Source organism: Ahaetulla prasina, chromosome 18, assembly GCF_028640845.1.
Source record: "Ahaetulla prasina isolate Xishuangbanna chromosome 18, ASM2864084v1, whole genome shotgun sequence".
Taxonomy (NCBI): Eukaryota; Metazoa; Chordata; class Lepidosauria; order Squamata; family Colubridae; genus Ahaetulla; species Ahaetulla prasina.
This window is the reverse complement of record NC_080556.1, coordinates 1,561,004-1,621,951: the sequence shown is the minus strand read 5'-3', so window position 1 is coordinate 1,621,951 and position 60,948 is coordinate 1,561,004. Positions and strand designations below refer to the sequence as shown.

The following is a 60,948-nucleotide window of genomic DNA, read 5'->3' as shown; positions in this document are numbered from 1 at the left end:
GCTTTCAAGAGAGAGAGAGAGAGAGAGAGAGAGAGAAGACATCGATAAAGAAATGTCGAGCTGTTTCACCCCCATTCTCTCTCGGCAACCCAACACCACCCCGCGTTAAAATACCCGTTTGCCTTAAAAAACACTGATGCTTCCTGGAAAATAAAAACTCGAGGAGGAAGGACGGAAAATATCTTTTGGGGGGGAAGAAAAACAAAAAGAAGAAGAAGGAAAAATCAGCCGATCGGAATGGTGGCGGCCTCGACGACGAACGGAAAAGATGGGACGAGCGAGAGAGGAATGGAGATGGACGGAGGAAGTGAGACAGGAGATTGTCCGAGCGGTTCCCACGGACAAATTCCCAAACGCGTGGATGTCGGAAAGAATTTGCCGTTCTCGGATCGTTGGGGTTGTTTTTTTGTTCTTGTTCTTCTTCTTTTTTTTTTGCGCAATTTGTATTCGCGTTATTATTAATAATTTTTTTTTTGGTTTTTTTTTTTGGTATCGTATTTGTACAGTTCCACATATGGATATATTTTTTTTTGTTTTTTTTTTTTGTCATTTTGAATTAACAGCCCTCTATGGAAAAAAAATAATAATAATATTACATGATCGACTGGATTGCTTCTCGTGACTCGTTTCGCAGAGGAATGAAGGAAAACTTATGAAAATGCCGTCCGGGTGTCGCTCTTTCCCCCCCTCTCCTCCCCCCCCTCACCAGACCCCCCCCACCCGCCCAGCCCCCCCCCAGCCCCGATGATGCAACCAAAGAGTTGAGTTCCAAAGATGCCTTGCTGAACAAATTAAAAATTGTCCGTGAAAGTGCAAATGTAATGACTAAACATTACCGTTTAAAATCCCGCCGCCGATAAGATTCTCGGCAGTGGTAGTCAAGTCTTTTTTTTTCTTGTTTGTTTTTTTGTTTTTTTTTTAAATAATCAAAATCATTTTTCTTTTTTTTTTGTTTGAAATTGTCGTTGCATGTTTCTGCTGAAAACAGAAAAAATAAAATAAAATAAATGGAAACAGTCCGAAAAGACGACGGCCCACCCCTCCCGGGCTCTTATGGGATGTTGTCGTCGCCAGGGTCCCGTTCTTCAAGTCCCTTTTTCGAGTCTTTCGCTCTGGGGAAGACAAAAACAAAAAAAAAACAAAAACAGGAGAGAGAGACATAAGAGTCCCTTTCTTAAGAATGTCAGCAGTATCGAACGCCTGTCTTTCGGGGTTGAACATGTGTGGGGTGATGTAATTGGCAGCTTCCCCCAAGAATGTTAATAATATAGGCAATCCTCGCCTTTTCAGACAAATTGTTGTCCAATCTCTTCTTAAAAACCTCCAGTGTTTTTAGTTCTGGGAGGTTTCTTTATTTATTTCTCGCTTTATGAGCATTCGTTTTGTGACTGTTTGAAGTTACAACGGTATTGAAAAAAAGCACAATTTACAATCATTGGTCCTCACACTTACAATAGTCAAAGTATCCCCATCAAAATCAGGTGGCTTGGCCGCTGTCGCGTATTTACGATGGCCGCCGCAGCACCCCGGTAGTTGTGCGATTGCCATCTTGCGATGTTCCCAACTGGCAACATCAGTGGGGGAAGCTGGGTTCACTTAACCATCCTGTGATTGACTGAACAAGTGCTGTGACTTGCTTAACCGTGGCAAAGAAAGGTCCTTAAACTGGGCACATTATCGCTTAAGAACCGCTTTGCTTAACCATGGAAATTTCTGGTCCCAATTTTGGTCATAAGTCGAGGACTATACAATGATTCCAGGAAGCTTACAACAATCCATAAGGCATAGGTAAAGAATATAACCCTTTTCCCAGGTTATACCAAATATCCTTGCAATTCCAAGTATTAGCAAAAAAGGGAATTCATGTTGGTATTTACATTCATTGGAGAGAAAGGGATTTCAAGAGAGCAATCAGACAAGACATTGGAAAATATACCAGGTTGTTTGCACACATGCTTGGCTGTGTGCTCACAGCACCATCACATTTATTTATTTATCACCCATCTTTATTAATTTATAAATAACACAAAGTATCAAATACTCCTTCCTCTCTCCCCTCCCCAAATAACAACCCTGTGGGGTGAGAGGAGTGGAGAGAAGGTGACTGGACAAGGCCACCCAGCTGGCTTTCATGCCTACGGAGGAACCAGAACTCAGTCATCTGATGATTTGTCTAAAATCACCCAGCAGTTTTAATTCCTAAATTGGGACTAGAACTCAGGTCTCCCGGTGATTGGCCCAAAGTCATCCGGCCGTCTTTCATGCTCTAAGGAAGGACCAGAACTCAGTCTCCCAGTTTCTAGCTTGGTGCCTTAACCATTAGACTAAACTGCCTTTTTCAACATGTACTGTCCATTGCTTACTCTCTTGTAATCCATTTCTCTCCAATCTTTCTGCTCTGCAAAGGGAGATGTGTGAGAAAAACGATAGCGATGTGATGGCTATCGTGTGACTTGAGGCTGCAAATGCAGGCGTCGCTTGTATTTTTTTCAGCACCGCTGTAACTTCGAGCAGTCACTGAACCGTTGGTAAGCGAGGACTCCCCATATACATAACCAGAGCCTATTGTGTAACAAAAGAAGAACAGCGAAGGGTTCCATTTTCTTGCCGAAGGGCAGCAGGCGAGCACCACATTTGGGCCCCCTGAAGACAGTCCAGTAGGAGAGCAGATTTTCAGAGATTTCCCAACGGGGATTTCAAATTTCTAGTTCAGCTGTTATGTGGTTAGTTTGGCCACTAAATGTGAACAAAGCCACTGTACTGTATACCATGAACCCAGGTTTAGAGTTTAGTGTGAACCCTACCACTCTCTGGCACTCCCCTTTGGTCCTGAAATAGCGCTCACCCTAAGGTTTTTCTTTCTGTATGATGCTAACCATCTTAATGCACGAATTAGCCCGGGGGCGGGGGGGGGGTGTCTCCAAACTTGGCCCCTTTAAGCCTTGTGGACTTCAGTTCCCAGAATCCCTCAGCCAGCCACCAAGTCCACAAGTCATAAAGCGGCCAAGAGACACCCACCCACACACCTGTGCTAGTTTGTGCAATAAGATGGCGAGAATCAGACTGAGAGGGAACTGAGCTGGGGAAAATTGATATTGGCCGGGGAATTCTGGGAGTTGAAGTCCACATGTTATAAAGTGACCATGTTTGGAGAGCCCCGAATGAGCAAAGCCATTAGGGAAAGACATCCAGAAGTGAAGAACCCCCGTTTCCTCCCCCCAACTCCCGCAAGAAAAGAGAAAACTGAGGTCAGACACATTACTCTCTTGTAATCCATTTCTCTCCAATCTCTCTGCTCTGCAAAGGGAGATGTGTGAGAAAAACCGATAGCCCCTGCGCTGCATTTTGGAGGTGGAACCAGAGCATGGCGTGCTTCCCCATGCAAGACCTGCATTTCCACCATCCAAGCCCCCTGTGCAGGGCTGCCCTCGGTGGATGGATTCAATCAGACATGCCAACTCATGCCAAACTTAGATTAACTGGACTCGCCGGCCGGGCCAAGGAAAAGCAAGTCATGCTTGCCCGGTGCCACTGGTGTTCGCCTGGTTGTGAGAATGCATGCAAATCCTCCCAGCGTCCCATGTTTGCAAGAGGATGGAAGTGCCAAAATCTTTCCTGGGATGCTCATGGGAAAAAAAATTAAGGGATGTTTAATGAGCTGGACCGCTTTTTCCTCAGCTGCAGCAAACTCAGTTTCAAGAGAGACCAAACCCCGCATGTGATGAAGAACACCTCAACTAACCCTGGCTCCAACACCCCACGAAACGCACAAAGAGGTTCACACTTGGAGAGGAAATCTCCACTTTTTTTTCCCCCCCTGGAATGAATGGACCAGTGGATGGCTGGTCCAAAAAGATCCTGAGACAAGGATACGCTGAAATCCTCCTGGGTTTTGGAGGAAAACATTTCCTCGGATGCTGAATTGAAGATAAAGGTTCCCTAACTTGCACACATACAGACCCTCACAAGTACTTCAATCAGGGGTGGGATTCAGTCGGTTCGGAGCGGTTCAGGCGAACCAGATGCTACTTTTACATCTGGTTCGCCAAACCGGTAGTTGGCTGGCTGGCACAGCCGAGCCCACCCCTCCCCTCCTTTCCCAGGAGCCGACATGCGGCCCGATTTGGATGCCAGGTAAGCGCAGTGCCTGCCCAGAGGCTCGGGAAGGGTGAAAAACGAGCCTCCTGGAATTCTGGAGATGGGCCCGTTTCCGGCCATCGGAAGGCCTCCAGAACCCAGGAGAGGCCGTTTGAGCCCTCCTAGAGGTTTGAGGAACGCCTCCGGAGCCTGGGGAGGGCGAGAATGCCGCCCCACTGTGGTGCAGGAGGCCGAGTAGGCCACGCCCACTATGGCCACGCCCATCCAGCAACTGGGCAGAGAACCAGTTGCTAAAATTTTGGAATCCCACCCCTAATTTCAATCCCCACCTTCCTCCTACAATTCCTTTCCCAACTATTGCTTTACTTTTAAGATGTCTTCTTCTTCTTTTTTAAATCGTCTTTGGAGCAAATGGTTTGCTAAAACATGTCCAATGCTGGACTTTCCCTGCAAAGTCCAGGTGTTTTTTTTTTTTTTTAAAGGAGGAGCAGGGAGAGAGTTCCAGTGTTCCCAGTGTGTGGGAGGGAGGGAAGGGAGGGAGGGAGGGAGGGAGGGAGGGAGGGAGGAAGGAAGGAAGGAAGGAAGGAAGGAAGGAAGGAAGGAAGGAAGGGCTATGGGGTCCCTGGTGCTCTCTGAAAACACCAAGAATTCAACAATTTTAGATTAAAGTTGTTTTTCTCAACACCTAATACTCTTTGAGGCAGCTGGCATAAGCAATGGATCACTGACTCTATATTTAATTTTGTAAGTCAAGCTAGAAACAGGGTTTCAGATGCAACCCACCTGGGATTATTTTTAGATTATTTTCCCTAGCAACGATGTGGGACAGAAAAGCATGGAGGGAGCAGAGCACACAATCCCCAAAATTACTTTTAACCGTCCCTTCAGCCACCTTAAAGTGATGGCCTTGCAAGATAGGCTTGGCATTCCCTTCTTGGTTTTTGCAAAACCATGAAAAAGATCAAAACTTTCACAAAATCTCGTTTGGGGAGAGTCCGGTTTTTCCTAGACGGTGACCTGGGTTGCTAGTCCCTGGAAGGCCAGATGCTCTGCTCCAGTGGTGGGCAAAGTCGTGAACATGGCAATGGGGAAGACTGCGGGAAAACGTGGTAGCGACCTGGTTCTCCTCAACTCCTTTGGTCCATTGGTAGGCAAACTTGTGAGCATGGTGATGGGGAAGACTGTGGGAAAACATGTTGGTGAGCTGGTTCTCCCCAACTCCTCTGGCCCACTGGTGTGCAAACGTGTGAGCATGGCAATGGGGAAGACTGTGGGAAAACATGTTGGTGAGCTGGTTCTCCCCAACTCCTCTGGCCCATTGGTGCGCAAACGTGTGAACATGGCGATGGGGAAGACTGTGGGAAAACATGATGGTGAGCTGATTTTCCAAGGCTTCTCCCAGGCATTGCAGGAAATGTCAGATGTGACTCAGGAGAGGTGGGGGGGGGGGTCTGCATGCACATCAAAGGCCTTTCCTGCCCCATGTGAACCTTCCCGATGGACACCCATCATGGCTTCCCCAGGAGAACTGCCTAGTTGCGCTCCCAGCATTCATAACAGTGGCTGCCAGGAAGTCCGCACGGCTTCGTCCCCAGCTTTGCAAGCCAGCGCAAGTCCTTTCCCCATTCTCGAGCTGGCCACCTGAACTCAGGAACGGACCTCAAGGTCTGGCCCATTTGGGGCATCAGCTGGCCGGCCCCACCCCACTCCCTACCTCTGGATACCAGAAAGAGAGTATCCGAACTCTCCCTCTGGCTCACTCAACGCCCAGTCGCCCAGTTCCCAGAAGCGCTCGAGAATAATCCCGACCCACCTGGCCACCCAACCGAAACCCCCCCCCTCTTGCTTTGTGTCATTTCCCCGCCATGAATATTCTGTATGGTTGACATGCTATACGTTCCAGCTGGGCCCCCCCGGCGAGTTCAGGCCAGCTCAGAGGAAACGGTAAAATAAGATCCCTGCATCCCCTTTCTTTCCCTCCCTCCCCGTTTCTCCGCATGCCCCATGGACGGATGGACAGATCCACTTCCCCGCTGCCCGTTTTCCTTTCATGCACCTTGTCTGGACGTCCTGCAGACCGTCAGAAGCAGCAGGGTTAGTAGCTGCGACGGAGTTAGTCTCCTTGGGCTTTGGCCACTCCGATGGGATGTGAAAAGTCAGTGCATTCTCATCTCAGCTGCAGCCCCCCCCCCATGCAAGCAAGCACGAAGCGAGAGAACCCGAGACATATAAATATATATTATCTTGAGATATATATATAGATATATATATTAAATGGAAGAGAAAAATTACAGCAGGCAGCTAAACTCACCCTTTTGTAACGTCTATGATCCATCAGGGGGCTTCAAATGAGCAAAACAATAGCAAAGAGCTATTAGCATATATATTAGCATTATCGGCGGCAACAGAGAACTTTAGGAAAAAAAAAAGGATTGCGAATATTCTGGCTGGCGGGAAGAGGACCACTTGAAGGATGGGAGTGAGGCAGTGGGCATTTCAAGGACCACTTTGCAAATACGGGGATGGAGTGGCTGAACGTAGACTCTTAGGGCTGGAAGTGGCCGCGGAGATCCTCTCATCCAACTCTTTCATCAAGGAGGAGATCTTACGCCATTCTGGACAAGTAGTCGTCCATGGGTTTTGTTTTTGTTTTTCTATCATGGTGATCGGAACTGGACACAAGTTATTCCAAGTAACCCCCGTTCTTCTCTGAGGTGAGCAAGTCACACCTACGTGCACAAACATTTCTCTTGCTTCTCCTGTTTCCCCCCAAAAATAAGACCCAACTGGAAAATAAGTCCTAGCATGGTTTTTCAGGATGCTCGTAATATAAGCTCTACCCACCCCCACCCCCCACAAATAAGCCCCAGTTAAGATTGTCAGCCAGATGGGTGCATTTGGTACCGTATTTTCCCCAAAAATAAGACCTAACCGGAAAATAAGTCCTAGTATGATTTTTCAAAATGCTCGTAATATAAGCCCTACCCCCAAAATAAGCCCCAGTTAAGATTATCGGCCAAATGGATGCATTTGGTACCATGTTTCTCCCAAAATAAGACCTAACTTGAAAATAAGCCCTAATGCATCTTTTGGAGCAAAAATTAATATAAGACCCGGTCTTATTTTCGGGGAAACACAGTAACTGTCGCCTGTCAAGTTTCCATTTCACTCTTATTTTTAATTAGAATTATACAACCTAGTGGGAATCGGAGCCTGGGTGCCATGGAAAATGTAGAATGGGCAATCAACATCCTAGACCATAGACTCCTAGGGCTGGAAGGGACGGCGGAGGTCTTCTCGTACAAAGCAGGAGATTTATAACATCCAGTGAAATGGTTGTCTACTTTCTTCCTGAAAACTTTCAGCGATGGAGCACCTACAACTGCAGTGGGCAAGCTACTCCACCGAATAATTGTTCTTACTCTCAGAAATGTTCTCCTTACTTGTCTCAAAGGTGTTTTTTTTTCCCCCACCAACTTTCTTGTTTTTTTCTTTGAAAATGTTCTGTTCTGCTCTACTCTAATTTTTACTTCTATGTTTCGCAGTGACAGTCTGCTCTGGGGCGGGTGGATGGGAAGGGAAAGGCTTGAGGGGAAATGAAAGTAACTGCTGTTATCTCCCTGAGATGCTGCTTCAAGGTCACCCAACTGGGAGAAGAAAGCAGCTGCATACCAACCTACATTTGAAGTGACCGCTCTGGAAACATCTTGCTTGAACCCGACTGGTCATTGGAGAGGCGGGGAGGGCAGTGATGGAGGCAGTTAAGGGAGGGAAAAGTGGAACTTTGGGATTTTGGTGGCAAATTCTCAGTATGCATAAACTGCAGTACACTTGACTTATATATTATAGCAGATGGTTGCCATAACTCTGGTAACTCTACATATACACGTGTGTGCATGTATGTGTATCCGTGTGAATGAGATAGGTTAGCTTTTCTACCAACTGTATGGGGAGACTGTACAAAAGGCACTAAGCATAGAGTGTTAGTTGCACAAGCAGTCCCGCAAAACAAAATATTTAACAATAGCCACGGAGACTTAACATGGATATATTTGAGTACATTTGTCGAAGTCCCTTAACCAAAAACTAAGGCAGCATTTCTCAGACCTGGCCACTTTTAAGGCGGGTGGACTTCAACTCCCAGAATTCCCTAGCCAGCCATACCTACACTATAGATGCTGGCTGAGGAATTCTGGGAGTTGAAGTCCACCCGCCTTAAAAGTTGCCAAGGATGACCAATACCGATCGAAGGTCAACAGCCTAAGACAAAGGGGAGCAATCTTCTTATGGGCTAGCACCTTGTCACTTTCAAAAATACAGATAGCTACAGGGGGCAATATTTTTATCAGAAACAAAATGAAAAAAAAAAGGTTGGTAAGGTTGGACATTCAACAAAACACCAAGGTAGACACCTCTCAACTCAACAGCAGTGTATAACGATGGCCTTCCGTTCAGAAGATAGCATGTGGAACTACAGTCACCTAGGGCTGGTCCCAATGAGTTCAGTGGAATTTGCTTTGATTGGTAGGATTGAGCACCCCCAACTGCTGCCTTAAGCGATGAATGAAAGACCATTTATCTGGCAGGTGGTTCCACCGAACTCCTCGAGAACTTCTTGACTCCTAGCCATTCAGATGGTCCTCACTGAAGGACCACTTGCTCAGCAACTATTCAAACATACAACAGGGTTGAACATGATTACAACCAATTCTCGTAGTTCTGACTCTTGCAGCGAGGTCTCTGTGTTGATGTGGCTGTGATCCAGGGACATCGCAAAGAGGACGACGAAGTGAGCCACAGTCATACAATTGCAATTTCTGACATTTCCTGCTGGCTTCCCCTAAGCAAAGTCAATGGGGAAACCGGCAGGAAATCGGAAGCCAAAGACATGTGAGGATAGCAACTGTGATTGCTAGAACTGCTACAGCTGTTATTTATGGCATGGTCATGTGATGGCACACTTTAGAACCGTGTCACTCAGTGACTACAATTCCAGTCCCAATAACCATAGTAAACTATTTGTAATCTCGATTCTTCATGGGCAGAGTTTGGAGTGTGGTCCAGTTCAACATCTTATGGGACAACAGTGAGTACCTCGGTACTTCGTTGTTAAGTGGTTCTGGGAGGCACAATGAGTACCAAAAATGATGAGTACCCAAGAAATTTTTCCCGTAAGGAAAATCACAAGGCAGCCAACACCAACAAGTTCTAAGTTGTGCATTGGGTATCAAACAAAACAAAAGCCCCGATTTGAGTTTTCCTAACCACAAACTAGCCTTGGTTAAGATGATCCTTCAAAGAGGGAAGATGAAATAGATCAAAAGAGGCTTGAGTACAAGTTATCCCTCAAGGAGGTTAAGAACCAAAAAAAAAAGAGAGAGAGAGAGACGTTCTGACCAGGGCTCCAGAAGACATATTTAGTGTACAAATGGCCTTTATATATATATATAAAAGATATATAATTTATATAAAAGATATATAATTTTATATATTATTTCACTAGTAGGACTTCATATTTCATTTAATCTATGGTGATTTAACCAATTTATTTCACTAGTAGGACTTCCTGTTCCGTTGACTCTATGGTGTTCTAACCAACTTATTTCACAGGTAGGGCTTCCTGTTCCGTTGACTCTATGGTGTTCTAACCAACTTATTTCACAGGTAGGGCTTCCTGTTCCGTTGACTCTATGGTGTTCTAACCAACTTATTTCACAGGTAGGGCTTCCTGTTCCGTTGACTCTATGGTGATTTAACTGATCTCACTAGTAGGACTTCCTGTTCCATTGACTCTATGGTGGTTTAACCAACTGATCTCACTGGTAGGACTTCCTGTTCCGTTGACTCTATGGTGATTTAACCAACTGATCTCACTGGTAGGACTTCCTGTTCCGTTGACTCTATGGTGATTTAACTAACTGATCTCACTGGTAGGACTTGCTGTTCCGTTGACTCTATGGTGATTTAACCAACTGATCTCACTGGTAGGACTTGCTGTTCCGTTGACTCTATGGTGATTTAACCAACTGATCTCACTGGTAGGACTTGCTGTTCCATTGACTCTATGGTGATTTAACCAACTGATCTCACTGGTAGGACTTGCTGTTCCATTGACTCTATGGTGATTTAACCAACTGATCTCACTGGTAGGACTTCCTGTTCCGTTGACTCTATGGTGATTTAACCAACTGATCTCACTGGTAGGACTTGCTGTTCCGTTGACTCTATGGTGATTTAACTAACTGATCTCACTGGTAGGACTTGCTGTTCCGTTGACTCTATGGTGATTTAACCAACTGATCTCACTGGTAGGACTTGCTGTTCCGTTGACTCTATGGTGATTTAACCAACTGATCTCACTGGTAGGACTTGCTGTTCCGTTGACTCTATGGTGATTTAACCAACTGATCTCACTGGTAGGACTTCCTGTTCCGTCAACTCTATGGTGATTTAACCAACTGATCTCACTGGTAGGACTTCCTGTTCCATTGACTCTATGGTGATTTAACCAACTTATTTCACTGGTAGGACTTCATATTTCATTTAATGAAATATCATAAAATCTTTTCTTTTATGTAAACTGAGAGCATATGGACCAAAGACAAATTCCTTGTGTGTCCAATCACATTTGGCCAATAAAGAATTCTATTCTATTCTATTCTATTCTATTCTATTCTATTCTATTCTATTCTATTCTATTCTATTCTAATGTGATCTAACCAACATATTTCACCGATAAGACTCCTTGTTCCGTTGAATCTCTGGTGATCTAATCAGTTTATTTCACTGACCAATGTATCTCTCTGATAGGACTTCCTCTTCCATTGACTCTCTGTTGTTCTGTTAAACACATTTGCATCCTTAAACACTTGCTACCAAACTCATCCACGGGTCAATTTCTATCTACAGGCGCAAAACTTGTGGTATGAAGCCCCCCCCTCCCCTGCAACAAGCTGGGATAAGCTGGGGGGCCAAATTATGATGCGGGAGGGAGGATTAGGAGGTCTAAGAGGAAAAGGGTTGATTTGCAGATGCTTAAGACACTAATTTTGCTCCTTAAAATGCCTGGGTCTCTTTTAGAAACAGGTTCTGGATACACACCCCCCCCCAAAATCTTTGACGGACCAAGCAAGGTTTGGAACAGCCCCTGAACCCATGTCCTTTTGTGCCTCTGCCGATGGAGAAAACGTGACACTCCATTGATTTCCAAGAGCAAGTATTTCAAAGCACCAAAAAACTTGCAAACTAAAATTTAGCAGCCTTTGCTTGACCTAGTTGGGAGACCCCAGAAGACCACTCCCCGCCCCCCCCCCCCGCCCCCCCCACCAGCAGAAGTAAATTTTTTAAACATTTTGTTGTGTCAGAAATGATCTCTTTGGGTCTTCTCGTCCGACCCCCTGCTCAAGCAGGAGGCTCTACCATTCTGGACAAATGGCTGTCCAGTTTATTCTTGAAGACCTCCAGCGATGAAGCACCCACAACATCTGGTGGCAAGCCGTTCCGCTGGTTAATTAATCTGGGATGATAGAATCGCAGGGTTGGAAGAGACCTAGGTGGGTCTTCTAGTCCAACCCCCTGTGTGAACACCATCCCGGTCAAATGGCCACGGGGCAAGATTTTGGCAATCGACACTGATATCGTTCTGTCCCCCTTCGCCTCCGTCCGAGCGATGGCTTAATTAGCCGGCACTATCAGCTCTGGCAGCAAAATAGCGAGTGTATGCCAAGTGTCTCTGTTATCTCCCTCGACGCCGATGAGTCACCCAGGAACAAACTCTTAGTTAATCAGTTGATTTTCCTGCTACGAAGAGGCACAGCAGCTCTTGCTGCCTTTATATCCTGTGGGGTGTGGCTCCATGATTCAGCACTTCCTAGGCCTGCCCTACCCCTGCTTCTGTTGTTCCCTCCTCTCCTGCCTGCGAAACCTAGGGTCCAGCCAGGCCTGATTGCCATCAGCTGGGTCTGAAGGCGTGGCCTGCAGGGGGGGAAAGAGTCAGGGGACGGAGGCCTTGTTATCTCCTCCACCTGGCCTGCCTCTGGCTCCTGGAGCTGAGCCAGGGAAGCCGGTGCTCCCGAGGTAAGTCCTGACGGCCCTTCCCCCTCACTTTCCAAGTCACTTTCTGGCAGGAGGCCCGGCTCAGTGGGGCGCAGACACAACAGATATCTTGAAAAGATTCTCTTTTCAGATGGACAGGCCGTGGTCCAAGCCGTCTCTCCTTCTGCAACGCAAGGCCGGTGCAGTTCCCACAACCGAGAGCCAGCGTCTCTGGGCTCTCACCCAGCCGGCACCAGCGGTGAAATGCTACTGGTTCAGGCCGGTTCTCCCAAACCGGTACTAAAAAATGCTACTGGTTCGCTGAACCGGTAGTAAAAAAAAATGCTTTAAAAAAGTTTTTTTAAAAAAGGTTCCCAAGATCGTGTGCCGTAGCTGAGTCGCCTCCCCTACTGTTCTACTTACCTTCCCACGCCTCCTTTTGGCGCCTACTGCGTATGCGTGGCCAGCGAACCGGTAGCAAACCGGTTCAGATTTCACCACTGGTCGGCACCCCCTTGCTAGGAAAGCTCCCCGGGACCCCACCCCCCACCTGAAAGGGGCTCTAGCCGTGCCTCACCTGTGGCGACAGCGCTGTAAGAACCTCATGATTTTGCGGGCAGCTTGGTCCTGTTTCTTGGTCAGCAGGCTACTTCTATTGGAAGAGAGAAAATGTTTGTTGGGTGACTTAGAACCCAGAACTTTTGGGGTGGGGGTGGGGGTGGGGTGCCTGTGTGTGAAGAATTGCATTTTCTCCCGGCACTGATGATGTTACCTAGTTGGGTAGTGAGACGTCCAAAAGAAAATAACTCAACTCAGGGAGCATCAAGGACCCCAGATCCTTCTCTCCTTTGCCTCTCCTTCTTTTCTTTCTCCTCTCCTTCCCTCTTCCTCCTCTTCTCCTCCTTTCCATCTTCTCTCCTCCTCCCCTCCCCTTCTCTTCCTCCTCTTTTTCCTCTCTCCTTCTTTTCCTTCTCCTGTCCTTCCGTCCTCCTCTCCTCCTCCTCTCCTTTTTCTTCTCCTCTCATTCCCTGCTCCTCTCCTCTTCCTCTCCTTTTCCTTCTCCTCCTTCTTCTCTCCTCCTCTTCTCCTTTTCGTCTCTCCTTTTCTTTCTCCTCTCCTTCCCTCTTCCTCCTCTTCTCCTCCTTTCCATCTTCTCCTCCTCTCTCCTTTTCCTTCTCCTCCCTCCCTTCTCTTCCCCTTTTTCCTCTCTCCTTCTTTTCCTTCTCCTGTCCTTCCGTCCTCCTCTCCTTTTTCTTCTCCTCTCATTCCCTCCTCCTCTCCTCTCCCTCTTCTTCTCTCTTCCTCTCCTTTTCCTTCTCCTCTCCTCCTCTCCTCCTCCTCTCCTTCTTCTTTCCTCCTCTACTTTTCCTCTCTCCTTCTTTTCCTCCTCCTCCTCCACTCCTTCTCTCCTCCTTCATAAGTTTTCATCTGTTGCTTCTTTTCCTGCCTCCAGGTGCAGCCCCCCCAAATACTATAAGGCTGCCCTCCTGTCGCCTTTCTCTTTCTTAAGCCCTCAACCATCGCATCGTGCAGTTTAGCCTCCAAACTTCTCCCTGATCCTCTTCCTTGCTCTTCTCTGCACTCTTTCGAGGGTCTCGCTTCATCCAAAGCTACAGGACTCCCCACCACCCCCACCCCCACCAAGGAGTTCCCCAGCTGATGGAGGAGCTGTGCCCCCTTCCTTCCCGCCCCCACCCCCCCCAAAAAAAGGCCCACCTGAGCTTCTGCTGCACGAGGGCAGCAGTTCGACGGTTTTGCCTCCTCTTGCCGAATTCTTTGTAGCTGCGATAAAATTGCTGGATGAGAACGGCGGCTCTTCGGCTCTGCTGGAATCTCTTCTGCTCGTAGTAACTTCGGAATTTGCTCTGGATCAAGATGGCAGCTTGGATCATCTTTTTATAAAGTGCATACTGCGAGGGGAGAGTGCAGAAAGGCGTGGGGGTGGGTGGGTGAGGGGTGGGTGGGTGGGGGATTGGGGAGGAAAGAGAGAGAAAGGAAACTGAAGCCGCTGGACACCCAGAACACCCACTGGCAAGAAGCAAACAGGTAGAGTTGATCCCTGACTTATGACCACAACGGAGCCCCAAATTTCTGTCGCTAAGCAGGGGGTTGGGTTGTCAGGGGGTCCTTCGGGGCTTCCTGAGCTTCCTTGTTTAGAATAGAATAGAATAGAATACAGTAGAATTGAAAACAAATAATACAGAATAGAATAGAATAGAATAGAATAGAATAGAATAGAATAGAATAGAATAGAATAGAATAGAATAGAATAGAAAACATGGAATGGAATGGAATGGAATGGAATGGAATGGAATGGAATAGAAAAATAGAATAATAAAATTTAGAACAGAATAAAAAATAAATAATATAGAATAGAATAGAATATATGGAATGGAATGAATGGAATAGAATAGAATAGAATCTGGAAGGGATCTTGGAGGTCTTCTAGTCCAGCCCCCTCTTCAAGCAGGAGACTGTATGTCATTTCATACAATTGACTGTCTAGTCTCTTCTTAAAAACCTCAAGCGATGGAGCACCCACAACTTCTGGTGGCCAGCTGTTCCACTGGTTGATTGTCCTCACTGTTAGGAAGTTTCTCCTAAATCCCAGGTTACTTCTCTCCTTGATTAGTTTCCAACCATTATTTCTCGTCCTACCTTCAGGTGCTTTGGAGAATAGTTTGACCCACTCGTCTTCTTTGTAGCAGCCCCTCAAATACCGAAATACCGCTATTCTGTCACCCCTAGTTCTTCTTTTCTTTAGACTAGCCACACCCAACTCCTGCAACCATTTTTTGGTACGTTTTAATCTCCAGGCCTTTAAGCATCCTAGTTGCTCTTCTCTGAACTTCTTCCAAAGTCTCAACCTCTTTTTTGTAACGTGGGGACCAAAACTGGAGGTAGTAATATTCCAGCTGTGGCCTTACTAGGGCTTCATAAAGAGGAACCATCACTTTTGATTCTATGCCTCTGTTTATGCAACCGAGGATTGTGCTAGCTTTTTTGGCGGCTGCCGATGGATTGATTGAGGAGAAAGGTAGGATCAAAGTGCCCATCATCCCCTACGCAAGCCTTCTCCATCACAATGATGGAGAGACCCCGGTGAGGGATTGGATTCCCACAACTAAACAACGTGGATTCACCACGCTAATGTCTCCTTTCTCGAAAGGCAGTTCAACCGCAGAACGAGTCGAACCAGGATCTAGCCAAGATAGGATCTAGCCTATCTTTAGGCAACGTGCTATTCTTCCGGTAGGATTAAATCGACAATTTTAATTCAGAGTTTTCCAACCACGGCAACTTTTTAAGACCTGTGGACTTTCAATGCCCAGAATTCTACAGCCAGCGTGGAAATCTTGTCTGGCTCCTTGTGTGTGTGTGTGTGTGTGTGTGTGTGTGTGTGTGTGTGTGTGTGTGTGAACAGTTCCCTCCCCCACCTTATAGGACGTAGCAAAGCAGCGGTACTGAGACCCAGCCTCCACAGCCAGCTCCCTTCCAGGAGCATCCTAGCCAAAACCAACCAACGTTTCTCACTTGCTCAGACTGTGCAAAGCTCACAAGCTGGGTGTGTATTTATGGCGTCATTACCTTCAAGGCTATCCAAGTAAGCTTGGGAGGGAGAAACAGAAAATACAAGATTAACGTTAAGAAGTCGGCCCCGTCCGTCATCGGCGGCACTAAGCGAGTCTCAAAAGAGCTTCTCAGAAGGGGAGAGAAGCTGGAGGCTGTGGGGTTGAGATGGGCCGGCGGCTTCTTCAGGAGAGGCTTCAGCGGAGTCGTGCAAATGGGTGTGGGGCGGTGCCAAGAAGACCCCACCACCCATTTCCACGGCTCGGGTGACCCCCCCCCTTCCACCCGGGGACACAGGAAAAAACCTCCAAGTGGCCTTCTCTAAAAAGAAAAAAAAGGCAAATGACCGGCTTCGTCTGCAAGGAGCGTCAATCCTTCCCTTCCCCGCCATTCCATCAGAGCTGAAGAAGCTTCTCGGGTGAGAAGCGAAACCTCTTCGAAGGAAAAGTTCATTTGCCTCGTTTTTTTTGGGGGGGGGGAAACAACTTTGGGACACACGAACGAAGGCATCTTCTTCAGAAAGACCGGGAGGCAGGCTGAAGCCCTTCCAAAGCGAGGTCTGAAAACACCCCCCCACCCCACCCCGAAAACTTTACACAGTCTCAATGAGTTGGGTGGCCCAATGGATGAAGAGAGGGCAGTCCTTTCCAGAGAAACATTCCCCCACTCCCTTCCCCAGGGGGAAAACCGTGGCCCAAATGGTTTGGGTTCGAGGATCTGGAGATGCCAAGCGAACGACGGGTCTCTTAAGCCATGCCAACGGGGTTCCTTCTCACCTGCTTGTATTTCCGGTAACAACGCTGAATGACGGCCGCGGCCACTTCCTGTTGCTCCCGGAGGGGACGTCCCTGAGAGGAAAAACAGATAAAGCAGCGAAATCACTTTCCCCGTGAAGAAAGGGGCGAGGAAGAGCCGGAGAGCGTGGCTGGAGGATAGTTCTCAATGAAAGGGGGAAGCCGCCAGAGAGATGGAGGGAGGAAGAATTAAGAGGAGGGTAGGGTAGAATAGAATATAGAAAAGAGAATAGAATAGAATAGAATTTAATACCGAATAGAACAGAATAGAACAGGAGAGAAGAGAAGAGAAGAGAACAGAATAAGAATATAGAACAGAACAGAGCAGAATAGACTATAGAACAGAACAGAACAGAATACGGAACAGAACAGTATAAGAATAAGAATATAGAACAGAAACAGAATAGAACAGAATAGAATATAGAACAGAACAGAACAGAATATGGAACAGAACAGAAGAGAAGAGAACAGAACAAGAATATAGAACAGAACAGACTAGAATACAGAATAGAACAGAACAGAGCAGAACAGACTATAGAACAGAACAGAATATTGAACAGAACAGAGTAGAATACAGAACAGAACAGAGTATAGAACAGAACAGAATAGAATATAGAACAGAACAGAATATGGAACAGAACAGAACAGAACAGAATAGAACAAGAATATAGAACAGAACAGAATAGAATAGAATACAGAATAGAACAGAACAGAACAGACTATAGAACAGAACAGAATACGGAACAGAACAGAGTAGAATACAGAAAAGAACAGAATATAGAACAAAACAGAACAGAATAGAATATAGAACAGAATAGAATAGAATATGAAACAGAACAGAATGGAATAAGAATATAGAATAGAACAGAACAGAATACAGAACAGAACCGAATAGAATAGCAATAGACTGATATACCGCTTCACAGTGCTTAATAGCCCCCTCTAATCAGTTTACAGAGTCAGCCTCTTGCCCCCCCAACAATCTGGGTCCTCATTTTACCGACCTCAGGACAGAAGGCTGAGTCAACCTTGAGCCTGTCAGGATCGAACTAGCCGGCAGTCGGCAGAATTAACCTGCCATCCTGCATTCTAATCCCTGTGCTCCTCACTTTCTACGCCGCTACCGCCGTACTTTTGCCCGGAACCGGCCTTCCTCCCAAGGCACCGGAGAGTAGGAACCTCCGCCCCACCCACCCACCCCCATCCCTCGCGGCTTCTCGCCCCTCCCCCTCGACCCACAAGGTCACCCTAACCCACCTTGTATTTCCTGAAGACGGTCTGGACCAGCTTGGCGGCTTCGTAGAGCTCCCGTTGCTCGTGGTCGGAGAGAGTCAGCTGTGCAAACTCGTTTTCCACCTTCTCACCGGCGGAGGCGCTTAGGAACTCGGACCAGTCTGTCGCCGAAGGGAGGCTGGGCTTCTCAAAAGCCATCGCATTGACTGGCGAGCCGGAGGGGCTGCGGCTGGTGTGGGGCGAGGGGGTCAGGCACCCGCCGTAGAGACTTCTGCAACAGAGGGGCGGACAAGAGCGTCAGGATTTCTCCCCGGTCTGAGAAAAACGGGGCGGGTGAGGGAGGGAGGGAGGGAGGGAGTGGGGTGGGAATCCTCAGGAGACATCTAGGAGCTAGCGCTGATGACGTTCCCTAGTTGGGTCGTGAGACGTCTGCAAGAAAACCAGCAAGCTCAGAGAGCACCAAGGACTCCCACAGTCCTCCTCCTCTCGGCAACTCTCTCCTCTTTTCCTTCTCCTCCTCCTCCTCCCCTCTCTCTCCCCCCCTCCTTTTCCCCAACCCCTCCTCCTCTTCCTCCACTTCTCCTGCCCCCTCCTCCTCCTCTCTTCTTCTCCTTTCTCCTGATCCTCCTCTTCCTCCTTTCTCCTTCTCCCTCTTTCTCCTTCCCTCCTCTTCCTCCCCCTCTCCCTCCTTTCTTGGCCTCTCTCCCTCCTCCTCTCTTCCCCTCCTCCTCTCTCCTCCTCCACCCCTTCGCCTCCTTTCTCCTTCTCCTCCACCTTTCTCCTCCTCCTCCTCTCTCCTTCTCCTCCTCCATCTTTCTCCTCCTCTTCCCTCTCCCCCTCCCCACCTCCTTTCTCCTCCTCCCCACTTTCTCCTCCTCTCCTCTCCCCTTCCCTCCTTCATCTTTCCCGTCTCCTTCTCCCCCTCCCCCTCTCCTCCCCCTCCCCACAAACCTTATCTGAGCAGCGCTGGGCAAGCGGTCCACGTCGGCCAGGTAACTGGCCAGCCAGCTCATGGAGGTGCTAATGGCGGCACTCTCCGTCCTCTCCGCCTGGGACGCCTCTTCGGCCGGCACAAAGTTCTCCTGCTTGATCCTCTCTGGAGTTGCTTCGATGATGTGTTCGGCCAGAGTCATCATGGTGACCTGCGGGAGGCAAGGAGATCCTACTCAGCCCTCGCACAAGCCCCTCTTCCTTGTCCCCGCTTAGAATCAGGAGGCTGGAGGGAAACTCAGAGGTCAACCAGTCCAACCCCCTGCCCAAGGCAGGAGTCCTTATAACCTCCTGGACAAGCGGTTGTCCAATTTCCTCACTCTACATCTCCAATAGACTTGTCTATACTTTTGCGGACTACCGAAGCCCTTGCTATATCTCTACAGGCAGTTCCCGTCTTACGACGATTCATTTAGTGACCGTCTGAATTTACAACAGCACTGAAAAAAGGGACTTATGACCGTTTTTCACACTTACGAAGGTTGTAGCCTCCCTCCCCCCCCCCCCACCCCCCGGGTCACCCAATCAAAATTCAAACCCTTGGCAACTGACTCATATTTACGACGGTCGCAGTGTCCCGGCGGGGGAAGGCGGTCACGTGATCCATTTTTTTCAAGCTTCTGACCAGTCAAGTCAAAGAGGGGGGGGGGACGGGAAGTCCGATTTACTTAACAACTGTATTGCTCACTGAACGAACCTGCAGGGATTCGGTGGCCGCTGTAAAATGGGGCAAGGCTCACTTAACAACTTAGCAGAGACGGCCTAAATCGGCGGTCACCAGCTGGTGGTCCGTGGACCGCTGGTGGTCCGCGAGAAAATTTGGGTGGTCCGGAAAGAGGGCCATAATTGGGGAGTAAATTACGTACGGTCAGAGCCGGCTTCACTTGGGAACCTGCCGACACGAAGCTCCTAATAAATACCTGGATTTTTTTTTTGAAGTTTGGCTCGAGGCTCACGATTTAATGACAGCGTACCTGTGCATTTTGCTTTTCTGGCCTTAATTTTTTCCCCCCAACTGAATTTCATTTTGTTAGATAGTGCCTAGTGTTCAAGTCTGTCCAGAGCCTTCTGTATCTTAAGCATCTATCTACCGGAGCAGTTATTAATGCTCGTCACGTGATCTTGATTCTATCCCTCCGTTTACGAGTCCCCACAGGTGAGTTGCCGGTTATCCTCTCACCTGCAAATCATCCATGTGATGCAAACAGTTTTCACCTTCGGCGCTATCCCGGAAGGAAAGGAGTTCCGCTTTGGATACCTCCCTGTCGGCCATCATCACCACGTTCATCTGTTCCCGCGGATGTAACCGTTGGGCTCCGGGTTCTTTCCCCAACGACGCCAGCCCTTTAGGGCTACCGGTCACCTGCACGGCTGATACGCCCAGGTAGGTCTCCTTCGGCCTCCATTTGGAGCTGCGGTAGCCAGCTAGATCGGGGACCAGATCCCGGGTGTAATCTGTGCCTCCGTGCCTGGGGTTGATTGTCCCGAGAAGAGAGGGCTTGGTGCCGGAGATCGGCTTCCGGCTGCTGGGTTGCTCCAAGCTCAAGGCAGTGGACAGGAGCTTCTCCTGCCTCGTGGAGAAATACTCAGGGTTCAGTTTGTGTTTTTTGGGCGCCGGGTAATCCTTCTGGCTCTCGCTGCTGTAGTAACTGGAGGGTTCGGACCGAGGCCGCCGCAATTCTGCAAGCAAAGAGAGGACAAGTCAGGTAAACAAACAGGTTTGGGGGGGGGGGATCGCACGCTGCCGTCTCTCTGCGGGGCGAGCCAAGGACGGTGGTCATTATGTATGGACGGGTCAGGGGGTTTCTTCGCTTGGGCTCCTTCGATGGGGAACTGACAGTTACTACTGTTGAGTTGCCATAGGCCAGGAGGGATGGGAAACCGGCAAAATGGCACAGCAGCCAAAGATCTGATGCACATTCCATGCTTATCTCTCTCAAGGCTGTATCCCAGGGTTACCTACAGCAGCCGGAGGGGAGTGACCACTACAACCCGCGAAATTGCTCCGCTGGTGGCTTTGTTTGAGAGTTGGCAACCCAAAGCTGCCACTCGCAAAGTCCATGAAGTCGCCAGGAAACGAACAAACGCACAAAAAAAGACGCTGAGACTCTTAGAAAGAGGGCAGAGAAGAACGACAAAGAGGATTAGGGGACTGGAGGCTAAAACATACGAAGAACGGTTGCAGGATCTGGGCCTGGCTAGACTAACAGAGAAGGACTAGGGTAAGGGAGGCATGATAGCAGTCCTCCAATATTTGAGGGGCTGCCCCAAAGAAAAGGGGGTCCACCTCTTCTCCAAAGCACCCGAAAGCAGAACAAGAAACAAGGGATGGAAACTCATCAAGGAGAGAAGCAACCTGGAACTAAGGAGAAATTTCCTGATAGTGAGGACAATTAATCAGTGGAACAACTTGCCACCAGAAGTTGTGGGTGTTCCATCACTGGAGGTTTTTAAGAAGAGATTGGACAACCATTTGTCTGAAATGCTCTAGGGTCTCCTGGCTAAACAGGGGATTGGACTAGATCGGGGTCTCCAACCTTGGCAACTTTAAGACTTGTGGACTTCAACTCCCAGAGTTCGCTGGCTGAGGAACTCTGGGAGTTGAAGTCCACAAGTCTTAAAGTTGCCAAGGTTGGAGACCCCTGGACTAGATGACCTAGTTGTTCTTAGTACTCTCTGATCTTGGTAGGTTTTTCTCTTTTTTTTTGGTAGACATCACATTACCAAACTAGGCAACATCATCAATGCTAGGGTGGATGTTTGAGAAGGCAGACAGAAGAAGGCCTCTGCCAACCTACCTGTGTTCACATTGGAAATCCCTGTGATTTCCTTTTGCTGGTCCTGAGAGGCGATGAGTTTGCCAGGCCACTGGGACGTCCAGTTGTCGCCGCTGGGCTCTTCCTGCGAAGGGCAGGGGACGCGGGGGGACGGCCGGAGCTGCGCCTGCTCTTCCCGCTGCAGCTGCTCAAGGCACTCGGCCAGCTTCACGTGGCCGCGGGAGCGGGCGATGGTCAGCGGTAGCCTGCCGAGCGAGTCGGGGATAGAGATGGCCCGCCGGTCCCACTTGTAAAGGACCACGGCGGCGTCCGTGTGGCCCAGAGCGCAGGCCCACATCTGGAAGAGAAAAGATTTCAGGGTCATTGGGGAAGACAGAGGAGATTTCCTGCCGCAGTAGCCTATGTCGTGTCAACGGAAGTTCAGCGATCCGGCCCGTACAATTCCTCCTTTGAACCCTGGGTGGACAACTGGATCGCTAAAGGGATCTACTTGGGTTTTTCGCCTGCTTCGCACAGGTGGAGCCACAAACGGCCATATGACGGTGACATAAAATGCACACTGCCGTTCCAAGGGGGATTTTGTTACCACAACACTGAGGTAGTTTTGTTCAAACTCATGTCCTCTTCAAAGTTATGATGGACACCCCACCCAAAAAAAATAGATATTTATGATCCAGATTTAAAATTCGGACAGATACCTCAAATTACAGGCCTGTAATTTAAAAGACCGCGCCAAACCACATAGGTTCCACAACTTACGACGGTCATTAGTTATGACAGAAATTCCGGGTTCCGTCACGATTGTAAGTTGAGAACGACCGATATAGGGGTAATCCTCACCTTACGACCAGAATAGAGGTCAGTTGCCAAACCTCTGAATTTTGATCACGTGACCCTGGGAATCCTGCAACTGTTTTAAGCGTGAAAAACGGTCCTAAGTCATTTTTTTTTCCAGTGAATGGTCATTAAGAATGGTCACTAAGCGAATGACTGTAAGTCAAGGACCGCCTGTGGCCCCCCACCCCCCCCATCCTAGCAAGCAATCCCCCCTCCCCGTTTCCCAACCTCAAGCATCTCCCGGCCCACGCAAGGCCATCGGTCCGTACCAGTGGCGTGCAGGAGAAGTGGTCAACATTCAGCGGGTCGACTTCCAGCTCCAGATCGATGCTGTCGGCATGTTTGGTGCTGAGGAACCAAGGAGAAGACAGAGGGTGACGAGATCCTTGAAAAAACTCCAGGGAAAAAGGTGATCTGGTTTCTTTTGGCGCCTGGAGGCTGTGGTGCTGTCTTTCTCCCCCTCTCTCTCTTTCTCCCTCTCTCTTCTTTCTCTCCAGTTCTCTTTCCTTTCTCCATCCCCATCTCCCTACTCTTCCTCTCTCTTTTTCCCCCTCTATTCTCTCTCTCCCTCTTTCTCTCCCTCTCTCCCCTTCTTCCTTTCCCTCTCTTCTCCCTCCCTTTCTCCGTCCATCTCTCTTCCTCTCTCACCTCTCTTTCTCTCTCTTTCTTGCCTTCTCTCTCCCTTTCTCCCTCTTTCTCTCCCCCCTCTCCCTTTCTTCCTCTCCCTTTCCCTCTCTTCTCGCTCCCTTTCTCCGTCCGTCTCTTCCTCTCTCTCCCTCTCTCTTTCTCTCTCTTTCTTGCCTTCTCTCCCTTTCTCCCTTTCTTCCTCTCCCTTTCCCTCTCTTCAATCTCCCTTTCTCCCTCTCCTGCCCCTTCGTCTCTCCCTCTCCTCCTCCCTTTCTCCCTCTTTCTCCTCTCTCCCTTCTTCCTTTCCTCTCTTCTCTCTCCCTTTCTCCGTCCCCGTCTCTCTTCCTCTCTCTCACCTCTCTCTTTCTCTCTCTTTCTTGCCTTCTCTCTCCCTTTCTCCCTCCCTCTCCCTCCCTTTCTTCCTCTCCCTTTCCCTCTCTTCTCTCTCCCTTTCTCCGTCCCCCTCTCTCTTCCTCTCTCTCGCCTCTCTCTTTTCTCTCACTTTCTCCCTCTTTCTCTCCCTCTCTCTCCCTTTCTTCCTCTCCCTTTCCCTCTCTTCTCTCTCCCTTTCTCCGTCCCCCTCTCTCTTCCTCTCTCTCGCCTCTCTCTTTTCTCTCCCTTTCTCCCTCTTTCTTTCCCTCTCTCCTTGTCTCTCTCCCCCACCCACACAAGTCCTAACGGGAAAGCAGGACAATGCTCACAAGAAAGCAGGCATTGCTCTGAAATCAGGAGGGGCATTGGTGAAGGAAAGATCCAAAGACCCCCTCCCCTAGAAACAGTCTGTGTGGGGAATTATTATTTGCTGACAGTTTCCAATAAACTGCACGCCCGCAGAGCCACTTTTCTGGGACAACACTAGTTTGTCCAAGGGCAGAGACCAAACTGCAAAAACACTGTCAACTTGCAAGGCATCCCGGGCCTGCTCTGCGTTGCCATAGGCCAGGGGGATGGGAAACCGGCAAAATGGCACAGCAGCCAAAGACAGCTGCACATTCCATGCTTATCTCTCTCAAGGCTGTATCCCAGGGTTACCTACAGCAGCCAAGGGGAGTGACCTCTACAACCTGCGAAATTGTGTGAATGTGATTGATGAGAAACCCTGGGGTGAGGGGGGAGGGGGAAACAGAGTCATAATTGGAGCATAAATTATGTAGGGTCACAGCTGGCTTCACTTGGGAATGTGTGGACATGAAGATCCTAATAAATAACTGGGTTATTTTTGAAGCTTGTCTAGAAGACTCATGATTTAATTCGGGCATCCGTCAGAAGCCCGACAGTCACACCTGGTTGGGATGACAACACGGGAAAGGGAGGATGCCCAGAGACGCAACACAATTCCTCTCCTTGGTGTGAGCAGACTGAAAAGCCACTTCTCCACCTCCCCAAACTCTTACCGCCATTTGAGCAGCGTCTGGATGAGCGTAGCGTAGCCCTGAGCGGCCGCGAGGTGCAAAAGGGTCATTCCCCGGAACGTCTTGCAGTGGATCAGGTGTTTGGATTTGGCCCAGCAAGCTCGGCTCATCATCTTCTCGCACACCACCACAACACGGCTCTCGAAGCAGGTTCCCAAGGTGGCGGCCTCCGAGATGCACTGCGAGGGAGATACTGAGGTTAAGAAGACAAGCCGGAGGGGGCACGCGCATGTGAAAAGTGTGAGTGAGTGAGGAAGGGTCTAGGAAGAAGGATAAGTGTGTTATGGTAATGGTGGTGGCGTCTGGAGGAGATACCCCCCACCCCGTTGAGTGTGGACTTTCTGCTGCCGTTTTTTCCTGTTAGAAATTCTGTTTATATCTAGCACCACAGAGCAAACAAAGAGTACAATCACCATGTGCTTTACTGCTTAACTGTAATATGAAACAGGGAACTAAAAGAAAACACATAGATCCAAATTTGTAAACATTGCCATCTACCGGCTGAATACTACTGTAGTTGTTACATAAAAATATATTCCAACAATGAATTCCAACACTTCCCTCTCTTGGTCTTCTTCCAAAGTGGGAAGATTTTAAAACATGACAAAAAATGGGTGTGTTGTTCTTTTGTCTTGCTTTATTATTTGTTAAATTTGTTTGCCGCTGCAAGGTGACACGGGGCGGCTTACAACATCAAAATGAAGCCGTAAATACTGTATATATGGTATACAAATGTATAAAAATGTTTACGCCGTAATCTGCTCAGGTTACATCTTTGTAACAAGATGAATGGTGAATAAATTTAATAAATAAAATGAAATAAAAGCATAAGGAGAATACAAATTCTCCTCCTTCTTCCCCTCTTCCTCCTTCTGTGGATTTATATGACTCCAAGGAATATACAGTAAATGTTTCCATCCTTCAGTCAGAACTGAAGAAGCTTCCGGGATGAGAAGTGAAACGTCTTCAAGCCATAACATGCCCCCAGCCTCAAAAATGTGCCTAAATAGGACGGGTACCAGTTCATCTGAACTGGTTTGAACTGGCTGAATACCACCTGTGGTGTTTTTCTTTCCCCGTTGCTTCTGTGTTTCAAATTAAAAAAAATAAATTCTACTTAATCAGGATGGGGAGAATTTTATCTTTTGCCGACCGTTTCGTTCGGTGGCAGCGGGTGCTCGTGACGCGCTAACAGTCCGTTCACACAACCACGCTAAGCTCGTTAACTTTTTTTTTTTTAATAATCCTGGTTTGTTTCGGGTATCCAACTTTTGCACTTCTTAAACACAGCAGCAAGAGATTAAAAAAAAATCGGTGCTTCCGTTTAGGTTATTAAGGCCATCTTTAAATTTTAATTGAATTTGATGGGTTTTTAAAGTTTTGCAATTTTATGGGGGAGTGTGGTATTTTAACATTTGGGCAAATTTAAATTAGTTTTTTAAGAGATGTTTTTAACTATTGTGTGTATTTGTATTTTATCTGCCTGTTCACCGCCCTGAGTCCTTCGGGAGAAGGGCGGTATACAAATTAAAATATTCATTCATTCATTTAATCGTCATTTTTTTCCCCCAAGCTGTCAGGAAATTCCATTTTTTTTTCCAGCTGTCGCTTAATTCCAATCCCTGCTAGGATAAAGCTGGAGATAAAACCGTTCCTGGCACAGAGTCCGGTTATTGGGAGGGCTGCCCGTTTGCCCAGTTACTTCTGCCCATCGGATAAAATCTGGCAATGTGGACACAGTCTGTAGCCCATCGCCATCTCTTGGGGCCCAGGAGATACGCCTCCTCTGATGCTGGGTCTGCCCTACTGGGAAGAATGGCCAAGACCAGTTCCATCAACACTGACAGGGCAAGTCACTAGTATAGAAAAGGAGAAAACTCTTCTAGCATTGATGATGTTACCTAGCTGGGTTGTGAAACATCTGCAGGAAAACAACCAAGCCCAGAGAGAACCAAGGACCCCACAGTCGTTCTCCTCCTCCTCCTTCCCCTCCTCCTCCTCCTCTTCCTCCTCCTCCTCCCTCCTGCAAACCCAACTCCTTTCCAGCACTGATAATATAACCTAGTTAGGTAATGAAACCTCTGCAAAAACAACAACCAAGCTCAGAGACTACGAAGGACTCCACAATCCTTCTTCTCTTTCCTTCTTCTTCCTCCCTTCATTCCATCTTCCTTTACCCTCCTCCTCCTCCTCTACTCCTCAAACCCCTCTCCTTTCTCGCACTGATGATGTTACCTAGTTGAGTCATGAAACATCTGCAAAAAACCAAACCAAACCCAGACGTGCTCAGAGAACATGAAGGACCACACAATTATAGGGGCCTCTGGTGGCTCCGCAGACTAAGTCTGTCTGTTATGAACACAGCTGCTTGCAATTACTGCAGGTTCAAGTCCCACCAGGCCCAAGGTTGACTCAGCCTTCCATCTTTTATAAGGTAGGTAAAATGAGGACCCAGATTGTTGGGGGCAATTAAGTTGACTTTGTATATAATATACAAATGGATGAAGACTATTGCTTGACACAGTGTAAGCCGCCCTGAGTCTGCGGAGAAGGGTGGGATATAAATTCAAACAACAACAACAACAACAACAATTCTCTTCCCCCGTTCTCCTCTTTTTCCTCCTCCTCCTCCTTCCTTCCTTCTCCTTCTTCCTCTTTCCCTTCTCCTCCTCCTCCTCCTCCCCTTCGCAAAACCCACTCCCTTCTCACACTGACGTTGTTACCTAGTTAAGAAACATCTACCAACAAGCAACCCAGCTGGGATAGGACGCCATAGGACCCGCACAGCTGCCATCCTCCTCCTCCTCCTCCCACCCCCACTTCTAGCACTGATGATGTAACCTAGTCATCTGCAAGAAAACAACCAAACTCAGAGATTCTCAAGGACCCCACAATCCTCCTCTCCTTCTCCTTCACTCCTCAAACCCTACTTCCTTCTAGCACTGATGATGTAACGTAGGTGGGTCATAAAACGCCTGCAAGAAAATAGCCCAGCTCAGAGAGCATCAAGGACCGCACAGCTCAACCCTGCTCTACAAATAGTCTCTACTATTGCTGCTAGCGCGGTCCCTCTCTTGAAGTTAATAATCAGAAAGGGATGCCTGAAGAAATAGAAGACAGAGCACCCCAATAGAAGGAGAATCTTTGTAGCTCGGGGGTTGAAATGAGGGGTCCTTGGTGCTCTCTGAGCTGGGTTGTTTTCTTGCAGACGTTTCACGACCCAGCTAGGGAACATCATCAGTTCTAGAAGGGAGTGAGGTTAGGTGAGAGGAGGAGGAGGAGGAGGAGGAGAAGGAGAAGAAGGAAGAGAGGGAGGAGGAAGAGGAGGAGGAGGAGGAGGAAGAGAACGACTGTGGGGTCCTTGGCGCTCTCTGAGCTTGCTTGTTTTCTCACAGACGTTTCACGACCCAGCTAGGTAACATCATCAGTGCTAGAAGCACCCCTTCAGTGCTGGAAAAAAGAGAGAAAGAGAGAGAAACAGCACCCAGAAGAGCCCCCCCCCACCCCCGATAGCTCTTCCTTCACCCGCTGGGCCGAAACATTGGCCCTTACCTGTGCTTGGCTACCTCCGTTGGTGCTGCTGTTGCCCCCGCTCGGCTTGTGCTGCTGCATGGTAGTTATCTCCGCCATCCTTCTCTCCATCTGTTCCAGTCGTTCGAGAATCGACATCCTGAACTGGTTATCTGCGGGGCCCCCCCCCGGACGGGAAAGAGATGGTCAGGGAAGAGAGGCATTGTGGGGAGGGGGGCAACCCCACACCTCGGGACGCCTTGCTTAGGAAAAGATGGTCGGGGTCCTATGTCACCCATTGCCGAAGCGAACAAGCGGTCCTCGACGTACGGCCACATTAGTATAGATCCGTGATAGAGATCCTACGGCATGCAGAGCCATCTCTCCGGGCACGCGGGCCGTCGTCCGTTGCTCTTCTGAGGTCCGGTGCGCACATGGGCACCGGCTAGCTGGTTTTCGCGTGCAGGGGAGTGCTGGAAACCGGGAGAGCAGCTCCCTGTTGCATGCTTGCACGCCGCGAAGCTAAGCTGGTTTCTGGGGTGCGCATGCGCACGACTGACCGGAAGACCAGATGACTGATGCACATGCAGATGCCAGAAACCGGAAGCTCGGCTTCCCGGCGCGTGCATGCACTCTGGGGAACTGCTCTATCCGGTTTCCAGCTCTCCTGCGCATGAAAGCGTCTGAAAAACCTGGTTTTTCCCACCGTCACGTGATCAAAATTCTGCCGCTCGGCAACTGACTCGTATGTATGACGGTCGCAGCGTCCCAGGAGGTCCCGCGATCTTCTTTTGCGACCTTCCGACAAGCCAACGGGGAAGCCGGATGAACCTAACAGCCGCATATTCACTTTAACGAGAGCAGCGCTTGGCTTCACGACTGCGGCAAAAAGGCCGTACAATGGGGACAAAACTCAGTCAACAACCGCCTCGCTATGCAACGGAAATTCCGCGCTCCATTGTGGCCGTAAGTTGAGGACCATCTGTACTGATAATCAACTGGTACTTTGCATCTCCTTTTCACTTCCCAGTCTTAATGTCCCCTTTACAGACGCTAAATGTATATAATTTATTTGTTCATTTATCTCTTTGTTTGTTTATTAAATTTGTATGTCCCCCCGGCCCCCCCAGCTCCCTCTACTCTGGGCAGCTACAAACTATACATTTTGTAAATCTGATGGTCCCAAACAGTTTTGAAAACTCCAAGTCAGGTTACAAACGTTCTTTTTAAGGCCTGGGGGTTTTAACGTGTGTGTTTGTGTGTGTGTGTTTGAGTGAGTGAGAAAGACCCTCCCCTAAAATAACATCTACCAGGAGGAGGGGGAAGCTCTGATTTTTTAAACATTTCCCTCCCCTTTTTGGAAAGCGTCCAGCACAACTCTACTTGTGCTCCCCTAAAATAATATCTACGGGACAGGGGGAGGGTCGTGCGCCTAGCAGCCCACCCACCCACCCCAAGTGCAGCGGAAGAGGGGGGGGGAGAGGGCTGTTGGAAGAGCTCCCACCCTCCCCGCTTGCTCTCTTTTGCAGGCGTTTGGGATATTCCCACGGTCGGGAGGTCCGAGGGACACCCCAGAACTCCGCCTAAAGGGAGGGGGGGGGAATCCCTCGCCCTCAAGATACGGGGGTGCGGGTGAGAAAGGAGCAATAGGGACGGTTCCCCACCCCCCACCCAGAAACTTCTCTGCTGGACCCCATCCCTCTCTGTCGCCCAAGCCCAGCAGGAGAGGGAGGGTCCCCAAATCCGCCAACAGCAGAGGGAGGCTCCACAAATCCGGACCGCGGACTGGCCGAGAGGGGCCACGCACGACCCCACAGCCCACTCCCACGGCTCAGGAACCCCCCCGCATGTGTGTGTGTGTGTGTGTGAACCCCCACCCTGCCTTCCCCCTTCCCCAGGAGCGCGGGGAGCTTACCGTGGGGCCGGGCTCAGCAGAGGCGAGGTGGCCATGCCCTTCTCTTCGCCCCACGGAGGGGTTTCTCTCCCACCCCACGGGCGCCCCCCTCCCACCCGCTTCCCCCGCAGGACAAGCCGAGCGAGCGGGCGGGCGAGCCAAACAGCGCAGCTCTCCGCGATGGGCAGCGCCGAGCCGGCAGCCGCAGCCGCAGCCCGAGCCCGCAGCCCGAGCCGAGCCGGCAGCCCCGCCTGGGCGCGGAGCGGCCAATCCGCGGCGTGGAAAGTGACATCAGCCCGCTCCGGAGTAGGGGGAGCGGCCGGCCAGGACCCAGCCATCGCGCAGCTCCGAAGGGGATGCCGAGGAAGGAGCCCCGCCGCCACGGCCCAGGGTCCGCAGCCCGCCTGCCCGCCCCGGCCGCAATGCAGCCCGCGGGGCTTCCTCCGCAGGACGGCGGGCGCCGCGTTGGGGATGGAGCCCGAAGGCGGGTGGAGGAGGAGGAGGAGGAGGAGGAGGAGGCCGGGCAGCCGCTAAGCCGCCGAGCCGGGAGAGGATCGCGCAGGAGCCGCGGGGCGGGACCCGAGCGGCGCTTCTCCGCCTCGCCCGAGCGGTTTCGGGGGCTGCTGCGCTGCGATCTCCCTCCTCCTCCTCCTCTTTTTCCTCTTCCTCCCTTTTCTTTGTTTTTCTCTTCTTCTGCCTCTCCTCTTTTTTCTCCTTCCTCCTCTCTCTCTCCTTCTTTTTCTCCTTCTCCTTTCCTCTTCCTATCCCTCTTCCTCTTTTTCTCCTTCTTCTCTGCCTCCTCTTCCTCTCCTCCTCTTCCTCCTCTCCCTCCTTTTTCTCCTTCTTCTCTGCCTCCTCTTCCTCTCCTTTTTCTCCTTCTCCTCTTCCTCCTCTCCCTCCTCTTTTTCTCCTTCTCTCCTCTTCCTCCTCTCCTCCTCTTTTCTCCTTCTTCCTCTTCCTCTTCTCCTTCTTCCTTCTCCTTCCTCCTCTCTCCTCTTTCTCCTTCTTCTCTGCCTCCTCTTCCTCCTCCTTTCTCCTTCCTCCCCCTCCTCCTCTTTTTCCTCTTCCTCCCTTTTCTTTGTTCTCTTCTTCTCTTCTTCTGCCTCTCCTCTTTTTTCTCCTTCCTCCTCTCCCTCTCCTTCTTTTTCTCCTCCTCTTCTCCTCTTCCTATCCCTCTCCTCCTTTTTCTCCTTCTTCTCTGCCTCCTCTTCCTCTCCTTTTTCTCCTCCTCCTCCTCCTCCTCTCCCTCTCCTCCTTTTTCTCCTTCTCTGCCTCTTCTCCCACCCTCCTCTTTTTTATTTCCTCCTCTTCCCCTTTCCTCCTTTTCCTCCTTCTCCTCTCCCTCTCTTTTTCACCTAATCTTTCCTCTTCCTCTTCTTCCTCTCTTTTTCTCCTTCTCTTCTTTTTTTCTCCTCCTCTTCTCTTCCTCCCCTGCCTCCCCTTTTCCCTTTCCTCTTCCTCCTCCTCTTCTTCCTCTTCTCCTTCTTCCTGTTCTCTTTTTCTTCTTCCTTCTCCTTCTCCCCCCACGGGCTGAGGATGCTGCCCTCCCTCCTGCCCCATCCGGAGGGAGCCTAGCTGCCCCATCTTCTCCCTCCGACCCCTGTGTAACCCTAAGTGGGCAAACCCAGGCCCCTGCCAATTTCTGCCTGGCCTACCTGGCAGGGCTGCTGTGAGAATGCAAAGGGAAGAGAAGTCGTAACTACCGCTAATCTTCGACTTTTGACCACAACCGAGCCCAACGCTTCCGCTGCTAAACAAGGCAGCCGTTAAGTGAGTTTTTGCCCCTTTTTGGCCAAAGTTGTTAAGTGAATCACTACAGCCGTTAAGCAAATCTGGCTTTGCTTGCTTGGAAGCTGGCTGGGAAAAGTCACCAATGGTGATCACAGGAAGGACCCAAGAGAAATTTGTAGAAAAAAAATGCTTTTAAAGGGTTCTGACGATCCCAGCTGAGCCGCGCGATCATCAGAAGCTTTTTTTTTTACTTTTAAAAAAATGCTTTTAAAAGTAAAAAAAAAACAACCTCTGATGATTGCACGGCTCGGTGGGGGGGGGGCTGGGGGAGAGGGATTTTTGCTACCGGTTCTCCGAACCACCTGCCACCATTGCTACCGGATCGGATGATCCGGTCCGAACCGGGAGCATTTCACCCCTGATACGACTGTGGGAAACAGTTACGTCACTTTTTCCCAGTAACTTCAAACTGGTCACTAAACGAATGGTTGCAAGTCAAGGAATTGCCTGTACAACAATTCTTCCATCACACACTTTCAGTTGAGCGGCAGATTGTCTAGTGTAGAATCAAATCATTCTCTTAAAAGTTGACCATCTTAAAGTTGTCCACCCACTTTAAAGCTCTCCACCCATCTTAAAGTTGAGAAAAATTCGGGCAGGTCTGGATGCAGAATGCCAGCGCGGTACCCGCTTCCTAAGCTCCTCCCCCATTCCTTAGGCCCTGCCCCCTCTCCCCACCCCAAATCCTTTCTGTGTCTTGCGTTCCTCACCATCCAGCGACAGCCAGTCGTGTTGAGAAGAAGGAAGGGTTGGTAACGCCCGGGCCTTATATTCGAAAACCACCGAATTGGAAATAATCTGGTTGTTGAAAGCTACTTGGAGCGTGACGAGGCCGGTGTCGTGAGCTGAAACGACAAAAGGGATGCGAGTTTCACCCACAACTTCCAGAAGGAAGTTGTGATGAGTTGTCCTCACGGTCCAGGAAGTTTCTCCAGGTTGCTTCTCTCCTGGATGAATCTCCATCCGCTGCTTCTTGTCCTGCCCTCAGGTGCTTTGGAGAATAGCTTGACTCCCTCTTCTTTGGGGTAGCCCCCCTAGTACTGAAACACTGCTATCATGTCACCCCTAGTCCTTCTTTCTAATAAACTAAGGTAAAAGGTAAAGGTTCCCCTCGCACATATGTGCTAGTTGTTGCCGACTCTAGGGCAACATCTCCGTTTCAAAGCCGAAGAGCCAGCGCTGTCCGAAGACGTCTCCGTGGTCATGTGGCCGGCGTGACTCAACGCCAAAGGCGCACGGAATGCTCTTCCCTTCCCACCAAAGGTGGTCCCTATTTTTTCTACTTGCATTTTTTAACGTGCTTTCGAAACTGCTAGGTTGGCAGAAGCTGGGACAAGTCACAGGAGCTCACCCCATTACGCGGCAGCACTAGGGATTCGAACCGCTGAGCTGCCGACCTTTCGATCGACAAGCTCAACGTCCTAGCCCCTGAGCCACCGCGTCCCCTTCTAATAAACTAGACGCCCCCAATTACTGCAACCGTTCTTCATATGTTTTATAATCCTCCGGTCCCCTAATCCTCTTAGTTGCTATTCTCTGTACTCTTCCCAAAGTCTCAACATCTTTTTTTTATAATAGATTAGATTAACAGAGCCGGAAGGGACCTTGTAGGTCATCTAGTCCAACCCCTCTCCTCCCAGCAGGAGACCCTATATACCATTTCTGACAGATGGCAGTCCAGTCTCTTCTTGAAAGCCTCCAGGGATGAAGCTCCCACAACTTCCGAAGGCAACTTCTGTTCCATGGACTATAGAATACCAGAGCTGGAAGGGACCTTGTAGGTCATCTAGTCCAACCCCCATCCCAAGCAGGAGACCTGCTTACACCATTTCTGACAAATGGCAGTCTTCTTGAAAGCTTTCAGTGATGAAGCTCCCACAACTTCCGAAGGCAACTTCTGTTCCATCGGTTGACGGTTCTCACTGTCAGAAAATTCCTCCTTGTTTCCAGGTTGAATCTGTCCTTGATCAGTTTCCATCCATTATTCCTTGTCTGGCCTTCAAAGGTGCTTTGGAAAATAGCTTGACTCCTTCCCTCTCCCCCCTTTTTTTTTGGCAGCCCCTCAAATATTGGAAGGCTGTGAATCCAGTGACCGGAACCGGATGTAAGGTCTAAAGCAGTGGTTCCCAACCAGTGTGCCGCGGCACTAAGGGGTGCCGTGAGATCTTTTGAGGGTGCCGGGAACTTTTGAGCTACGGAGATTTTAAATATCTATTTCCTTATAAGGGTGCCGGGAACTTTTGAAAGGCTTTCCAAGGGTGCCTCAAACAAGAAAAGGTTGTGCCTCAAACAAGAAAAGGTTGGGAACCACTGGTCTAAAGACATTTCAGCCACGGGTGACTCAAAACCCAAGGGACTTCCCTACGTCTTCGTGTCCCTTCCCACTTGACCCCAGAGCACCTGCCTCGTCGGGAGACCCTCACCTGGGCAGTAGCAGCGTAGCACCCCTGGCTGGATCAGCGAAGCCGGCACAGAGATTTGATCAAATAGGCAACTGTAGTTATTACTGGCTTCTTGCCAGGATCCGGTGATCAAGACTTTCACGCCGCCCTGCGGAGGGAGTAAAAGAGAGGGATCAGTGGCCGGCCGGACCCCCCCTCCACATCCAGCCCTGCAAAGGCCCCTGTAATGACCTGCCCAGAGGAATAATTTGGGGTGGGTGGGAAGGTTGTGCTTCCCTGGACTGAGGCCGCAGTTAGTAAGCCTCTGAGCTTTACAAGAGGGCAGGAGTTCGAGAAAGGAAGTTCTTTGTTATCCTAGATGAGTGTTTTTTTTTAACTTGGCAACTTTTTGAGGTGCAGACTACAGCTCCCAGAATTCTCCCTCCGGCATCTGCGAACTACAACTCCCCAAATTCTCAAATCGGGATAAGAAGATCACACCTCCCAGAAGTCCTCAGTTGAATAGTGAGGGACTTTGACTCCCAGAATTCCCCAGCTGGCATGCGTGGACTACAGCTCCCAGAATTCCCTACCCGGCATCTGTGGACTACAACTCCCAACATTCTCCAGTCAGGAGAAGTGGACTGCTTCTCCTGAAGTTCCTCCGATAGCATGTGTGGACTTCAACTCCCAGAATTCCACAGCCAGCACGTGAGGACTACAACTCCCAACATTCTTTAGTCTTCATCTCCCAGATTTCCTCAGCCCAACTGTGAGGACTGCGACTCCCAGAATTCCTCAGGCGGATTGTGCGGACTACAACTCCCAGAATTCCCCAGCCAGCACATGAGGACTTCAACCCCTAAATTCCCCATCCAGCCTATGTGGACTACAATTCCCGAAATTCTCTAGTCAGGACGCGTAGAATTCCTCTTCCGGAATTCCCCGGCCAGCCTGTGAGGACTTAACTCCCAGAATTCCTCGGCCAAATTGTGAGGACTACAACTCCCAAAATTCTCCAGTCAGGATGTGTAGATTAGATTTCCCAGAATTCCTCAGCCCAATTGTGAGGACTACAGCTCCCAAAATTCTCCAGTCAGGACATGAGGACTTCATTTCCCAGAATTCCTCACTCCGAATGTCATCTACACATCTTAAAGTTACCGATTAACTCGTCCCGTACAAAGGCAGGAATTTTATTGTACTGCATCCGCCAGCATCCTTCACCGTTAGCCTGTTAGCTGAGGCTGCTGGGAAATGCACCTCTTTTCCACTCCCCCCCGCACCCCCCCCATTAGCATGGCCATTTGGGGAATGGATTAAAGACTACGGTGGGTTTTAAAACAATCTGACCCTTTCCTGACCTCCCTTGCTGACTGGGTTTTGGGGCGCGTGCCGACAACCATTTCAAAAAGGACGACGGTGTGTGTTGAATCCAAACCCTGCCCTACCACTCTACCCATGAGCCCCGGTTGCGTGCAAAAGAGACCCTCGAGCTGACCTCAGGGTACGACCACTCGGGAGAGTAATCGGTCACCATGAAGAGCCGGCCACTCTGCTGGAGCAGGCCCAGGGTGCCTTGGGCCGCCACGGCCGCTGCCGATACCACCTCGGTGACGTGCATGTAGGTCATCGGGCTTGCCCCGTTCTCCGCGTTACTGAGGTTCAGGTTGCCTTGCTGCGGGCTGCAACAGGGAATACACATCTCGGCTTGGCTGTAGGCTGCCCGGGTGCTCTCCTCGGCCTGGGACAACCCGGCGTTCTCCCCAGAGACCAGCTGGTGCCCGTACAAGGCGTTGTTTCCCCCTTCCACCGAAATGAAATCGTTGATCAAATCCGAAAACTGGTTGCTGAAGGAGATATCAAAGTGATCCAAGCTGAGCTCCATGTTGGACGTGTTGTTCAAGCTTGGGTGGGCCACGGGGTAGAGACCCTGCACCATGTTCCCCTGGAGGATGGGGAGGTTTCCTCCGTTCCTCAAGCTGTTGTTGGCCTCGGGCTGCATGTAGTGTTCTGCCCCGCAGGATTGGAGCTCCCCTGATTTGAGCAGATTCTCGTTCCCTTCCACCTGCGGCGAGGTCTCCATCGGGACCTCCCCTTCGGTCGCGATGGATGGGAAGTTGGCCTGGAACTGCATGAGTTGCAGCGAAGAGGTGGCCTCGATCCGGGCCTCGACCGTGCCGTTGCAGTTGGAGGTGTTCTGGGAGGAGGCCTCCGTCTTGACGTTGGGGAGGGCCAGAGGGGTGACGAAAGAACTGCCCGTGTCGTTCAGGCTGCTGTGGGCGTTTTGCTCCAGGGGGATCGCTTTGCCGCTATCTTGCAGGAAGAAGCTAGGAGAAGGGGTTTGGTGGACGTGTGGACTCTGTACCGCTTGGTTAAACCCCGACGCGTAATCCTTGTTGGAGTCGATCGCGCTAAAATCCATTTGTTCCAGAGTGGTGCTAGGGCTGAGTCCTCCGCCCGAGGGGAGGAGACTGGACGCCGTGTTCAAGGTAAGCGAGTTGGACGAGGAAGAAGACGAGAAAGCTTCTTTGGACATCTGCTGCTCGAAGGACGTGTCTTCTATCTTGATCTCCTTGGTGAGGGCCGTGTTGAAATTGAACCCTCGGTCCGAGGTGGGCGATTGTCGGATGTTGGTGTTGAGACCTTCTGCTTTGGGTCCTCCTCCTCCGTACGTCTGTCCTTGCTTGGGGTTGTTGAGGAAGCAATCCGGGTCAAAATTCATGGTGGTTTCCGGAATCTTCCTGTTGGTGTCGAGAGTGGTGGACAGCACGAGTTCTTCGGAGACGCTGGCGGGCAACATGGAGAGGCCGTCGGAGCTAGTGGCGGTAGGGAAGGCGAACTTGTGGCCGTCGGAACTGACCGCCAGCACCAGCCCTTGGGTGTTCGCGTCGGAGGAGAGGAGGTGTTGGTTTGGGCCGGCGGTGGGGGACATCGTGTAGACGGCCTCGCTGCTGATATCCGACATGAAAACAGTGGCGTTTTGAGACAGGTTCCCCATCACTGACGCAACCGCCATGCTGGAGACGCCAGTGACCGCTGGACTGTCTGCTACATCCGGGTCGCTATTTAATCCACTGCTGATGGAGACGGGAGAATTTTGGGTCGTGTCCGGTACTTCCACTTGGTTCGTAGAGGAGACTTCGGTGCTGTTCTGATGCAGCAGGATGGGTTTGGCCACTTTGCCGTTCCTTTTCTCCCGGTTGCAGGATTTGCTGTGGCTGTGTTCGTTCTTGCCTTCCGAGACGTCATTGTTCTGCACCTCCGAGTGGGCGCTGTAGCCCCCCGACCGCGGCTCGACCTTGGGGGAGATGATGCGGTGTTTGGCGCTGTTGCACTTGTGGTGCACGCTGCTCCCGGCCCCTGCACCAAGAGGGAAAAGAAAGCGAGACGTGAACCAACGTAGCCCAGCGGGGTCCCTTAAGATCATCCTCGACTTACAGCCGTTAGTGACCGTTATAGCAGCACTGGAAAAAAGTGACCTGGAACCGCTTTTCACATTTACAACCATTGTGCAATCCGCAACTGGCTCATATTTATGACGGTCGCAGTGTCCCGGGGTCATATCCCGGGGGTCATGTCCTGGGGTCCCGGGGTCATGTCCCGGGGTCATGTCCCAGCGAAGTCAATGGGGAAAGACAGAATTGTATAACAACCGTGCGACTAACTTAATATCGGTCGTAGGTCATAAAACGGGGCAGAACTCACTTCCCAAATGTCTCACTTAGCAACAGAAATTTGACCCTGGGACACCGCAACCGTCGTTAATACAAGTCGGTTGCCAAGTGGCAGAATTTGGATCACGTGACCACAGCGATGCTGCAACCGATCCCGATTGTCACTTCGAACGGTCACTAAACGAACGCTTGTAAGCCGAGGACCACCTACAATTTGAACGCGGTGAATTCTTGGCTTTCAGGGGGAGAGCGGGGTCTCCGACTGGCCCGGCCAGCTTCCGCTGCTCACCGAGGTTGCCGGTGCAGAGGCAGTTGTGCGTCCGAGGTTGCGGCTTCGTTTGGTGGCTGTCCAGGATCTGTTGCACCAGCTGCTCCACCGAAAACCCGGAACTGTTGTTCCCGTTGCTGCACGTCCATTTGATACCGTGAACTGTGGACAGAACATCAGAAGAGGCTGTGAGAAGAAGACTCCATGGCTACCAGACGCCTGGAGCCCTCTCTGAAATTTTGGTGCACAAGATCTCCAGAAGGTCTGGAGCCCTACTCAAGCTTTACTACAGCCAGCTGGGACCTTGCTCTATCCATTTCCGTTTCTCCACCATGGCAACTTTCAGGAATGTGGACTTCAGCTAAAACATAGGAAGAACGGTTGCAAGAATTGGGTTTGGCTAGTCAAGAGAAAAGAAGAATTAAAGGGGGGGACATGATAGCATCTTCCAATATTTGAGGGGCTGCCCCAAAGAAGAGGAGCAGGGGGAGGGGGGGGTCAAATTATTTTCCAAAGCACCAGAAGGCAGGACAGCAAGCAACGGGTGGAAACTAATCAAGGAGAGAAGCAACCTAGAGATAAGGAGGAATTGCCTAACCGTGAGGACAATGAACCAGTGGAACTCCTTGCCTCCGGAAGTTGTGAATGCTCCAACACTGGAGGTTTTCAAGAAGAGATTAGATAACCATTTGTCTGAAATGGTGTAGGGTTTCCTACCTGAGCTGGGGGTTGGACTAGAAGACCTCCAAGGTCTTATATATATCTTTCTTCCTTCTCTCCCTCTCTCTCTCTCTATCCCTCCCTCCCTCTCCCTCCCTTTCTCCCTCCCTCCCTCCGTATCCCTCCCTCTCTCTCTCCCTCTCCCTCTTTCTCTTCCTATCCCTTCCTCTCCCTCCCTCTCTCTCCCCCTCCCTCCATATCCCTTCCTCTCTCTCTCTCTCCCTGCCTCCCTCTCTCTCTCCCTATCACTCCCTCTCCATCCTTCTCTTCTTCCCTCTCTCTCTCTCTCCCCCCCTCTCTCCCTCTCTCTCTCTCTTTCTATCCCTCCTCCCTCTCCCTCACTTTCTCCCTCCCTCCCTCCGTATCCCTCCCTCTCTCTCTCCCTCTCCCTCTTTCTCTTCCTATCCCTTCCTCTCCCTCCCTCTCTCTCCCCCTCCCTCCATATCCCTTCCTCTCTCTCTCCCTCCCTCCCTCTCTCTCTCCCTATCACTCCCTCTCCGTCCTTCTCTTCCTCCCTCTCTCTCTCTCTCCCTCTCTCCTCCCGCTGCAAAAGCCGACGCTCCCCCCCTTCTTCTGTGAAGGTTATAAAACGAGAAACCACTGATGGGTGACAGATTGCAAGGCGAGAAATTGGGGACGCTTCATGCAAATTATACCAACTGACTTGGCTCATCCGATATGCAGATTGTTGAATCCCTTCCCTCCCAGCCCCTCCAGCTCGGGGGTGGGTGGGTGGGTGGGGGGTTTAGGGGGCTTAAGAGCCTCCTTTGAGCCCACCAATTGCTCCTCTTGAATATATAAAACGCGATCCGGATGGGTTTTCTTTCCTAACGTGTCACACTCCGTGGCCTGACATGGAATGGATCTGCAGGAAGGGAGGGGTCCCTCGGTTTTCTTGGTAGGGGGAGGAACAGGATGAGGTTAATTAGAGAAAACTGAACCCACCCACCCACTGACCCCCATTCCGTTTGCAAAGGCTGTAAAAAAATTAAAACCACTTCAAGGGCACCCTAGAGGCAGCTAGACTGACCCCGTGGGATTTGGACCCTCAACAGCTTTTATGACAGGATTGCTTGCTTCTTATAACATCGATTGCGTGACTGTATTTTACCTATTGGGCTTTCATGCCTAAAGCGGGACTAGAACTCCCCGTCTCCTGGTGATTGGCCCAAAGTCACCCAGCTGGCTTTCATGCCTAAGGCGGGACTAGAACTCACCATCTCCTGGCGATTGGCCCAAATTCACCTATTGGTCTTTCATGCCTAAGGCGGGACTAGAACTCACCGTCTCCCGGTGATTGGCCCAAAGTCACCCAGTGTACTTTCATGCCTAAGGCAGGACTAGAACTCACCAACTCCTGGCGATTGGCCCAAATTCACCTATTGGTCTTTCATGCCTAAGGCGGGACTAGAACTCACCATCTCCTGGTGATTGGCCAAATTCACCTATTGGTCTTTCATGCCTAAGGCGGGACTAGAACTCACCATCTCCCGGTGATTGGCCCAAAGTCACCCAGTGTACTTTCATGCCTAAGGCAGGACTAGAACTCACCAACTCCTGGCGATTGGCCCAAATTCACCTATTGGTCTTTCATGCCTAAGGCGGGACTAGAACTCACCATCTCCTGGCGACTGGCCCAAATTCACCTATTGGTCTTTCATGCCTAAGGCGGGACTAGAACTCACCGTCTCCCGGTGATTGGCCCAAAGTCACCCAGTGTGCTTTCATGCCTAAGGCGGGACTAGAACTCACCATCTCCTGGCGATTGGACCAAAGTCACCTATTGGTCTTTCATGCCTAAAGCGGGACTAGAACTCACCATCTCCTGGCGATTGGACCAAATTCACCTATTGGTCTTTCATGCCTAAGGCGGGACTAGAATTCCCCGTCTCCTGGTGATTGGCCCAAGGTCACCCCAGTTGCTTTTCATGGCCGAAGCAGAGCTACAACTTTGCAGTCTGTCAAATCCAGACGCGAAAATTTGGATCGCCTCCCTTCTCCCTTGTGCCGACAGGCGGAGCGGATGCTGATGGACAGACAGACCCTTCCTCTCGCTCTCCGCCCCCTCCCCTTTCATCCCCTATAGGAAGAAAAACCTATAGGGGAAAAAAATGTTCTCTCTTGCCACACGATGGTGCTAACCGATTGGCAGAAAAAATAAAAAGAGCCGTAGGAAGTAAAGAACGACTGTTCTCCTAGGTCGTTTTCGCCTCCGTTCCATATTCTATCCTTACACCAGGATTATGGGCTCCGGAACTCCCTTGGAGGGTTAGGGTGCCCGCTTTGAGCAATTCAGAAAAAAAAAACCAACAACCAAGAACTCGGCAATTTTGGCAGAGGAAGAAGGAAGGCTTCACGAGTCTGGAAGCATGATCTTTGGATGGAATATACAGAGTGACAGAATTGGAAGGGACCTCGGAGGTCTTCTAGCCCAGCCCCTCTCCCTCCCACCCCGCTCAGGTTTATAACAAATGGCTGTCCAGTCTCTTCTTGAAAACCTCCAGTGTTGGAACACCCACAGCCTCTGGTGGCAAGCAGTTCCACTGGTTAATTGAGCTGGGATTATAGGGTAACAGAATTGGGGGGGACACCTCAGAGGTCTTCTAGTCCAACCCCCTGCTCGAGCAGAGGATTCCTATACAATTTCAGACTAATGGCTGTCCAGTCTCCTCTTGGAAACCTCCAGTGTTGGAGCAGGAAGAGGAGGGAGGAGGTGTGCAGAGACGTTTCATGACCCAGCTAGGTGACATCATCAGTGCTGTAGTAAAAGTACATTGACCAATAACATTATTGCCCTGATGACGTTCCCTAGCTGGGTCATGAAACGTCTGCAAGAAACCCACCAAGCTCAGAGAGCACCAAGGACCCCACAGCTCCTCCTCCTCCTCCTCTCCCTTCTACAACTGATGTTCTTCCTCCTCCTCCTCCTCCTCCTCCTCCTCCTCCTCCCTGCAACCTCCCCCCCTTCTAGCACGGATGGCTGTTTGTAACCCATAAATGGAAATACCTCTCCTCATTTTGGGGCTGAGCCAAGAACTCTTGGCAATCCCTTTTTTTGTTTTTTTGCAAGACGTGCTTTTTGAAGCTTCAGACAGACGTGAGCTGCGGGTTTTGAGACGACGAGCTGAGGAGGAAGTTGGGGGGGGGGAGAGAGAGAGAGAGAAACACACACACCCCCAACACACACACACACACACTGAAGCTTGTGGTAGAACAACAAGGAGCCTCTTGACAAGCCCTCGTAAGGTGGAAAAAGGCAGAGATAATCCAGCTTCGTAGGACTTTCTGCTTCTGGAAATTCAGAATGGCCACTCGGGTCTACTCCGCCGGCCTTGATTTGGGGTGGGAGGGGGGCGGGGAAGCCCCCCCTCCCGCTTCGCCCTGCAGACGCTGGCAAAGTCTCCAACGGTTTGGATGCCTGGTTTCTGCCTACTCAGCGGCCCTGTCATCTCTCTGATCAGATGGGACGGGTGAAGCCTTCATGGCTCCCGCAGGTCCCTTGACAGACGCCTCCAAGGACATCCGCGGATCAGCAAGGAGAGGGAGGGAGGGGAGAAAGGAAGGAAGGAAGGAGAAAAGGAGGTGAGGGAGGGAGAAAAGAAAGAAGGAAAGCAGGGAAGGAAAGAGGGAAGAAAGCAGGGAGGGAGGGAGGAAGGAAGGAAGGAAGGAAGAAGAAAAGGAGGTGGGGGAGGGAGGAGAGAAAGGAAAGAAGGAAGGAGGAAGGAAGGAAGAAGAAGGAGGTGGGGAGGAGGAGAGAAAGGAAAGAAGGAAGGAGGAAGGAAGAAAGGAAGAAAAAAAGGAGGTGGGGGAGGGAGGAGAGAAAGGAAAGAAGGGAAGGAGGAAGGAAGGAAGAAGAAAAGGAGGTGGGGGAGGGAGGAGAGAAAGGAAAGAAGGAAGGAGGAGGAGGAAGAAGAAAAGGAGGTGGGGAGGGAGGGAAGAGAAAGGAAAGAAGGAAGGAGGAAGGAAGGAAGGAAGGAAGGAAGAAAAAAGGAGGTGAGGGAGGAGAAAGGAAAGAAGGAAAGAAGGAAGGAAGGAGGAAGGAAGGAAGGAAGAAGAAAAGGAGGTGGGGAGGGAGGAGAGAAAGGAAAGAAGGGAAGGAGGAAGGAAGGAAGGAAGAAGAAAAGGAGGTGGGGGAGGGAGGAGAGAAAGGAAAGAAGGGAAGGAGGGAGGGAGGAAGGAAGAAGAAAAGGAGGTGGGGAGGGAGGGGAAAGAGAAAAGGAAAGCAGGGAGGTGGGGGAGGGGAGGAACTAAAGAAGGACCTAAAGAAGGAAGGAAGGAAGGAAGGGAGAGAAAAGAGGAGAGGGAGTGAGGGAAGGAAGGAAGGAAGGAAAGGAGGGATGGAGGGAGCCCTGCAACCGTTCTTCATTTGGTGATTTGCATCCTACGGACTGCGGGGGAGGCTGCAGCCATCCTAACTGCGAGGACTAATAAATAAATAAGAATAAAAAGAAAGAAATGCAGCCAGTCCTTGACTTACAACCGTTCGTTTAGTGACCGTTTGAAGTTGCAACAGCACTGAAACGAGAGCTTTTGCGACCTTCTGACCCACAAAGTCAAGGAGGGATTCACTTAGCAACCAGGTTACGAGCTTATGAACTGCCGTGATTCACTCAATGACCAAGGCAAGAAAAGGTCATACCATGGGACAAAGCTCACTTCCCCAATGTTCTCGCTTAGCAAGCTAAATTTGGGGCTCCGTTTGTTGGTTGTAAGTCAAGGATTCCCTATCAATCAATCAAATCTATCTATCTATTGATCGATCAATCGATCGATCGAAATAAAAATCAGCAAATAACCTCAAGGTGTGTGTGTGTGTGTATTCATAAACCTACTTAAAAAACAAATAAAAATGAAGAAATAAAAATAGACCTACGTGAATACAAATAAGTAAATATGAATGGAAATAAAAGTGAAGGAATAAAAAGTCTCTTGCTCTCTCGCTCCCTCCCAATTTCTCCGTCCTGGGTCAAAGCCAGAATCTCAGATCCCAAAAAAAGGGAGAGAGAGAGAGAAAGAATGAAAGAATGAGAGAGAGAGAATGAAAATGAGAGAGAGAGAGAGAGAGAGAATGAAAGAATGAGAGAGAGAGAGAGAGAGAGAATGAGAGAGATAGATAATGAAAGAATGAGAGAGGGAGAAAGAATGAGAGAGAGAATAAAAGAATGAGAGAGAGAGTGAAAAAATGAGAATGAGAGAGAAAGATGAGAATGAGAGAGAGAAAGAATGAGAGAGAATAAGAATGAGAGAGAGAATAAGAGAATGAGAATGAGAGAATGAAAAAATGAGAAAGAATGAGAGAGAGAGAATGAGAAAGAGAGAGAATGAAAGAATGAGAGAGAGAGAGAGAGAGAATGAGAGAGAATGAGAGAGGAGAAAGAATGAGAGAGAATAAAAGAATGAGAGAGAATGAAAAATGAGAAAGAATGAGAGAGAGATGAGAGAGAGTGAAAAATGAGAGAGAGAGAGAGAAGAGAGAGAGAATGAGAGAATAAGAGAATGAGAATGAGAGAATGAAAAAATGAGAAAGAATGAGAGAGAGAGAGAGAGAGAGAGAGAAAGAATGAGAGAGAGAGAGAGAGAGAATGAGAGAGATAGATAATGAAAGAATGAGAGAGGGAGAAAGAATGAGAAAGAGAATAAAAGAATGAGAGAGAATGAAAAAATGAGAAAAAATGAGAGAGAGAGAGAGAGAGAAAGAGAGAGAATAAGAATGAGAGAGAGAATAAGAGAATGAGAATGAGAGAATGAAAAAATGAGAAAGAATGAGAGAGAGAGAATGAGAATGAGAAAGAGAGAGAGTGAAAAAATGAGAGAGAGAGAGAATAAAAGAATGAGAGGGGGGGGGTCTCTCCTGGGGTGTGCGAGACGCCCGAGCGTGCAAATGCAGAATAATCGGGCAGAACTCCCCCCCACCCCCTCCCCAATCGCCTCCGTCACAAAGCATAAAAGAGATTTATGGCCATTTATGGGTCTCCTTTTCTTTTTCTTTTTTTCCCTTCCTGACGCACTGCAGATCTCCAAATCCGGTTACCTTCCCCGAGCAGCAGCAAAAGCTGAGCTTGGACAGATGTCAAACCTCATCTTCAAAAGTCCCACCGACACTTCCCGGGTCTGTGTGTGTGTGTGTGTGTGTGTGTGTTTTAAAGGGTGGGTGTGGGTTTTTACAGGTTTGCCCTTTGGTTCAGGGTCAGTGTGGGGAATCAGAATACAGAATTAACGGAGTTGGAAGGGACCTTGGAGGTCTTCTAGTCCCACCCGCTGCGCAAACAGGAGAACATAGACCATTTCAATCGATCGATCAATGAGAAGAGAGATGGAAGGGACCTTGGAGGTCTTCTAGTCCCACCCGCTGCTCAAACAGGAGACCCTAGACCATTTCAATCAATCAATCAATCAATCAATCTATCTATCTATCAATCAATCAATCAGAATAGAGCTGGAAGAGACCTTGGAGGTCTTCTAGTCCAACCCCCTGCTCAAGCAGAAGAGCCTGGCCTACACTATTTAAGACAGATGGTTCTCCAGTCTCTTCTTTAAAACCTCCAGTGATGAAGCATCCACAACTTCTGGTGGCAAGCTGTTCCACTGGTTAATTGTCCTCACAGTCAGGAAATTTCTCCTTAGTTCCAGGTTGCTTCTCCCCATGATGAGTTTCCATCCGTTGCTTCTTCTCCTGCCTTCAGGGGCTTTGGAGGATAGGTGGACCCCAGCTCCACAAGTACTGGTAGATGCTACCATGTCACCCCTAGTCCTTCTCTTTTTGTGAGAAGGACAGACTACAGAGATAGTGGGAGCTGGGGAGGTCTACCACTCCTTGCAGCCAAGAAGCAACTAGGAAAAGAGTCAGGAACTCAAAGGAGGGTCAACCAAAGAATTAAACCTGGTCAAAGCAAATTAGAACGCCCCAAGGAAGTTCTCGGTAGCACCAAACCGATGGAGAAGACAGAGGACAGCTAGGGAGGCAGAAGGATGTAGTGAGCACCCAAGGAACCTGAACTGGACCTTAGAAGTCATCTAAACCAATGTTTCATTCCAGACGGAGAAGCTATCCAGAGGTCTACGGGACTCCTGGAACATCTCGAGGGCGTGAAGGAGCTGTGATGAAGTACCTCTCCTCCAAGTGAAGCTTGGTGATGCTGGAGTAGGACAAACGTTGGCTGAAAGCAGGCAGCGGATGTCCTTCGTTGGGTATCTCTGTCCCATGGATGAGATGGACCCAGAAGATGCTACCACCTCAAACCAACCCAACCTGAGGTTTCTGAAAGACGAGGTCAAGGAAGCCTCCATGTCCTCACGATGCTTGGAACCACCCTGCTGGCACCCGGTGGGATGTGAATTGATGACCAACACTCTACATGGTCAAAGAGGGCTGTTCGTTGACCAGCTGTGTGTTTGTGTGCGTGTGTGTTACAATCATACCCAACTTTGTGGCTCAGAAGAAAAAAACATCTGTTTCTTGGACCCATTCCAACCTCATGGTTCATCCCAGGGCGGATAGAAGAGTTTTCAGCAGGGCCATCCAAAGTATACCTAGATGCCTTCAAGAAGTTCCTTCCCCTCCCGGGTCACCAGAGGCCCTCCCACCAACCCACCCTCCGTTGTGGTACTCACACATGGGCTTCAGTTGGCCAATCAGCTCCTCCTTGGTCCATTTCGCCCACTCCTTCTTGTCGGTGTTGATGGAACAGAGAATAGGACCGCATGGCTTCCCACAGTCTTCGATGGCAGGGACATTCAAGTAGTGCACCAGCACAATATCTGGATTCTAGAGAGAGCAGAGACACAAAGATTGTTGTTCTGACCCAACACGACAAACCTGTTGTGACCCAAGCCCAAGTAGGTAGTATTAAACGCAATCAGTTCAAAAACAGACAGACTTTATTGGAACAGCTGAGAATTAAACTCATTCTCGGCGTCGTCCAAACTAAATCAAAACAAACTCTTCATAACGCAGTTCTTCAGTCTTATCACCAACCTTGATCTAATTAGGCAAACTGCCAAAGGCTTTTCTTGGCAAAAGTTCAAAAGCAGAAGATGCCGACAAGAAATGAATGCAGCAAGACAAGGAGAAATTCTATCAAGGTTGTTTTCCGGCAAAGAGCCCAAGAGCCATTGCTGGTCTTTTAAGCCTTATGGGAGGGACCAATCATCTCTTGGCCCGACTCCTGAGTCGTCCTCTTGCCTTCTAGCATCTCTTCTCATGCAAGCATTAGGAACAGGCTCCTCCTATTCCTCTGCCTCTCTGCTGTCAGTCTCTGGAGGCTCCGGAGTCCGCACATCACTCCCCAATAGCCCTGGCCCCACCACTGCCTCCGACGCAGAGCCCTCATCCGATCCTTCCCCAGCCTCCAGGACTGGCCCACGCTCTTCCTCAGCCTCATCGCTCTCCGACTCCATTGCCAGCTCCGCAGGCTGCTGGCAGACCACAGCAAAACCCCCTGAAGTTAACTCAAAAGATTCCTTTAATTAGGAATGCTGGCAAAAAAATATTTTTTTTTCACACCTCAGGCTAACAAGTCCAGGAGATTCATCCAGGAGATGAATAGTTGTCTGCCACACCTATTCATCTCCGCCACCTGCCTTTTATCCCTGGAGCTAGTTTGGGACTTCGCTAGCAGCGGTGGCTCTTCCGTCCCGAGGACCGGCCCATAGATTTCCACTGTTCTCCTCTCCTCTGCCTTCTGTGAATCAGGCACTGGACCCAGCTGTTTCTCCTCTTCCTCATCAGCCACCTCCAGATCTGGGGGCTGTTGACGCTCCATCTGAAGGCTGACGGACGGTCCAGGCTCCACCTCTCACTCTCCACTCCACTGACAGCTCCCCTCCCTCTTCCCACTCAGGATGCCCCGATGCTGACCCTGACTCCCACGGCCCCTCCTTCTCCTCTGATTCGGGTGTTGGAAGGGCTGGCAGCCAACGGGCCACAATTGCCATAACCCCTTGAGGAAAGAGAAAGACCCCTTGGTACCATAGAGCTAGTCCTTGCCTTACGACCGCAAGGGAGTCTTAAATTTCTCTTGCTGGCTAAGACGGCCGTTAAGTGAGGCACACCTTCTTTTAATGACCTCTTCCTTCCCACAATTGTTAGGCTGCAGTTGTGAAGCGACCCGTGCGGTCGTTAAACGAATCTGGCTTCCCCCATTGATTTGGCTGGTTTGGAAAGTCACAAAAGGGGACTGCGTGACCACGGCCCAGAAGACACTGCAACCGTCGTAAGTACGTGCCCGTCGCCAAAAACATATATAAATATATTTCCCGACAATGAGGACAATTAAGCAGTGGAACGACTTGCCTCCAGAAGTTGTGAATACTTCAACACTGGAAGTTTTTTAAGAAGGTTTTGGATAACCATTTTGTCTGAAGTGGTGTAGGGGTTTCCTGCCTAAGCAGGGGGTTGGACTAGAAGACCTCCAAGGTCCCTTCCAACTCTGTTATTCTATTCTATTCTATTCTATTCTATTCTATTCTATTCTATTCTATTCTATTCTATTCTATTCTATTCTATTCTATTCTATTCTATTCTATTCCATTCCATTCCATCCTTTAAAAAGAGCATTTTTTCCCTTGGCCGCCAGAAATGAAACTGGCTGGAATGAATATAAATATATATTATATTTATACTTGGTCGCTAACTTCAATGGCTTGCACTCTGCTTCTTTTGAGAGATTTTTTCATCTTTTAACCAACAAAACTTCGCCATTCTTCCCTTTGAAAATAAAGGGCAAGATCATTTTGGAAGCTAAAGTTGAATTCAGAAAAGAAAAAAAAAATTAGCGGAAGCTGTCAGCGTGACAGCTGGAGGATTCAGCCCAAACCGAACAACGGTGAAATATTTGAGATTAGGTTGATAGATAACCTTAAAACCAGGCAGGATTTCTTCCACGAGGAAATTCCTGGAATCCTTTTAAGCAACAGATAGAGAGGAAGAGACGGCAACATTTTGACGATATTGCAAATAATAATCATATTGAAATTATGATTCAATAAATACAATCCAGGCATATGAACGGGCAATTTCAAGATACTCTTTGGAATATTTAAAAGAAGCACACACACACACAAAAAAAACCCCCAATACATGGATGGGTCTGATTTGGGAAAAAAGTGGGAAGCAAAGAAGTCAGAATAACAGAGTTGGAAGGGACCTTGGAGGTCTTCTAGTCCAACCCCCTGCTCAGGCAGGAGACTATAGACCAGGGGTGAAATGCTCCTGGTTCGGACCGGATCACACGATCCGGTAACGATGGCGGCGGGTGGTTTGGAGAACCAGTAGCAAAAATCCCTGCCCCCCTCCATGCCCAGCTGAGCCGCGCGATCATCAGAGGTTTTTGTTTTTACTTTTAAAAACATTTTTTCTTCGGCTGAAGAAATGCTCTTAAAAGTTTTTAAAAAAGGCCTCTGATGATCATGCAGCTCAGCTGGGATCGTCGGAGCCTTTAAAAGTATTTTTTTTCAGCCGAAGAAGTGGTAGAAAAAATGCTTTTAAAAGGCTCCTCTGACGATCCCAGCTGAGTTGCCTGATCGTCAGAGGCTTTTCTTTTCTTTAAAGGCAAAAAAAATTGCTTTTAAAAGAAAGAGCCTCTGACGATCAGGCAACCCAGCTGGGATCGTCAGAGGAGTTTTTAAAAGCATTTTCCTACCACCTCTTGGCTGAAGAAATGCTCTTAAAAGTTTTTAAAAAAGGCCTCTGATGATCATGCAGCTCAGCTGGGATCGTCGGAGCCTTTAAAAGTATTTTTTTTCAGCCGAAGAGGTGGTAGAAAAAATGCTTTTAAAAGGCCCCCCTGACGCCCCCAGCTGAGTTGCCTGATCGACAGAGGCTTTTCTTTTCTTTTAAAGGCAAAAAAAAAAATTGCTTTTAAAAGAAAAGAAAAGCCTCTGACGATCAGGCAACTCAGCTGGGATCGTCAGAGGAGCCTTTTAAAAGCATTTTTCCTACCACCTCTTTGGCTGAAGAAAAAATGCTTTTAAAAGTTAAAAAAAAAAAAGTTGGCCATGCCCACCCAGTCACATTACCTACCACCATCACCAAGTCACACCCACAGAACCGGTGGTAACAAATTTTCACATTTCACCCCTGCCGTAGACCATTTCAATCAATCCATCATTCCTGAAAATGTGAGCTTTTCACATAAAAGAGGCGCCGCAAGTTTCTAGTCCTCAAGCTCAAGCCTTGGAAGATTTATTCATTAAATTTATTTGCCCGGCCATTCTCCTATCGAAACAACCCTGGAGTGACTTTCAGCTTTGCGCTTGAAAACGCAGGCGATGTTTTAGTTGCTGAAAGTGGCAGGGACGGGCTGCATAAAATAAAATTCCTGGGCATTAACTCCGGAGTGAAAACTTGCATTTTTAAATATGCATTTTAAAAAAAGGAGGGGGGGGGGCGCGAATGAAGCTACCCAAGCAACTTATCAGCACCACGGACAGCTCAGCCTGAAGGTTTGCTATCTCTTAAAAGCTCTTTTTTGCTTCAATAAACTATTCCAGCAATATCTATCTATCTATCTATATATATATTATTTCAACTTGGAGTTCTTACTAAAAGTTGGAAGAATATTCTCCAGGAAAAAAACAACAACCCCACAGCTAACAACCATCCCCCCTCCCCCCCAAAAAACTTCTATTTCTCTCCAGAAAGTCATTCTCTTCCCAAATCCACCCACTTTAATGACTGCGGCGGAATTATTTATAAAAATAAACAGGATAATGGTGTAATTAAGAGTCTTAATGTTTCATTAAGCCCCGTTGCAAGGCCCGGCTAAGGTTGGCAGTGGAGCCGTTTGGCAAAAGAAGGGAGCTGCTCCGTTTTGGTTGGAAGGAAATAAGCGGTTGCAACTAACGAGGAATTTTTTTTTTTAATAATGAATAGATGCCGGGAAGGCAATTAATTGTTTGTCCTTCAGACAGGCTGGACTGTTCATCAGAGGAAAAGACAGATTGAGGGCAAAGGGCCAGAGCTGAGATGGACAGGGCAGTGCCTACTTTGGGCCCCCTCCCCAGATCAAAGACTGGCAGTCTTAATTGGGGGATGGGTCTTCATCTCAACAGGCATAGTAGAGCTAGCCCTCTGAAATCAGAATAAGAGTTGGAAGGGACCTTGGAGGTCTTCTAGTCCAGACCCCTGCTCAGGCAGGAGACCGTAGACCTTTCAGTCAATCAATCAATCAATCAATCAATCAATCATAATACAGCTGGAAGGGACCTTGGAGGGCTTCTAGTCCAGACCCTTGCTCAGGCAGGAGACCGTAGACCATTTCAATCAATCAATCAATCAATCATAATAGAGCTGGAAGGGACCTTGGAGGTCTTCTAGTCCAGCCCCCTGCTCAGGCAGGAGACCGTAGACCATTTCAATCAATCAATCAATCAATCAATCATAATAGAGCTGGAAGGGACCTCAGAGATCTTCTAGTCCAGCCCCCTGCTCAAGAAGGAGACCCTATATCATTCCGGACAAATGCCTGTTCAGTCTCTTCTTAAAAACCTCCATTAATGGAGCACCCAGAACTTCTGGTGGCAGGCGGTTCCACTCGTTAATTGTTCTCACTGTCAGGAAGTTTCTCCTTAATTCTAGCTTGCTTCTCTCCTTGATTAGTTTCCATCTGTTATTTCTTGTCCTGCCTTCTGGTGCTTTGGAGAATAGCTTGTGGCAGCCCCTCAAATATTGGAAGATGCTATCACTTCACCCCTTCTTTTCTTTAGACCAGACATCCTCCATTCCTGTAACTGTTCTTCATATGTTTGAGCTTCCAGACCTCTAATAATCTTTGTTGCTCTTCTTTGCACACTTTCCAGAGTCCTGACACTGTTTTTACATCGTGGCAACCAAAACTGGATGCAGTATTCCCGGTGTGGTCTTAACAAGGCATTATGAAACCGTATTAACTCTCCACGTGGTATCTTTCACATTCTTTTAGAGAAGACGGTGGTTGCCCTCCCTTGAAGACACCTCAGAACATTGATTGGGTCAAGATATCCCTCACCTTCTTCTAGAAAAGATGGTGGTCACCATATCTTGAAGACATCTCAGAACATTGATCGGGGATAAGATATCCCTCACCTTCTTCTAGAGAAGACGGTGGTCACTATCTCTTGAAGACACCTCAGAACATTGATTGGGGACAAGATATCCCTCACCTTCTTCTAGAGAAGACGTTGGTCACTATATCTTGAAGACACCTCAAAATATTTATTTGGACGAGATATCCCTCACCTTCTTCTACAGAAAACAGTGGTCAACATCTCTTGAAGACACCTCAGAACATTGATTGGGGACAAGATATCCCTCACCTTCTTCTAGAGAAGACGTTGGTCACTATCTCTTGAAGACACCTCAAAATATTTATTTGGATGAGATATCCCTCACCTTCTTCTACAGAAGACAGTGGTCAACATCTCTTGAAGACACCTCAGAACATTGATTGGGGACAAGATATTTGCTCTGTCTTCAAGCACAAGATTAATAAAGGAATCCTTGGAGAAACCATGGTATCTAAGCCTCCCCCGAAGCGTTGATCTTATGAGATCTGGTTATATTTAAACCGATCTTCCAGAGTGATCTCGACTCATTTTAAATTTTCAACGGCCTCAAAATGAACGGAGGTTGAACCGGCAATGTTAAAAACGACAGCATGGTGAGTGTTTAACGCATTCCTTACAGTGGGCGGCGTTATTACTGCGTTCAAATTGTTTGTTTTCTATAAAGGATGGCAAATGAAATCATCTATTTCAGGAAAAATAAATGGATTAGGAGATCTGGATTGGTGGGGGGATCAGCATGGCCAGATTCAATACACATACACACACACACACAGAGAGAGAGAGAGAGAGAGAGCACTTTCGAAGGGTGGACGGTCTCAAAATTGGGACCATAAAACAAGGGGATGATCCCAATGTCTTCGGGATGGGAGACAGAAGGGAAGAGGAAGTAACCCATTGCTGAGAAATAACTCCGAAAAGGTCCCAAAGGCAAGGAGAAGATCTTGCTGGCCTGTCTCGCCTTTTATTTTTAATGGGGATTATTAGAGACGTATCATATTTATCGGCCTATTATTGTGAATTAATGCTGCCCTCGACGGAGAGGCCGTGGAGAAGTTCACCCCAATCAGGTTTTATGAGATGGTGACGTCCTTCGTTGGCTCCCCACCTCCACTGCTCCATCAACTTCACAGCTGTCTGGCCCAAAACACCCACATCTGTCTCTTTCTTTCTTTCTTTCTTTCTTTCTTTCTTTCTTTCTTTCTTTCTTTCTTTCTTTCTTTCTCTGTCTCTCTCTGTCTCTCTCTGTCTCTTGTCTTTCTCTCTCTCTCTTTCTCTCTCTTTCTCTTTCTCTCTGTCTCTGTCTCTTTCTCTCTTTGTCTCTTTCTCGCTCTCTCTGTCTCTTTCTTTCTCTCTCTCTCTCTCTCTGTCGCTCTCTCTTTCTCTCCTTCTCTCTTTCTCTCTTTCTTTGTCCCCTCTCTCTCCCTCTCTCTCTCTCCAAATCCTTCAAACGAGACGTCTAAGGCACAAGGGCAGTTTAGAAAAAGCATATCAGCGATCTTCTAAGCCTTATTTCTAGCAAGGACGTCCGACCGTGTCTCTAACCATCAAATGCTCAAGCTACAAGAATAATAGAATTCTAGGGCTGGACCTTTGAGGTCTTCCAGTCCAACCCATTGCTGAAGTAGGAAACCTTAGAACATTTAAGACAACTGACTGTCCAGTCTCTTCTTAAAAAGTGATGGAGCGTCTACAACTGCAGGAGTCAAGCTGTTCCATCCATCCGTCCGTCCATCCATCCATTCAAGAGCGTCCATCTCTCTCTCTTGTCTGTCTGTCATGTATTTTCTCTCTCTCTCTCAACTATTGTCTATTGTCCGTCCGTCCATCCATCCATCCATCCATCCATCCATCTATCTATCTATCATCATCTACCAACCTACCTACCTACCTAATATCTATCTATCTATCTATCTATCTATCTATCTACCAACCTACCTACCTAATATCTATCTATCTATCTATCTATCTACCAACCTACCTACCTAATATCTATCTATCTATCTATCTATCTATCTATCTATCTATCTATCTATCTATCTATCTATCTATCTATCTATCTATCTACCAACCTACCTACCTAATATCTATCTATCTATCTATCTATCTATCTATCTATCTATCTATCTATCTATCTATCTATCTATCTATCATCATCTACCAACCTACCTACCTACCTAATATCTATCTATCTATCTATCTATCTATCTATCTATCTATCTATCTATCTATCTATCTATCTATCTATCTATCTATCTATCTATCTATCTATCTATCTATCATCTATCTATCATCTATCTATCTATCTATCTATCTATCTATCATATCTTTCTCTCTCTCTCTCTCTCTCTTCTATCTATCTATTTATCTATCTATCTATCTATCTATCTATCTATCTATCTATCTATCTATCTATCTATCATTCATCTATCTATTCATCTATCTATCTATATCTATCTATCATTCATCTATCTATCTATCTATCTATCTATCTATCTATCTATCTATCTATCTATCTATCTATCTATCTATCTATCTATCTATCTATCTATCTATCTATCTATCTATCTACCAACCTACCTACCTAATATCTATCTATCTATCTATCTATCTATCTATCTATCTATCTATCTATCTATCTATCTATCTATCTATCTATCTATCTATCTATCTATCTATCTATCTATCTATCTATCTATCTATCTATCTATCTATCTATCTATCTATCTATCTATCTATCTATCTATCATCATCTACCAACCTACCTACCTACCTAATATCTATCTATCTATCTATCTATCTATCATCTCTCTCTCTCTCTCTCTCCTCTCATTTGTTTGTCGCTCCATCCCTCCATCCCTAGAATCCTAGGGCTGGAAGGGACCTGGGAGGTTTTCTAGTCCAACCCCTTGCTCAAGGTAGGAGACCTGCCGCAGACAAAAAGCTGTCCAGTCTCTTCTTGAAAACTCCCAGCGATGGTCTTCCAAGGTGGAACTCCCAACTTAAGACATTCTACATTAAAATTCCCAATTTTGGGGAATTTTGGGCCGCAACGGTCCAGAAAGGTCGAAATTTCAGAAGAAACATCCGACCGAGCCAAGGAGATGCTCCCCCAAAAGACCCTCATCTGCCCTTCCATTTTTTTGAACGTAGCCGCCACGTGAATAGAAATCCGGAGAAGAACGGAGAACTTGAAGGCCATTCATGTATAATTCAGACTGGCCTCTAGCGATTAAAACAAACAACCACCACAATTAGCCACGGCTTGCCCAAACTGTCTGTCTCAGCTTCTTTCGGCTAATTAGTTATTTGGATGCTCTTGCTGCATGGGGGGGGGACACAACGCAATTCCCCCCCTCTCGTCGCATCCCAAAGACGCTTTGACACCAAAGGAAACGGTTGTTCAAAGAAGAACCACAAAGTTCTCCGTTCGCCTGTCCTCTGTAAGCTTCCCACCCGCACCCCAAAAAATAAATAAAATAAAGATGCCCTCCACCAGCACAGAGAATTCCCCGTTGGGCAAGGAATATCGCTATTCTGCATTTCAAACCTCCAAGAGAAGATATATTCCTCTTTTCCCCCCTCCCTTTTAGCCAAATGCAAGACGGGAAAAGAAGATTGTGAAAGCAGGGTTTCTCCAAGGTCAGTGAATTTTTTTTAAAAAATAATAATAATTGGGGGACGTTTTGGAATGCACACCGGTCCTTGCTTTGCACAAGTTTTCCCCGTGTCTACAAAAGTCTAGTATTCCCTAAGGCGTAGCCCCTCCCTCCCTCTCCCAGCCCCTCCGTTCACAAACGTCCGCGCAATCGTCCAAAAATGGTTGCAAACAGGCTGGTTAGAAACGAACTTTTGAGAAGCCCTTTGGCTTGCCTGAGCTTGGTGGCTTTCTTGCAAACGTTTCATTATCAAAGTAGGTGACATCATCAGAAGCAAGTGAGGTTTGTGGAGAGGAGGAGGAGGAGGAGAGGGAGTGGAAGAAGAAGAAGAAGAAGAAGAAGAAGAAGAAGAAGAAGAAGAAGAAGAAGAAGAAGAAGAAGAAGAAGAAGAAGAAGAAGAAGAGGAAAGGAGAAGAAGAAGAAGAGGAAAGGAGAAGAAGAGGAGGAAGAGGGAGGAGGAGGAGGAGAAGGAGAAGGAGAAGGAGAAAGAGAAGAAGGAAGGAGAGGAAGAGGAAGAAGAAGGAGGAGGAGGAGGAGGAGGGGAGAAGAAGAAGGAGAAGAAAAGAGAAGGAGAGGAAGAGGAAGAGGAAGAGGGAGGAGGAGGAGAAGAAGGAGAAGGAGGAGGAGGAGGAGGAGGAGGAGAAGAAGAAGAAGAAAAAGAAGAAGAAGAAGAAACGAAGGAGAAGGAGGAGGAGAAGGAGAAGAAGGAAGGAGAAGGAGAGGACGAGGAAAAGGGAGGAGGAGGAAGAGGAGGAGGAGAAAAGGATTTCATTTAACCCCTGGGCTACTACTTAGTTCCCCAAAAAACAGTGGGGTTGGGCTGGATGACCTCTGGGGACCCTTCCGGCACCACAACTCGACCTTTTTGTCACAAGTCCTCTTGCTACAACCGATATCCTCCGTCTTTACACCTGCCCGCAGTTTCCTTTTTCCCCCTCCCTTAACCGTCCCCTTTTGCGTCTGTCTCTCTCCAATATTTCATCCTGTCCTCTCGTCTCGGCTTCCTTCATTCGTCAAAATCCTGCTGAATTTCCTTTTCATCTTTTGGGGTATTAGCTCTCCCACCCATCATCCCTGCAGCTGACAGTTATAAAACAAGCACTTATGGGCACTGGAGTGACGGGGAGAGGAGGGGAGGGGGGGTGTCTCCCTGAATGTGGGAGGAGCCAGGAGACACCCCCCCCCACTCCATACCAGACCCCAAATATTCCTCCCCGTTCATATTCTATAATATTGTGTTGGGAAATTCAGCCCAGAGACTGGAAGGGTCCCCCGAGGTCATCCAGCCCAACCCCACGGTTCTTTACAATTATTTGTATTGAAGACACAACATTGAATAAAGTGGACCGATCCTCGCACTTATGACGACTGCAGCGTCCTCACGGCCACGTGATTGGAAATTCAGACGCTTGGAATTGACTCGGATTTATGACGGTTGCAGTGACCCCCCCCTCCTCTTTGGCGACCTTCTGACGAGCAAAGTCAAGGTTCACTTAACGACAATGTGACTCGCCGAACAACTGCAAGGGCTCACTTAGCAACGTTGGCGAGAAAGGTCCTAAAATGGGCTGAAAGTTGCTTAACGACGGCCTGGCTAACTAAACAAGCGATTCACTTAACAACCAGGGCAAGGAAGGTCGTAAAACGGGGTGGTGGTGGAATGTAACACTTAAATTTGGGGCTCCGTCTGGTCGTAAGTCGAGGACTGCCTATAATTGAACAGGTTGGACCAAAATCTAAAACTCTGGAGTAAATTAGTCGTAAATAAGCAGAAGAGATATTCAGTGAGTTTTGCCCCATTTTACGACCTTGCCGCAGTCGTTAAATGAATCACTGCAGTTGTTAAGTTAGTCGCGCGGTGTTTAAGCGAATCCGGCTTCCCCCTCGACTTTGCCGGTCACAAAAGGGGACGCCGCGACCGTCGTAAACGTGAGTCCACGGCCAATTCTGATCACGTGACCAAGGGGACGGATGCTGCGATGGTCGTTAAGTGTGTAAAAAAACGGTGCCGTTGCAACTTCGGTCACTAAATGAATTGTTGTAAGTCGAGGACTACCTCTGTGGCTGAAAACAAGGCCTTAATGACCCTTGACCAAGGCGAAGGACCTCCAGAAAGAACGTCGCGAGTTTTTGCCGCGAAGGATATATATATATATATATTTTTGCAGGGCCTTAAGGCCACTCGCTCCGCACGCGGGACCTGCGTTCGAATCACGACAACGCAGCTTGATAAAGAGGGAAGCCGCCCTCCCCCCACCCGTCCAACAGCTGTTCGAAAGCCGCCTGCAGCTTCATCCACCTTAAGTGGCTAATAAATCAAACCGGGGTTTGCGCCGCGTTTCTGCTACTGGGTCTCTCATTAATCTCACGAAAAACGGAGAGAAATATATGCTCCACGATCCAGAATCTAATCATGGGGCTTAATGGCGCTTTGGATCACACGGCGGGCTTCCCAGCCGGGCGAGAGGATCCGAGGGCTCCTCCGCTCGGCTCCATCTTGGGCAAGCCGCCATTGGTGGCTTCTTCCGTCTCTTGGGCCTTGTTTCGTGTCCGGGATTCATCCCGTCCCCCCAAATTTGGAAAAGCGGCGGAAGAGAAAAGGAGGGCCAGGCACAAGGACAGATTCTCTCCAGGAAGAAATAATTGCTGCAGAATTATTCCTTTTATTATAAACCCAGCTCCCTCCTTCCCTCCTTCCCATCTTTTCTTCCTTCCTTTCCTCCCTCTTCCTTCCCGTCTTTTCTTCCTTCCTTTCCTCCCTCTTCCTTCCTTCTTTTTCTTCCTTTCTTCCTCCCTCCCTCCCTCCCTTTTCCTCACTTCCCCTTCCTTTCTCCCCTCCTTCTTCCCAATTTTTTTCTATTCTTCTTTCTTTTTCCTTCCTTCCTTCCACGTTCCTTCCCACCCTCTCCTTCCTTCTTTCCTTCCTCCTAGTTTCTTTTTCTATTCTTTCTTTTTCCTTCCTTCCTTCCTTCCTCCTTCCTTTCCTTCCTTCCTTTTCCTCTTTCTTCCTAATTTCTTTTTCTATTCTTCTTTCTTTTTCCTTCCTTCCTTTCTTCCTTCCTCCCTCCCTCCCTCCCACCTCTTCTTCCTTCTCTCCCTCCCTCCCTCCTTCCTTCCCTTCCTCCTTTCTCTTTCTCATAGAACCATTCTACGGCATTTCACGGACGTCTATTGGGTATCCCTGAACAGACTGAAGCCGGCAGGCCGAGTCGCAGCCCCTCGGTTCTCCTGCCGTCCGTCCCTCTGTCCGTCCGTCTTCCTCCAAAGCAACCTTTGCTTCAAAAGCCCCACCGGTGAGGTCCATCTCCCAGGACCCCCCAGCAGCCTGTTTTCGTGGTGCCACCAGCCCACCAAGAAGTCCTCCTCCTCCTCTTCCTCCATCAGCGCCCGCCTGCTTTCTGAGCAGAAGGCGCCGTCTCTCTTTCCGTTCCCCAGAAATGCCCAGGTCGTAAACGAAGCCTCAAGTGGCTCTTCTTTCCGGCATCCAACGTGAGCCGCTGAAGGAACAATAGATGCATTGGAACAGGAGACATCTTAATTTCAAAGCCGGGCTGACATTCACCAAGTGCTCCGAGGTTTATTATCAATGGCGGCTGCCATGACAAATCCTGCTTCTGTAGGCAGACGGTGCCAGCTCTTATCTCTCGGCGAGCTGGCGCTTCAGTTTCCCATCACGATGGGCTTTAACCTGTTTTTTCCCAACCCCCTCTTGCTCTTCTTTTTTAATGCGCGCGGTGCAGAGGACAGGAAGAGAAGGAGGCGGAAAAAAAAGAAAACGGAGCTGAGCGGAAGACGGGTTTAAGCCAGATAGGAATTGTACTCTGGATGAGCTGACTCTACTTCCTTGTAAAGATAGATTGACGGAATCGTGCAAGGTTGAAAGTATCGTTCTTCCCCCTCCCTGTGTCCTTTACAACTAGGGAAACTAGGGAGGGTCTCTTCTGAGACTCTTGCCCTTTCCGTTATCCAGCTGAGGGCTCAGTGATCTGTTATCTGGCCATTCCTTTGGTTGCACTGCAAGACACTTGCACGTCTAAAAGTACAATTCTCCCACGGTCTCCTTTACAGCCTGAGAAACTAGGGAGGGTCCCTTCTGAGTCTCTTTCCCCACCCATTCTCCAGCTGCAGGACTCAGCTGACTCTTATCTGACCCTTCCTTTGGCTGTGTCTCTTTTCCCTGCCTCTGTCCTTCCCCACACACTACCACAAGAATCTTGCAAATTTGAAAGTTACAATCCTCTCCCTCTCTCTTTGCAGCCTGAGAAACTAGGGAAGGTCCCTTCTGAGTTTCTTGCCCCTTCCAAGATGCGGGGCTGGTTATGGAGTCTCGTATCTGACCATTCCCTTGGCTGTGTCTCTTTGTCTCATCTCCCAAGGTCCTTCTCAGCCACCCCTACAAGAATCTTGGAAGTTTGAAAGTACAATTCTCTCGCGGTCTCCTTTACAGGCTGAGAAACTAGGGAGGGTCCCCTCTGAATTTCTTACCCTGTCCATTATCTAGCTCTGGGCTATGCTGTCACTTATCTGACCATTCCCTCGCCTGTATCTCTTTTCCCTGCCTCCCAAGTCTTTCCTGCTTACTGCAAGTCTAAAATTACTAATCGCCCGCTGTCTCCTTTACAGCCTGAGAAACTAGGGAGGGTCCCTACTGACTCTCTTTTCCGACCTATTATGCAGCTGCAAGCTATGCCGTCTTATCCGCCCAACGTGTCTTTGTTTCATCTCCCAAGTACAGCCAGTCCTCGACATACAACCACAATTGAGCCTTAAATCCTTCTTGCCAAGCGAGACATTTGTTAAGTGAGTTTTGCCCCCTTATTTATGACCTTCCTTGCCACCGTTGTTAAGTGAACCCCTGCGGTGAAGCCAGGTTCACGGAACAAACCGTTGTTTCTGCCTCAACAACTACAGTGGTTCACTTAACAGCAGCGGCGAGGAAGGTCAAACTCATATCAACTGTCCCGCTTAGTGACAGATATTTTGGGCCCCGTTGTGGTTGTAAGTCGAGGACCACCTGTGTTTGTGGGCCTGAGTTCATTGTTAGCATCCCCTTTCTAAATGGGCTCATTCACTGGAAAATATTCCTAGTTAGTAGTTGTGTTTTTCCCAAGATGACGGAAAACAACAGCTGTGTGTTTTTAAATCCTCATTTTGACATCTCCCAGAGGAGAAAATCCAAGAGAGGGAAGATGCTGGCTGTTGGTGGAGGGTCCTTAAGAAAATTTAAAGGGTGGGTGGGCTGGGCTGGAGAGAAAGACAGCAGGAGAAAATTGAGGAAAACTAAAACCTTGGCTGCAGGTCGGTTAGACGCTAATATTCAAACCTGAGGGTCTCCTGCTTGAGCAGGGGGTTGGACTAGAAGACCTCCAAGGTCCCCTTCCGACTGTTATACTGACTTCAAGTGGGAATTGAAGTCCACTCATCTTAAAATTCCCAAGATTGAGAAAGGCAGACTGAAACTTCCTCTCTCTCTCTCTCTCTCCCCTTCCTTCCTTCCTTTCCTTCCTTTTCTTTCTTTTCCCTCTTCTCTCTTTCTTTTATGTCTCTCTCTTGCACTTATGCTGTTTCTTTCATTCTTTTCTTTCTCTCTCTCTCTTTTTCATTCTCTCACTCACTTTCTCTTTTTTGGTTGCTC

At 48.8% G+C, this 60,948-nt stretch overlaps 1 protein-coding gene across 1 annotated transcript; it reads right to left on the bottom strand.

The window, feature by feature from the left end:
* Window positions 1-748: 748 nt before the first annotated feature.
* On the bottom strand, window positions 749-33,357 carry CAMTA1 (calmodulin binding transcription activator 1). The gene is made up of 13 exons (XM_058161263.1): window positions 33,225-33,357; window positions 32,278-32,412; window positions 27,925-28,055; window positions 24,355-24,551; window positions 22,603-22,681; window positions 21,518-21,833; window positions 19,900-20,399; window positions 18,681-18,871; window positions 17,754-18,000; window positions 16,479-16,550; window positions 13,849-14,042; window positions 12,710-12,784; window positions 749-1,112 (listed from the first exon to the last, which is right to left on the bottom strand). Exons 3-13 carry the CDS (start codon window positions 28,039-28,041, stop codon window positions 1,052-1,054), a joined length of 2,049 nt encoding a protein of 682 aa, XP_058017246.1. The 5' UTR covers window positions 28,042-28,055; window positions 32,278-32,412; window positions 33,225-33,357; the 3' UTR covers window positions 749-1,051.
* Between the last annotated feature and the right edge of the window lie 27,591 nt (window positions 33,358-60,948).

Bases quoted from the DNA above. Each gene is read 5' to 3' on its own strand.
- CAMTA1 (XM_058161263.1), bottom strand. From the start codon at position 28,041: ATGTCGATTCTCGAACGACTGGAACAGATGGAGAGAAGGATGGCGGAG. The intron at 16,551-17,753 runs GTGGGTTAGGGT...TTTTCCTCTCAG, and splicing joins CCGTCTTCAGGAAATACAAG to GGACGTCCCCTCCGGGAGCA. The intron at 1,113-12,709 runs GTGAGGCACGGC...TGTCTTCCCCAG, and splicing joins TTACAGCGCTGTCGCCACAG to AGCGAAAGACTCGAAAAAGG.